The sequence below is a fragment of the Phocoena phocoena genome, chromosome 3 (genome assembly GCF_963924675.1).
Source record: "Phocoena phocoena chromosome 3, mPhoPho1.1, whole genome shotgun sequence".
NCBI classification, from domain to species: Eukaryota; Metazoa; Chordata; class Mammalia; order Artiodactyla; family Phocoenidae; genus Phocoena; species Phocoena phocoena.
The window spans coordinates 169,980,015-170,045,288 of record NC_089221.1 but is presented as its reverse complement, the minus strand read 5'-3'; the positions used below and the strand labels follow the sequence as shown (position 1 = coordinate 170,045,288).

Here is a 65,274-nt window from a genome sequence, read left to right as displayed (position 1 = left end):
CTATTCTTAGGAAATGCTGAAGTATTTGGGGGTGAAGGGTCATGATGGATGTATGAAACTTTCAAATGTTTAAAAACAAATACGTATATATTCACACACATATATAAAGCACATATGGAAAAATGTTAACAATTGTTGAATATAGGTGTAAGGTTGTGGTGCTTTTAAAATATGTCCATAAAATCTTTGATGCTCCTACTTTCCAAAGGTGGAGACTAATTCCCCTCCCCTTGAATGTGGGCTGGACTTGGTGACTCACTTTTTTTTTTTTTTTTTTTTTTTGTGAATGGCAAAGAGGGTTGCTCTTTATTTGACTTTCTTAAAGGCTCCAGTATGCTCAGTGAAGTTTCAGCTCATTCTGGGATGGAAGGAAAGGAACAGTGCGGACTAAATGTAGCATAATGTGACAAATATGACATAATGCTTGTTCAGTGGTATCCTTTGTTTTCATGGTTTGAGATAGAGAAAACTAATTAAGTGGCTGAATTTGGACAGGAATCCAGGTCTCTTAACTCTCCATCAAGAAAATAGTCTTTTTTTTCCTCACTATACAATACTATTTGGACAACAGAGAAAAAAGTTTTTTCCTAAGCCACGGAGACTTAAGTTTGGCAATGCACCAAAATCATGATCCGATGTTAGATCTCAAAGCTGGAAGTAAGTTTTTGTTTTTTAGCTCTTTTTTTTTTTTTTTTTTTTTTGCGGTACGCGGGCCTCTCACTATTGTGGCCTCTCCCGCTGCGGAGCACAGGCTCCGGACGCTCAGGCTCAGCGGCCATGGCTCACGGGCCTAGCCACTCCGCAGCATATGGGATCTTCCCGGACCGGGGCACGAACCCGTGTCCCCTGCATCGGCAGGCGGACTCTCAACCACTGTGCCACCAGGGAAGCCCCCTGTTTTTTAGCTCTTTAATTTTTGAAATGGCAAGTTACCTTTATAGGTTGGGACGGTATGCAACTTCCCTTTTTTAACTTGTCTCTCCAAAGGCCGAGCTGTTGCCACACGCTGCACTTTTATAAGAATTAAGATCCCGTTTGTAGATCATACCAAGATCAATCTCCCCTGCTTTGGTTTATATTCTTCTGGTGCATGGCGAGGCTGTTTGACTATTTCCTAAGGACGATCATCCGACTTAAATGCTGTTATTCCTTCCATTTTACCACGATATGCTCGAAATTCTTGCTTGGGCTTCAGACTCTGAGGTGGAAGAACATTGCCATACATAGGATATGTTTCCAAATATTCAGCCGCAGGTACAAATCTGACACAGACACCAGGTCCTCATGCTCCCGGCTCGCGGGGTTGGCTCCACAGCTCCTGCGCACCCGCAGCTTCTGCGACTCCACCGCGCCGGCCTCAGTCGAGGCAACCTCGGGGGCCCGGGGCGCCGCCGTCGGGGCAAAGGTCGTGCGTCCCCAGGTGACTCGCTTTTAGCAAATGGAATTGGGCGGAAGTGATAGCGTGCAGCTTCTAGACTAGATAATAAAAGACACTGCGTCTTCCTCCTTGCTCTTGCATTTGAATGACTCAATCTGGGGGAAGCCAGCTGCCATGTGGTGAGGCTGTCCAAGCAGTGATGTGAGGAGGTCCATGCTATGAGGAGCTGAGGCCTGCAACCCATAGCCATGGGAGGGAGCTGACACGGAAGTGGCTCCTCCAGCCCCCGTTGAGCTTTCAGATGATGTAGCCTTGGCTGATATCTTGACTGCAGTCTCATAAAAGACCCTGAGCCAGAACCCCCCAGATCCCTGACCCTCTGAATCTGCATGACATAATAAATGTTTGTTTGTTTGTTTTTTTGTTTTGGCTGCACAGCATGGCATGTGGGATCTTAGTTCCCCAACCAGGGATCGAACCCACGCCCCCTGTGTTGGAAGCGCAGAGTCTTAACCACTGGACTGCCAGGGAAGTCCCAAAGGTTTGTTGTTTCAAGCAACTAAATTTTGAGGTAATTTGTTAGGCAGCAGTAGCTAATGAATAGAAGAACGTACTGTGTTCATTGTGCTACCCTTTTCATCTATTCTAAATGTGTGAAATATTGAAAATTAAAGTTTAGTACTGTGAAATAAAGGATCATATCCCTTATATTCTCAAATGAAGATAACAGACTAACCCAAAATCACACAGCCAGACAATGGCAGAGACCCACCACCCCTTTCCCTAAGAGTAAAGTGCTATCAGACTACTCTGTCTGGCATTCAACATCAGGAGGCTCCTGAGGGTCTAAGAAGCCTCATCTCTTGTCACCACCCACTTTGCCCTCTCTGCCTTAGCTACCTGGCACTATTCATCGCTTATTACCTCCAGACCTTTGTCCAGGCAGTCACCTCTGCTGGAAGAGACCTGTCCCCAATCTGTCTAAAGTAGTCCTCTTCCTCCAGGTAGGCCTCCCTGACTACCTTCCTCATGCTGGATGTAGTCTACTCTGAGCTCCCAAAGCACCTCCCTCTTATAGCAATCATTGGTAATATTTGCTGAGTGTTCTTAGTGCTCTTTACGTGCCCATATTCTGTATGTCATCTTCACAATCTTAACAGCAGCTCTGTTTATAAATCAAACAGTGTTAGGACTCCCATTTTACAGATGAGTAAACTAAGTTCTGGAGAAATCAAATTGCTTGCTCAAGGTCACCCAGCTTTTACACGGCTTTTGATTTTTGTGTTCCAAGATATCCCGCAGTTGCAGAAAAAACTCCTATATTTTCTTCAAAAAGCTTTGTAGTGGAATTCCCTGGCGGTCCAGTGGTTAGGACTCCGCACTCTCACTGCCAAGGGCCCGGGTTCGATCCCTGGTCAGGGAACTAAAATTCCAGTAGCCGTGTGGCTCGGCCAAAAATTTTTTTAAAATAATAATTTAAAAAAGCCTTGCAGTTTAAGTTTTACATTTAGGTATGTGATTAACTTTAAGATTTCTTTCTGTGCCTGTGTATGATATAAGGTAGGGGTCAAGGTTGTTTTTATGTATTCATGTGGCTGTTTAGTTGTCCTAGAGAAATAGGACTTCAACTCTATAGGGTCCATTTTTTTTTTTTTTTTTTTGCGGTACGCAGGCCTCTCACTGTTGTGGCCTCTCCCATTGCAGAGCACAGGCTCCGGACGCGCAGGCGCAGCAGCCATGGCTCACAGGCCCAGCCGCTCCGCGGCATGTGGGATCTTCCCAGACAGGGGCACGAACCCGTGTCCCCTGCATCAGCAGGCGGACTCTCAACCACTGCGCCACCAGGGAAGCCCCTTTATTATTTTTTTTAAGATTTTTTTTTTGATGTGGACCATTTTTAAAGTCTGTATTGAATTTGTTATAATATTGCTTCTGTTTTATGTTTTGGTTTTTTGGCCCTGAGGTATGTGGGATCTTAGCTCCCTGACCAGGGATCGAACCTGCACCCCTTGCATTGGAAGGAGAAGTCTCAACATCTGGACCGCCAGGGAAGTCCCTATAGGGCCCATACTTTTAATCCCTGTGGTCAGCGGAATAGTGCTCCCTAAAAATGACCATGCCTTAATCCTGAGAACCTGTGAATATGGTGACATTTGTGGCAAAAGAGATGCTGCAGATGTCACTAAATCAAGGACCTTGAGATGCGGACATCATCCTGGATTCTTTGTACGGGCCCCACGAAGTCACAGGGTCCTTATAAGAAGGAGGCAGGAGGGTCAGAGAAGATGCAATGACCACAACAGTATGAGAGGGACGTGATTTGCTATTGCAGCTTTGAAGATGGAGGAAGAAGCCACAAGCCAAGGAACACAGGCGGCTTCTAGGAACTGGAAAAGGCAAGGAAACTGATTCTCCTCTCAAGCCTCCAGAAGGAGTGCAATTCTGCCTATATTTGGATTTTAGCCCAGTGAGACCCATTTGGGTCTTCTGACCTCCAGAATGGTCAAAATAGATTTGCATTAAGCCACTAAGTTTGTAGTAATCTGTTACAAAAGCAATAGGAAATTAATACAACCCCTAGACTAAATAACCCTAGGAAACAAGTACTGATATTTCTCACCAATTTATTGAGGAGGTTGCAAAGTTCTGGATGGACTTGTTCATATCCCCGCAGCTTGCAGAGGGATGATTCAAACCCAAGACCATTAGACCCCAATCACACTTCAGTGGGTGCTTCTTGAACCATAATGCAAACTCAAATCCCATGGGGAGCTTGTTTATGTATTTTAAAAAATATTTATTTATTTTATTAACTTATTTTGGCTGCGCTGGGTCTTAGTTGCAGCACGTGGGATCTTTGTTGCGGCATGTGGCATCTTTAGTCGGAGCATGAGGGCTTCTTAGTTGGGACATGCGGACTTCTTAGTTGCAGGATCGAACCCAGGCCCCCTGCTTTGGGAGCGCGGAGTCTTACCCAGTGTACCACCAGGCAAGTCCTGGGAGCTTATTTAAAGGCAGATTTTGTTGCCTCTGGTCTTGAGAGGGGCTGTGATTCTGAATTTCTGACAATACCCTCCTGGGGAGAATGAATGAGGCAGGAATGAATGAATGAATGTTACCCTCACAGCTCAGGTAAGGAGAAACTCTGGGTCAAATGTCCAACACTCCCAGATTCCAATCCCCCGGTGCTATCCCTCTGCCTCAGTTTCCTTATCTGGAAAGCAGGGGTGAAAAATAACAACTGACGTGGAAATGAAATTAACCATGTTAAATGTTTACTATATGTGACTTGGAACATAGTAGCTGCTCAATAAATCTTAGTTATTATTCTACTTGGGTAAGTGGGCAGTAAATATTTGTTAATCAGAGGATTGAGGGACTTCCCTGGTGGTCCAGTGGTTAAGACTCTGCACTCCCAATGCAGGGGGCCCAGGTTCGATCCCTGGTTGGGGAAGTAGATCTCACATGCCACAACTAAGACGCAGCACAGCCTAAATAAATAAGCAAATATTTTTAAAAAAAATGATAGGATTGAAAGCTGATGGCCCAGGCTGTAAACTGGAGATCAAGCCTGCAGCACACAGTAGGTGCTCAGGTCACCTGCTGATTAGAAGGAGACGTTTCATGCAGTTCTTGGTGCAGGGCAGCACCTTCCCCACCTTGTCTCCTCCGGCCAGGTGCCAGGCACCATCTCTCAGGGAACAGGAAGCAAAGTCACCTCCCCAGGTGATGACTAATGGCCCAGCCGTTGGCTTCAGTGGCCTCTGATTTGGCGGGAAGGCATGGCTCCTCTCCCAGCTCAGGCTGCCACTTTGGGGGAGTCCTCCTAACCCTCTTGGGGAACTCTGCCCTCTGGCTTCCATCAGAGCCTGGTCTTTTTTCAGCTGCTCGACATAGCTCAGTCTCTGGTTTACTGCACTGGCTCAAGGTCTGGGGGAGAAGTTTGCACTGAATCAGGAGGGCCCTGGAGGTGGGAACCCAGAGAAGTGGCATTCTTGCCCTTGGAAGGACTGGATGTATGACCTCAGGCAAGGCATGCCCCTCTCTGGGCCTCAGTATCCCCATCTGTACCCTGGCCTAGGCCAGACCCCTCCGCACCAAGTTCCTCATTTATTGTGCAACTTCTACCTCATGTGAGGGTGCCAGATTTAGCAAATAAAAATACGGAATGCCCAGTTAGATCTGTATTTCAGATACAAATACTTTATTGTTTTATATATATAATTTAAATTTACAGGGAATTCCACGGCAGTCCAGTGGCTAGGACTTGGCACTTTCACTGCTGGGGCCCGGGTTCAATCCCTGGTCAGGAAACTAAGATCCCGCATGCCCAGTGGCTCGGCCAAAAAAAAAAAAAAAATTACAAACTTAACCATTTGGAAAAGAACTATGTATCAGATATTGTTATTTCATGATATATGCATTATTATTTTTTTTATTGTGATAAAACATATATAACACGTTAACCATTTAAACTATTTTTAAGTGCACAGCTCAGTAGCATTAAGTACATTCACACTGTTGGGCAACCATCCCCATCATCATTTCCAGAACTTTCTCATCTTTCCAAATGGAAACTCTGTCCCCATGAAACACTGACTCCCAAGCCCCTCCCCCAGCCCGTGGTCCCACCATTCTACTTCCTGTCTCTATGAATTTAACTCCTCTGGGGACCGCCTATAAGTGGACTCATACAGTATTTGTCCTTTTGTGACTAGTCTATTTCACTGAGCATAATGGCCTCAGGGTTCATCCATGTTGTAGAATGTGTAATAAATACTTTTTTAGTATAGGTATGTCACAAATATTGCATGGAACATACTTACCCTAAAAAAGTATTTGTTGCATATCTACAATTCAGATTTAACTGGTAATCCTGAATTTTATCTGGCAATGTTACCTACAGCCTTTCTTCACACAGCAGCCTAAGGAATCTTTTTTATTTTTATTTTACTTATTTTTTAAAATAAATTTATTTATTGTATTTATTTTATTTTTGGCTGCATTGGGTCTTTGTTTCTGCGTGCGGGCTTCCTCTAGTTGCCGCAAGTGAGGGATACTCGTCGTTGCGGTGTGCGGGCTTCTCATTGTGATGGATTCTCTTGTTGCGGAGGACAGGCTCTAGGCGCGCAGGCTTCAGTAGTTGTGGCTCGCAGGCTCTAGAGCACAGGCTCAGTAATTGTGGCGCACGGGCTTAGTTGCTCCGCGGCATGTGTGATCTTCCCGGACCAGGGCTCGAACCCATGTCCCCTTCATTGGCAGGCGGATTCTTAACCACTGAGCCATCAGGGAAACCCCATGAATCTTTTTAAAAACAGCTTCATAGATATATCATTTACATACCCTAAAATTCACCTTTTTAAAGTGTACAATTCAATGAATTTTACTATATATTTACAGAGCTCTAGGACCATCACCACAATCTAGTTTTAGAACATAGGGTGATTTTCCATCACCTAAAGAAACCTCATACTCCTTTGCAGTCACTCTAGATTCCTACCTTCAGCTCAAAGCAAATACTGATCTACTTTCTGTCTTGAAAATTTTGCCTTTTTTGGACATTGTATCAAATGTCATATGATGTTGGAATCATAGAGTATGTGATCTTATGTCTGGGTTTTTTCACTGAGTATAATGTTTTGGAAGTTAATCCCTGTTGTAGTGTGTATTGGCCCTTCGTTTCTTTCTCTTGCTGAAGAGTCAGCAGTAAAATTCATCATCAGGATATACCACATTTCGTTTATCCATTTATCCATAGATGGCCATTTGGGTTATTTCCCCTTTTTGGTTTTTGTGAATAATGCTGTTATGACTATTAGTTGTATAAGTTTTGGTGTGGATGTTTGTTTTCATTTCTCTTGGGTAGATACATAGAGTTGGGATTACTGGTTCATATGGTAAGTCTTTGTTTAACTTTGTAAAAAAAAACCCTGCCTTTTTGAGATGTATTTCACATGCATAAGGATGTTTCTTGAGATTAAAGTATTATCGCTGTACCCTGTGATCAAATCCCTCCAGGTTTTTTTTCCCCAAGAAGTTAAAATAAAACCCAAGCGTGTTACTGATATTCACAAGGCATACGATAGGTCCTTAACGGACCCTTTTGCTATCCGGTCTGCCCTAAATGCCCTCCCAGCGCCCACCTCCCTACCTGGACCTATTTCTAGTCATCTTTGAACTCTCTGGTTAAACTACTATCTCCTCCAGAAAATACTTCTGTTCCCCCATGATAGACGAAGCCTCTGGCATTACTCAGCTTTTTTTTTTCTTTTTCCTTTTTTTAAAAAATTGAAGTATAGTTGATTGACAATGTTGTGTTAATTTCTGCTGTACAACAAAGTGATTCAGTTATACATATACATACATTATTTTTTATGTTCTTTTCCGTTATGGTTCATCACAGGATGTTGAATATACTTCCCCGTGCTATAAAGGAGGACCTTGTTGTTTTATTCAGCTCTTTCTTCTTTTTTTAAAAAAATAAAATTATTTATTTATTTATTATTTCTGGCTGCGTTGGGTCTTCGTTGCTACTCTACGTTGCGCTGCATGGGCTTCTCACTGCAGTGCCTTCTCTTGTTGCGGAGCATGGGCTCTAGGCACACGGGCTTCAGTAGTTGTGGCACGCTGGCTCAGTAGTTGTGGAGCCCACGCTTATTTGCTCCGCTGCATGTGGGATCTTCGCGGACTACGGCTCGAATCCGTGTCCCCTGTATTGGCAGGCGGATTCTTAACCACTGCGCCACCAGGAAAGCCCAATTCAGCTCTTTCTTAAGCATCCTATTTTACTCAGAGTTCCTTCCCTGGGTCTTAATTACAAAGAAATTAACATTTCTTTCCCCTGCAGATGTTGGATACTTCAGGAGCCGGAGTAACAGCACCTAAGTACTTCCAGTATTTTCTGCTGCCAGGCACAGTTTCCAGCGCCTTAGGGGCGGTGATGTCATTTAATTCTTACTCCCCTATAAGATCTGTACCATTATGAGTCCCGTTTTACAGGTTGGGAGACTGAGGCAGAGGTTACCTAACTTGGCCAGGCAGTGCTCAATACATTTTTCTCGACTGAATAAGTATGTATATTGGGTATTTTGTGGCTCTGGCATATGGTGCTCAATGGTGTCGTGAGTGAAGAAATAAGTGTTTTGTGAATTTTTTGGCTGTTTATCCTCAGACCCCCACATGACCAGTCCCTACCCCTAAGCCCCGCCCCCTCGAGCAGGCAACTGCGCGTCCCTATTTTGAGTTGAACCTTGTCTCTTGCGATATCCAATAGCGGACAGCCGCTTAAGCCTTTCCTCCTGTGATAGCTAATGCCGGTTCTCTACCTTGAGCCGCTCCTCTCGTGGTACCCAATGCCCTTCAGCTCTATATTATGCCCCTCCTCCCAGGAGCGGGAGGCTATCAATGACGCGCCCCCTACAGTGACGCGCCCCCTACAGTGATTGGGCCTTCTTTCCTGTGGTAATCCAGTAGCATGTTTCCTACTTAAGGCCCCTCCTCCTGTGGCGTTCTATGGCCCGCCCCTCTACCCTAAGCCCGGCCCCGAAGGAGCCTGGCTGCCTGCCTCTTCTCTCCCAGAGCGCCTGTTTCTCTCCTCCTACCTTTCCTCTTTCACCTCCCTTAACCTCCGTCCCCTCCCGTTAGGCTTCTGGGTCACGCCCCCTTGGCTCTACCCGTTATCCAATCCCGTTAACTTGCTCAGCTCCAACCCCTCTTCTCATTGGTCCCCCTGCTCCTCTATCCCCCGCACGTGGTCCTGAGCGACGGCGTCGCCCGCCCGTGACGGCCGGAAGGCGGGACTTCCGGCGAGGGGCAGGCCAATAAACACGCTCCAACCCGCTACCTAGGCCGTCGCCCCCGCCCCCTCGGCGCCCTGTTCCCGCCCCCGGCTTCGCCTCCCCTTGCCGCCGCTGCTGCCGCCGCCGCCGCCGCCGCCGCCGCTGCCCGTGCCGCTGCCGCCGCTGCCCGTGCCGCTGCCGCTTCCCGCGGCCTGGGTCTCCCGCCGCCAGCATGCCGCACGCCTTCAAGCCCGGGGACTTGGTGTTCGCCAAGATGAAGGGCTACCCGCACTGGCCGGCCCGGGTGAGGCCGCGAGGGAGATGGGCCAGGCGACGGGGGGTTGGGGGTGGGGTGGGGCAGTAGGGGCCCCGGGCCTGAGGGACCCGCGCTCCCGGGGTCTGGGGGACTCCGGGCCCGAGGAACCCGCGCGCCTGGGGTCTGGGGGGACCCGGGCCTGGGGGACTCGCGTGCCTGGGGGTCTGGCGGTCCTCGGCCTGAGGAACCCTCGCGCGGGGATTGTGCGGGAACCTGGGCCAGGAGCGGTCCCGGGCCTGAGCAACCCGCGCGCTGGAGGTGCGGGGGGCCCCGAGCCTGGGGGACCCGCTCTGGGGGTCCCAGAGCCGAGGGGTATGGGGTTGAGGGACCTGGGGCCTGAGGAGCCAGGGTTCAAATCGGAAGGAGTTTGGTGGGTGTGAGGGGAGCTGAGGAATCTGGTATTTGAGAAGAGGGTTCAAACGAATGGGAAGGAGGTTCTCCGGGCTGAAGGACCTCTTTATGGGGGGCATCAAGAAGCCAAGCTCTGAGGGGCTGGGGGTCCTCAGCCACGTATGAAGGGGGCCTAGGGATAAGGGCTCCAGTAAGGGAGAATGGTTGAGGGTCAAGGTTGAGAGGTGCTCAGCAGGACCAGGGCTGGAAATAGGGCTGGGTGCTGTGTTCACAAGGTCGCTGGAGCTGAGGGGACTGGATCTGAAAATGTGGGGCATCAGAGACCGGAGATTGGAATAAGACTTGTTTGGGGGATCCTGGGGACTGGTGCCGCCCGTCCCCCAGGGCTCCCCCGCCAGACCCTGGTGGAGGAAGCTGGTGGGGGCACAGGGTGGAGGGAGGGCTTGGGGTGGGTGGAGGGAGGGCTTGGGGTGGGTGGAGGCATGCTTGAATCAGAGGCCAGCCACGGGGACTCAAGCTGGAAAGAGAGCCCCTGAGGGAGGGGGCTGGGCCCAGGGGACTTTAGGGATCCCCTCTGGAGGAAGCTGGGATCCAGAGAACCCAGATGATTCGAGGGGTCCAGTTCTGAAGGGAGTCTTGAGCGTGAGTCTCAGAACTGCAGAGTGGAGTTTCAGGCACTGTCTGTGGGGCAGGCCAGTGTGGAGGAGGGACCAGGAGGTTGTTGCCATCCCCAGGTCTAAGTTGCCCCAGGACTGAGGTTGGTGGAATATGCATGTTAGGACTGAAGGAATTTGGAGGGAGAGGCAGTAGAAGCATGAAGCTGAAGGCTCGGCTGGAACACAAGGAGCTCAGGAGTTGCCTGGACAGTATTGTGGGGTGCCTGGCGATTTCATCCTCGTTCCCTGCCAGACCCTCCTCCCTCTGGGTGGAAGTAAGCAGGAGGGCATCACACAGAGCTGGGCGTTTGGTTGCAGAGAAGCCGCCACAGGATGCCAGGAGTGGGCTCAGGGACTGCTAACTAGGCAGCCCTGAGCGTGGTCCTTAACAGGTGCTGCCGCTGAGATGTCTGTGCCTCAGGCTCAGAGGCGGGTCCTGGGTGAGGTCAGAGCAGAAGCGGGCCTGGAAGGCATGGCAGGCTGGTCCTCAGGGTGATGGAGTTTGGGGATGCGTCTGTGCAGGAGCGGGATGCTTGGGATGGGTGTTTGGGGCCCAGGGCCCAAGGACTTTGAAAAGTAGCCCAGAGAACTGAGGAAGGAAGCTGGGTGAGGGGGGCAGGGAAGGTTCCAGCAGCTCCCAGGCTTTGAAGAGGACGGGAAGGAATTAATGGGGACCAGAGAACCCACCCTAACCTGATTTGCTCGGGCTTACTTTCTTGGAAGCACCAGAGTGATAAAACTTTACGGGTACTTCCCTTCCTCCCAGAGTACCAGCTTCTCCCTTTCCTCCGCGCCCCCCTCCAGCTGGCTCTCTTAAGCCCAGAATGCTTCCAAGCACCTGATTGGAAGGGAAGGGGCTGCTAGCCTCCTGTGGGGAGATGACTGACAGCTGCTGGAGCCCATGGGCCTATAGGGAGAGGGTGGGACTTCCTGGATGCTCGGGGCCTGTCCCCTGCAGCCCACCCCCCACCCTCTGCATCCTTGGAGCTGCCAGCTGCAGCCTCTGGTAGACTGATCACCGATTGCCTCTTTGCGGGAGGGGGTCCCGTGGGAGGGTCCTGGGAGTTCACGGAAGCTGGGCTTGGCCCCAGCCCCTGGCTGCTCAGAGGACCGTATTTGGCTTTGCCCAGGTGAAATACCTACCTTGGGGGAAGAGAGAGCACCCTGGGGGGAGCGGACAGGTATGCAATTGGCGGGGGGGGGCACGTTGCACAGAAGAAGGCAGATGCCTAATTGGAAGGTGATGCGTCTTCCTCTGTTGAAGGCTCCCCTCCTCCCAGCGTGCTTTCCCCCAAGTAACTTGGCTGTTTTCCTGGTCACTTCCTGGGTCAGTGGGTGAAGCTGTCCCCCACCCCCCAGCCACCCCCTGACTGGCCTGTCACTGCAGATCGATGACATCGCCGACGGTGCCGTGAAGCCCCCGCCCAACAAGTACCCCATCTTCTTCTTTGGTACCCACGAAACGTAAGTGTCCCCCGCTGGGGGTGGATTTTTCCCAGCTGTTGCCTCCCGGGGTGGCCTGGCTCACCTGGGCTCGGCCCGTGGTTCTTTTCTCCAGAGCCTTCCTGGGACCGAAGGACCTGTTTCCCTACGACAAATGTAAAGATAAGTACGGGAAACCCAACAAGAGGAAAGGCTTCAATGAGGGCCTGTGGGAGATCCAGAACAACCCCCATGCCAGCTACAGTGCTCCTCTGGTGAGTCGGTGCCGGGGGTGGGAGGCTGGCGGGGGTCAGCGGAGCCCAGGTGAAGCAGGCACTCGAGCACGCTGAGGACCAGAGGTGGTCTTAGCTTGTCCCACAGAGAAAGGAGAGGCCTCTGGGACAGGGCTCCTCCTGCTGGGTGCCGCTGTTGTTTGGGGCCTCATCATTCTCCGTGAGGGCGGTCCTGGGCACTGTCGGGGTTGGAGCAGCATCCCTGGCCCCACCCACTCGATGCCAGGAGCTCCTTCTTTACCCAGTTGTGACAACCAAACACGTCTGCAGACATTGCCGAGTGTCGGGTGGAGGGGTGCAGGATCCCCCCTGGTGAGACCCACTGCTCTAGGATTAGCCTGAATGTGAAACAGCATCGTTAGAGCTCCTAAGAAACCTTTTGTTTCTAAGGAGAAAAATATTTTTCCTTTCAGTAACACCCTTTCCTTCCCCCATTACTGCCAGATTTCAAACTCAGAAAAAGGCTGTAGTTAGTAGACGTGAGAGCTCTTGCTCAGGTGGGAAAGAAGTGCTAAGAGTCAGAGATGACATTCTCAGTGGCAAATCAGTGTCTGGAAACATTCAGGGAAAAAAGGGAATTTAGAGAAGTTGAAGTTAAATTCGTAAAAAAGCCGTGGAAAGCTGAGGAAGGATGGCAGAGGGGTGCCTTGCTCTGGGTGTTTTGGGGCGAGGTGCAGACAAGGGGAGTCGCGGGGAGGTGGAGTAGCCTGGCCTCAGCAGGGGTGGGCTCCAGGTGGGCTGGGAGACCTGGCGAATTGACTGCAGAGCTCGGAGCTCTGCTGTTAGGGAAGAAACGGACTTGCCGCGTGGTCTGTGGGCGGGGAAGCGGGAGTCGGAGAGGGTCTGGTTTGTGTGAGAGAAGGACCGAGTAGTTTTGTAGCATCTGGTCCTGCTTGAGAACTCGGGGTCTCAAGATGGTCTGGGTGTGCCTCTCCTGTGCCTTCCATCTACCCACCGACCCGGCAAACACTCCTGTGTAGACCCTGGCCGCACGCATGCCATGTGCTGCACTAGGGACCAGGAATCCTAGGTGATGCAGACACGCCTCTTGCCTTCTGGGAGCTCACAATCTAGAACCTGGGGTCCGTTCGAGAGCTCTCTCCAGTGCTGAGGGTTTGGCAGCCTCTTCTCAGGCGTCCAGGCCCACGTTTCATGTGTGTGGTGCCTTTTACCTCCCGTGATGGGTCTGGGAGATGGACGTTCCCCCTGCTTTGGTCCCCATCGTCTCTTCAGGCTTTGCACATTTCCCACTTGGGTAAACGGATCGGAAGTTGCTGAAGGTAGCTGAGTTTCATGAGACCGTATTCTGGCCCCAGCTCAAGTGCTGGTTAGTCTCGTCCTAAGCGTATTGCCTCCTGGTGAATCATACACCATTTAATGTTTATTACTCACCCTCAGCCTGTGAAGTACCGTGTAGATGCCTGCCCTCAAGGAAATGAAACTCAAAAATGGTGTAACCTTGACATTAAACCCGCCCCATACAGACTCCCCAGGTTGAGAAGTAGGTATAGGTGTGAGAGCATATTACTGCTGTTTGGTTCTCTGACCCATCTGTGCCTCCAAAAGAACATTGGGTTAAAAATGCAGATCCCTGGGCCCCACCCCAGAGGTTTAGGTGTGGTAGTTTAGGGCTGAGGCCTGGGCACCTTGAGGTGGTTCATCCCCCGAGTTATCTAGATGCTTCTGATGGAGCCAGTCCACAGCAGGCTTTTGGAAGCACCGCTTGGAGGGTGCCCGGGCAGTCTGTCTTTTCATCCTATAAGGTTTTACTTTAGTTTTACGTTTCGAGTGGGAGTACAGACTCCTGGTACAAGACTGAAAAGTACAAAAGGGCATACGGTGAGGGATCAGCCCTGCCTCGCGGCCGTTCTGTTTAAGTTTCCTCTCAAGGTAGCCCTAGCTACCAGTTCCTTGTGTGTCCTTCCAAGATTCTTTGTTCACGTAAAACCCTACATAGCTTGCTTTTTTGAAGCATGTAATGCTCCACTTGGCTTTATTCCCCCAATTGGTCTCCCTCGTCTGTGCAGAGAACAGCTTTATTCTTTTTGACAGCCTTAGCTCACTGTGCTCCCACCAGGAGCGTACGGCAGGGCCTGTTCCCGCACCCTCCTGCCAAGCCAGGAGGTGGAAAAACGCTATCTCAGTGCGGTTCCAGCTATATCCAGTAATCCCGAGATGGGCTGGGTAGGTGGAATCTTTTCCGTCTTACAGCTGAGCACGCTGAGGCCCGGAGTGTTTGCTTGATTGCCGGGAAGGACCCAGCTGGAACGTGAGGCCTCAGAGACCTGGACCAGGGTTTTTCAACTTCTCTCCCTCTCCGTGGGGCGTCCTAGGCACTGTGGGCTGTTGAGCAGCATCCCTGGCCCCGCCCACTCGATGCCAAGACACCCTCCCCCCCCCAGCATCTTGAAAATTTGAATGTCTCTAGACATTGCTAAATGCCTCCTCGGGGAAAGAATCATCCCTTGTTGAGAAGGATTGACCTAGAAGGATCCCAGTTGATACATCCTCGTGACCTGATAGAGGAGGTAAAGGGACCTGTCCCAGTAGCTGGTTCGAGCTGAGCTGGAACTAAAACCCAGGCCTCCCGTCTCCCAGGCTGAAGTTCTTTTCTGGTCGGTACAAGCCAGGTGGGGTCCTGGAGGGGCAGGTGGGCACGGAGAAGGACCTCTACACATGGATCCTGGGGTAAGAGCCCTGCTGTGTGGATGCGTGGACCTGGGTTCGAGGCCTGGCTCTTCCTCCTGTTCACCGTGTTCTTTGGGGTTTGATTGACGTCACCTCTCGGAGCCTCAGTTTCCTCATCTAAAACAGAGGCTTAGGGTACGACAAGCTCTCATGGGGCTGTCGGGGGAACACGGTGAGCCAGTGCACATCAGGCACCCGGCACAGGGGTGCAAGGTATTGGGGACCGAGGAGGCCAGGCTGGGCCTGACCTTCCCTTTCCACCTCTGTCACCCTCCCGACCCATTAAGACAGTGAGAGGGGGCTTCCCTGGGGCTCCAGGGGTTAAGACTCTGCACTCCCAATGCAGGGGACACGGGTTCGATCCCTGGTCGGGGAACTAAGATCCCGCATGCCGCGCCGTGAGGCCAAAAAAAAAAAAAAAGAGAGAGACAGTGAAAGAGACCAACACTCATCACTCATCTCACTCAACCAGTGGGTCTCGGGATGGTTGCAGGTCAGCTGGCTCTTGGCCTTTATTTCCTGGTTCCTCTCTGAGCCACCAATGTTCCTGTCCTCCAGATGTCTCCATGGGGATCGGATTTCCCAAAACTTTTGCTGGCAGGTAGTTAGGTCTCATGGGGCGAGCCCAGGAGATGCAGAGTTCCTGGCTTTATCCCCAAAGCACAGTGCGGGGCAAGTCACTTACCTTCCCGGAGACCTTGTTTCCCCACTTATGGAACATGCCCACTCGTCCCAGTCGCCTCCCCGGCTATCGAGGCGCACATCTGGCCACAGTTGGTTGAGCGCTTAGCAGAAGCAAGCCGGGGTTTGTAACAGGCAGTAGCTGTGTCCAGTGGGCCAGGCTTCAGGGCCCAGCAGAGCTGGCTTGCACCCCAGCTCTGTCGCTTAGTCGCCGTGTGATCTGGCTCCATCACGCCGCCTTTTGCCTCGTCTGCAGAGTGAGAATGACAGCTCCCCACATGTTACACGGAGAGAGATGATTCCTCGTGTCTGCTAGCTCTCACTGCCACGAGGCTGACTCTGTTCCTCCCGCAGACAATCAGCAGGGTCCTGGACCCTCCATTTAGTCATTCACACTGCTGTTTCCCCCGTGAAGAACCGGGGACGTCCTTTCCCTTCTCCACTCACCAGGGGTGCCCCAGAGAAAAGCGACACCCCGGAGGAGAGGCGTGAGGGAAATCCACCTGACAGTCTGATGGTTCTCTCTCAGTGTTTCAGGTTTGGGGCTTCACCTACTTCGTGTGGCACTTTTTACCCTTTTTTTTTTTTTTTTTTTTTAATTTTTGGCTGTGCCACACGGCATGCCAGATCTTAGTTCCCCAACCGGGGATTGAACCCATGCCCCCTGCAGTGGAAGCATGGAGTCTTAACCACTGGACCAGCAGGGAATTTCCCTGTGTCATATTTTAGATCCCACATATAAGTGATATTGTACGGTATTTGTCTTTCTCTTTCTGACTTACTTAGTATGATCATCTCTAGGTCCATCCATGTTGCTGCAGATGGCATTATTTCATTCTGTTTTACGGCTGAGTAATAGTCCAATGTGTATACGCACCACATCTTCTTTATCCATTCATCTGTTGATGGACATTTAGGTTGTTTCTGTGTCTCGGTTATGGTAAATAGTGCTACTGTGAACATAGAGGTGCGTGGATCTTTTCGAATTATAGTTTTCTCTGGACATATGCCCAGGAGTGGGATTGCTGGATCATGTGGTAGCTCTATTCTTAGTTTTTTGAGGAACCGCCATATTGTTTTCCATGTTGGCTGCAACCACTTTACATTCCCCCCCACCACAGTGTAAGAGGGTTCCATTTCCTCCACACCCCCTCAACTCTGGTCTGCTCACACGGCCGTGGTCGGTCTCCCACTAGATTGTAAGCTCCCCAGGGGCAGGGCCATGTCTGGGCGCTCCCACCTCCCTAGCACAGTGCCTGGCACCTGGCTGCTGCTCACAGACGGCAACTGAGTGTGCAGACAAGACCGGCACGCGGCTAGCACCGAAGAAGTGCCACCTACGTGTCTGCTATTTTTGCGGCTGTTAGCGCCTGAGCAGGCATTGTGGCTAAAACAGAAACAGAAGTGCCTGGAAGTTCGCGCCCAGAGGTCCTGTCCTAGGTCATTTTCCTCCTCATTAGTAATTGCAGTAATAATCATGTTTACAAAAAGCAAACCTCAATGGACCTCCTGCCAGTCTGGGCACTGTCCTCAGTACATGCCACTTCTGTCTCACCCTCGCCACAGCCCTGTGAGGCCAAAGTGGTGTCAGCCCCGTTGCTCAGATGGGGGATGAGGCACACAGGGGCTTAAGTCACTGGCCCAGGGTCTGCCCTCAGATCCTGCAGTGCTTGAATCCTAGCGGCTAGCCCACACGTGCCCATCTCGCCCTGCCGCATCAGTCCTCAGAGCTTTCTGTTTTGTTTTGTTTTTTAATATTGTTTGGCCGTGCCGCACGGCGTATGGGATCTTAGTTCCCCTACCAGGGATTGAACCCACGCCCCCTGCATTGGGAACACAGTGTCTTAACCACTGGACCGCCAGGGAAGTCCCCCTTGGAGCTCTCTGAGCCTCAGTTCACGCATTTGGAGAGCGAGCAGGCCAGACCCTGACACTTGAGACCCGGCCAGTGGCTGCTGCCCTGTGGGCCACGCCTGGTGGTGACCTGCTGTCTCTGTCCCCACCCCCAGCCGGTGAGCTCCTCCGACAGTGAGGCCCCTGAAGCCGATCCGGCAGTTGGCAGTGAGGACGACGAGGACCGGGGGGTCATGGCGGTCACAGCCGTGACCGCTGCAGCCGCCAGCGACAGAATGGAGAGTGACTCGGACTCGGACAAGAGCAGTGACAACAGCGGCCTCAAGCGGAAGGCAGTGGCCTTGAAGGTAGGGGCGCGGGGGTGGGGCGGGCACAGCCGGCCTGTGGGGGGCTGTGGCCCTCCCTGCTCCCTCCACAGGTTCCGTCTGGCCATCTGCTTTTCTCCTTCTCCGGCCTTTGCTTCTTTCAGTTTTTAGTACATTCACATAGTTGTGCCAGCATCCCCTCTGTCAGTTCTAGAACTTTCCATCACCCCAAAAAGAAACCCCGTCCTCACTAGCAGTCCCCCCACATCCCCACCTTCATTCCCTAGTACCTAGGAATCCGCCTCTGTGGAACTTGTCTGTTCTGGACGTTTCCCATCAGTGGAATCACACAGTGTGTGTCCTTCTGTGCTGGCTTCTGTCACTGAGCATCGTGTCCTCAGGGTCCATCCACGTGGTAGCGAGTGTCAGGGCTTCTCTCCTTTTCATGGCTGAGCGATATTCCCGGGTATGGCCCGACCACACTTTGTTTATCTGTCATCCGTTTATGGACGTTCGGGTTGTTTCCACTTTGGGGCCATCACAAATAACGCTGCTGGGAACATTCGTGTACAAGTTTTTGTGTGGATGTGAGTTTTGAGTTCTCTTGGAGAGATTCTCTTTCCTGCCTTTTTTCCCCTCTCCTCTGCCTTTTGACTGCTTCCGAATATTTCGGTGCAGAATGAAAGGACCGGGACCTAGCAGCAAATTCTTTTGATAGAGTAAGGCATTGTTTTTATGATTTTTAAAAATAACATTTGCTTTTGGTTCCATTTATAACAATAAGCCATGCTCATCGTAGATAAGTTAGAAGATGTGAAAAGCATAAAGAAGCCAGTGAAAAATGCCCGAACTATCTGAGGGGGTTTCTGCGCCAAGGACTAGAAACATCCTGATGTGTTTCTCTGTGATCTTGTGTGTGCCTCACGGGTGGGGTGGGTATGTAAAGTATGGAATTGGCAATCACGCACGTAATGTGTCTTGCTGTTTTTCCACCTAATAGATGAGCATTTCCTTGTCCTTAAACGTTATGATTCTTTTTTAATATTTTATTTATTTATTTATTTGGCTGTGTCGGGTCTTAGTTGTGGCACGCGGGCTCTTCGTTGTGGCATGCAGACTTCTCTGTAGTTGTGGCACGTGGGTTCAGTAGTTGCAGCACATGGGCTCTCTAGTTGTGGCGTGTGCCGGCTCTAGAGCGTGCAGGCTTAGTTGCCCCGCAGCATGTGGCATCTTACTTCCCCGACCAGGGGTTGCACCCCCGTCCCCTGCATTGGAAGGAGGATTCTTTTTTTTTTTCTTCTTCTTTTTTCTTTTTTTCCTTTAACATCTTTATTGGAGTATAATTGCTTTACAATGTTGTGTTAGTTTCTGCTGTATAACAAAGTGAATCAGCTATATGCACACGTATATCCCCATATCCCCTCCCTCTTGCGTCTCCCTCCCACTCTCCTTATCCCACCCCTCTAGGTGGTCACAAAGCACCGAGCTGATCTCCCTGTGCTATGCGGCTGCTTCCCACTAGCTGTTTTACATTTGGTAGTGTATATAAGTCCATGCTACTCCCTCACTTCGTCCCAGCTTACCCTTCCCACTCCCCGTGTCCTCAAGTCCATTCTCTACGTCTGTGTCTTTATTCCTGTCCTGCCCCTAGGTTCTTCAGAGCCTTTTTTTTTTTTTTAGATTCCATATATATGTTAGCATACGGTATTTGTTTTTCTGACTTACTTCACTCTGTATGACCGATTCTAGGTCCATCCACCTCACTACAAATAACTCAGTTTTGTTTCTTTTCATGGCTTATTCCATTGTATATATATGCCACATCTTCTTTATCCATTCATCTGTCAATGGACACTTAGGTTGCTAGAAGGCAGATTCTTAGCCACTGGACCACGAGGGAAGTCCCTGGCATCGTTTAGAAGTCCCTGTTGTTTCTGTTTACAGTTACTGAAGGAGTTAGACAGAAATATCTTGAAAATAAATGGCCCCCCCATCCTACCCCTTAGGTATTAACCACTACTTGTAGGTCAGTATGTATTCAGGTTTTGTCTTTTTGGGTTTTTTGGCCAACTTTGCGTTAAATGAATATAAGTCATTATTACAACACCTTTCCCCCACACTAGGGAGGCATTTAGATGATCTCTTCCCTCGTAACCCAGCACCCTAGCTGGGAACACACCTATTGGTGTTCCTTTCCCCATTTTGGGGGGTGTGGCTATGGCTTTCTGCCAGCTCAGCTTTGTGCTCTCTCTCTCTCTAGTTAACGTTCTTTTGTCACTCTTTTTCTGTGTGTCCACCATCTCTTCACGTGGTCTCCCTCTGTGCATTTCTGTGTCCTAATCTCCTCTTCTTATAAGGACCCCAGTCATATTGGGTCAGGGCCACCCTAATACCTCATTTTACTTTAATTATCTCTTCAAAGACCCATCTCCAAATAGTCACATTCTGGGGTCCTGGGGGTCAGGTCTTCACTGTATGCGTTTTGGAGTGCACAGTGCAGCCCATCGTACCCTGGCCTTGGTCAGGCCCCGGAGGAGGTGAGATGCTCTCAGTAAGCGCTTGTGACGAGAACCAGCGAGTCTGGGCTGTAACGGGACAGAGGCAGAGGTGCATCGTACCTAAACCCACACCCTGACGGGGAGGACCAGGCGTCAGTGGGCCGAGATCTGTGTCCAAAGCTCAGTCCTCTTTGCCTCCTCAGTTCTTCCTTTATACAGTTTCTTAAATTGGCTTGAGTGAGCATCTGGGAGTCTGTGAACCCCTGAAACCTAATTTGGAATTGTATGTATGTGTGTGTTTAAAAAATCTTTCTTATTGAGGTGAAATTCACATAAAAAAATTAACCGTTCTGAAACGTACAACTCAGTGGCATTTAACAGAAGTGGTGCAACCACCACCTCTATCTAGTTACAAAACATATGTGTATGTGTTTTTCTGGGGGAAGGATTCCTGGTTTGTATTATTTTTTTTAATTGTAGTAAAATACACACAACATGAAATTCACCATCTTAACCATTTTTAAGCGCACAGTTCAGTAGCATTTTACATTCCCATCGTTGGGCAACCATCCCTACCATCCATCTCCAGAACTTTCTCATCTTCCCAAACTGAAACTCTGTCCCCATGAAACCCTGACTCCCCCTCCCCCTCCCCCCAGCCCCCACCATCTACTTCCTGTCTCTGTGGATCTGACTCTCTAGGGATCTCCTGTGAGTGAGATCACAAAGTATTTGTCCTTCTGTGTCTGGCTTCTTTCACTGAGCATCATGTCTTCTAGGATCAGTATCCCTGGTTTTTATCAGATTCTCAAAAGGGTCCCTGTCCTCCTCCCCCCAAAGTTTCCCGAGCACGTGGGCTTTCTCAGTTGCTGATGTGTCCGGGCTGCTCCCCTTCCAGATGTCGGTCTCAAAACGAGCTCGAAAGGCCTCCAGTGACCTGGATCAAGCCAGCATGTCTCCATCCGAGGAGGAGAACTCGGAAAGCTCCTCCGAGTCAGAGAAGACCAGTGACCAGGTGAGCAGCTGGCCGGACCCTGGGCAGGCGCCCAGGGGGAGGGATGCACGGGGTGGGGGGGCGGGGGGGGGGGGCGAGGGGTGGCTGGCCGGTGGGCAGCACGTCCAGCTCCCTTCTCTCTGCCCAGGACTTCACCCCCGAGAAGAAAGCCGTGGTCCGGGCCCCACGGCGGGGTCCCCTTCCAGGACGGAAGAAAAAGGTACGGGTGTTTTATTTTGTTCCCACACACCGGCCGGTGGAAGCTCCTCAAGCATCTCCCCACGGTCACCAGCCACCGTCTGAGGTCGGGGTCAGTCCGTTTTGGAGGAGGGGAGGCTGTAGGCCCCAGGGAGACGCCGGGGTCCGCTGACATCCGCCTCCACCTTCACTCATGGCTTTGGCCCATGGTTTCCAAGCGCCGTGTGCGCGGAGCACCTCCCCGGAGCAGGAGGCCGCTGCTGCCCCCGAGAGGGCCTTAGAGGCCGGTTTGGAAAACGGGATGCTGGCATCGGAGGGGGGCAAAGCACTCTGAGGGGCCCCATGAGAGAGAGAATGCACGCGTGTGCGCACCCGTGTGCAAGTGTGATGTATGTGCGTGTGTGTGTGTTGTGCGCAGGCAGGCATGTATGAGCGTGTACAAGTGTGTTGTGTGTATTGTGTGTACACAAGTATGTGTGCATGAGCGTGTGAGCGTGGGGTGTGTGTGTGTGTCTGGGGTTCTGGGCCAGAACGAAGGGTTGTGGGTTTGGGCGGGGTGGGGCGCTGCAGGCACGCCTGGGGTCGCCCTCGCCCTGGCTGCTCTCACCTCCCCGGGCCTCCCCCAGAAGGCGCCGTCAGCCTCCGACTCGGACTCCAAAGCAGAATCAGACGGGGCCAAGGCTGAGCCTGCGGCCGTGGCGAGGTCGGCGTCCTCCTCCTCCTGCTCGTCCTCCTCCGACTCGGACGCGTCCGTAAAGAAGCCTCCTCGGGGCAGGAAGCCAGGTAGGCCGGCTGGGGGGTGCTGCCCTGGGCCTGCGCCTGGCCTGGCGGTGGGGGGGGAACTCCCACCGAGAGACGCCGGAGAGGCCACCCCGCCCCCGCTCTTCCACAGCCGAGAAGCCTCCCCCCAAGCCCCGTGGGCGGAAACCTAAGGCTGAGCGGCCACCGACCACCTCGAGCAGCGACAGGTGGGTGCGGGGCCCTCGGGGCGGGGGCGCGGGCAGGCCGGGACGGGAGCCCTAACCGGCCCGCACCCTCAGCGACAGCGACGAGGTGGACCGCATCAGCGAGTGGAAGCGCCGGGACGAGGAGCGGCGGCGCGAGCTGGAGGCGCGGCGGCGCAGAGAGCAGGAGGAGGAGCTGCGGCGGCTGCGTGAGCGCGAGAAGGAGGAGAAGGAGCGGCGGCGCGGGCGGGAGCGCGGGGAGGCGGCGCGTGCGGGCAGCGCCGGCAGCAGCGGCGACGAGCTCAAGGACGATGACGAGCCCGTCAAGAAGCGCGGCCGGAAGGGCCGGGGCCGGGGCCCCCAGTCCTCCTCCGACTCGGAGCCCGAGGCCGAGCTGGACAGAGAGGTGCGTCCGGCGGCGTCCATGCAGCAGTCGTTGTGTGCGGGGCGCCAAGCGGTCAGGGAGACACAGAGAGCCCGCTGTTAAGGAGCTGACACTTGAGGGAGGGGGACGGGCAGCGGACCACCTGAAGATGGTGTGTGGTGCCAAGGAGATGGAAGCCAGGGCGGGGTGTGAGCTGCGGGGGCGAGAGGGTTTCCATCGCAAAGAGGGCAGACCTCAGAGGCTTCAGGCTGGCAGCCGACCTTAAGTAAGGATCTGAATGAAGTGAGAAGATATCTTGGGGAGAGGCATTCCTGGCCGAGCGCACGGCCCGTGCAAAGGCCCTGGGGCAGGACCGTGCCTGGTGTGTTGGAGGAACAGCCAGGAGGCCCGTGTGTCTGGAGCAGAGTGAGCGAGGGGGAGAGAGGGAGGAGGGGAGGGCAGGGAGGGGAAGGGGTAGGTCGTACAGGGCCTTGTGGAGGACTTGGGCTGTTACCCCAAGGGAGGTAGGTGGGACCCTGGAAGGCTGTGGGCAGAGGAGGGGTGGGTGCTCACAGATGCCCTCTGGCTGCTGCGGGGGAACGGCTTGTGGGGTAAGCATGGGAGCAGTTCGGCCTCTGGTGCATGTTGGTGGTGACCCTTAGCACCGTGTGTGACCGTAGGGCGTCAGCTCCCTGTCCTCCTGGCTCTCACAGGCCGGCCTGAGTCCAGGAATCCGAGCCCCCCGGGCCCATCGCCTTCTGGTCCGAGCCCAGGATCCCACTCGATAGGGGTGGGGGAGCCGAACAATGCCCTGTTCTCTCTCCACTGCTCTCCATTTTGTCACAAAAGGGGGACCAAGTTCCCTGGCACAGGTGGTGTGTTGCTTGGCAAGAGGAATGCAGTGGGGCTGCCCCACTGTTGGGTGATCCTTTCAGACCCTGAGAAGCTGCTGCCCGGGGGTGGACTGGACACGGGATCCATCCTGCCCAGTCTATCAGCTCCCATCAGGCGAAGGTGATAGCAGGGAATGTTACACTGTGTCTCTAAGGGAACAGCTCAGGGGTCTGGGGCAGCCCCACGCCGACTGCCGCTCCAGTCCCTCCCTTTCTCTGGTTGCTACAGGTGAAGAAATCAGCGAAGAAGTTGCACCTGCAAAGCACAGAGCCCGCGCGGAGACCCAGCCAGAAGGAGAAGAGAGGGCGCCCCGAGGAGAAGCCCCGGGCCAGGTCCGTTCCCGCACTGCCACTCCTCGCATAGCCCCCTGGGGGTCCCCACATCTCAAGGAAGGGCCCCAGCTTCTGAATCCAGTCTTTGAGACTGAATCCAGTTGAAGTGTCTGGTTCTTGGGGCCCCATCAGGTTATGCAGGAGTCACTGCCAAGGTCTGTGGTCCTTCCCCAGAGTAGGCCTCTCCCCCCAGGGTGACCCTGCTCCCAGGGGACACCAGGCAGTGTCCTGGGACATCTGTGGTGGTCACGTGGGGGCGGTTCCTGGGATCCAGTGGGTGGAGCCAGGGAGGCCGCCCCTCTCCCCACAGTGGCCAGGATGGAGCACCACAGAGGATGACCCGGCCCCCGTGTCGCCAGTGCTGAGGGGGCGAGACTGTCCCCAGACCAGTGGTTCTCAGGCCTTTTAAAGTCCAAGGCCCACTGAGGTGGGAGCACAGAGCCCATCTCCCTGCCCACTTTCTATGTGGAATCCCAGCCATCAGTAAACAAACCTGCCCCGTGGGAATATGGCAGCCAGGCTGCCGAGCAGGATGTAGAATCGAAGGCTCGGTGACATGCCAGCTGCCGTTTCCCAGCATCATATCAGAGTAACTCATGTGCTGGGGTCTACATAACTAGCCACTCACCCTTAACCACCTGTTTAAAAAAAAAAAAAAAAAAAAATTCTGGGCTTTCACATTATTTACTTCCTAGAGGAAGGGTTATGTCTTGGGTCCCCTCGGGTGCTGCCCTAGACCAGGTCAGGCGGGCCTTGAGCCTCCTCCTCCCAGCCTCCCGGGCCTCCTGATGGTTTCCTTCTGCAGCGGCCATGGGTCCCCCCACAGGCCCCCGGCCCTCAGTGGGGGCATTGGTCAGAGGCCTTCTAAGGGCGCGACTCTCCACAGGCCCGCGAAAATGGAACGGACCCGGAAGCGGTCGGAAGGGTTCCCACCAGACCGGAAGGTTGAGAAGAAGAAAGGTGAGGGGCCAGCTGCCCAGCCCTGGTTGCAGCCTGAGGTCGCCGAACGGGAGGAGGGACGGCCCTGGAGGAGCCGGCTCCCATCACCAGGGACCCTGCTCAGGCCTGGGCACTGCCTTCTCTCTTGGCCACAGAACCTTCCGTGGAGGAGAAGCTTCAGAAGCTGCACAGCGAGATCAAGTTCGCCCTGAAGGTTGACAATCCGGTGAGACCTTCCTCGGGGTGCAGAGGTCATGTCTCAGTTCCCCTACCCCCTCATCGCTCGAGCTCCCTTAGAAGTCTGGGGACGCTGAGGCAAAGCCAGGCCGCACACGCAGGGCAGGGTCCTTGTTCACATGGGCGCCCACCAGATAAGGGCCCAGCTTGGCCTCCTGGGTGCAGTGCTCTGCGTTCCCACCAGGTGGTGCCACATGAGGCCCCAAGACCCCTCGAGTTCTGGGTGCTTCACCACTGTCCCCGGGGCTCCCTGTTGCTCAGCCCAGGGTGTCCTTCTCTGCCCTCTTGGGCCCCCTAGAACCCCCGCAGCTAGGTGCTGACCCTCCTCACTGCCCTTGCTGTCCTGTAGGATGTGAAGAGGTGTCTGAACGCGTTAGAGGAACTAGGGACCCTGCAGGTGACCTCACAGATCCTCCAGAAGAACACGGACGTGGTGGCCACGTTGAAGAAGGTGCGGCGGGAGCCCAGGGGTTGAAGGGGCTGGTGGTGGGGCTACGGGTCTGCTCGGGGCGCCGGGCTTCCGGCCACAGCCGCCTGTGGTCAGCGAGGACGAAGCCATGCGCACGGGAGGCGCTGCGGGGTGCGGTGATGGGGGAGGGTCTCGGGCGGGGGGTGAGGAGGCTGCGCCCCCTGAGCCAGGCCTCTTGGTGGGCCAGATCCGCCGCTACAAGGCCAACAAGGACGTGATGGAGAAAGCTGCGGAGGTCTACGCCCGGCTCAAGTCTCGGGTCCTGGGACCAAAGATCGAGGCTATCCAGAAGGCGACCAGAACTGGGCCGGAGAAGGCCGAGGAGATACTGGCCGGAGAGGAGGCCCCTGCGGAGAGGGCGGAGGACGAGGCGAGCACTGGTGAGGAGCTGGCGGGAGGGGCGCCGAGCAGACTGCCCAGGTGGCGCCATCTGTCGGCACTCGCTGCTCAGGCTGGCTGTGTCCCCAAGGCAGCTGGTGTCTGGGCCACACGCCCCTGTGCTGCTCATAGGCTCCATCCAGACCCTCAGAGCCAGGTAGCAGGGGAGGCTGTGTGTGTGTGGCCAGGTGCGCGAGCGTTTCTGGGATGGGTGGTCGCAGAGGTCTGGGAGGGGAGGGCCACAGGTGGGCTGAGAGGAGCAAGGGCGTCTGTGGCAGGGACAGTGGCTGCGGGGACAGGAGAGCGTTCCTCCCTGCTGGGGTCACGCGGTCCTGGTGAGACATGTTTGGAGCAGCCCTTAAGACCAGCACCGAGAGGGCTTAGCCGAAGCCGAGGCTGCCCGGGGGAGAGCACAGAGGGGGCCGTCTCTCCTTACGTCTGTTTGGACACGGCCGTGGCAGGCTTTTCCCCAGTGTCGCCCACGGCCATTCGTTTACTGGCCCCTCCCATCTCCAGGCTGCGTGGACGGGCCAGGGGCCGGCTGGAGGAAGAGCCCCACGCGGCCGCGGCCCCCGTGTGTCCGGTGGCTCGGGGGTGCGGGTGAATTCAGGTGCACAGGCGGGTGCTCGCACGCTGCTCGCTCTCTGCAGGCAGGTTGCCCCACAGCGTCCCACGAGCCTCTCTCCCCACAGATCTCTCGGCCCCTGTGAACGGCGAGGCGACGTCCCAGAAGGGGGAGAGCATGGAGGACAAGGAGCCGGAGGAAGGACAGAACTCAGAAGAGGGGCCAGGGGGCGGCTCCTCTGAAGATCCATCACACAACGAGTAAGTGTCGCTGGGGCCGCAGGGGCGACTTCCGGAGAAGGCAGCCCGGTGTCTGAGCTGCTCCCAGTTGGGTAAGGCCCGAGGGACATCAGTCTCGCGCACGCTGACTGACCCCCAGGCCCCTCGGAGGGAGCTCGGGGCCAGCCGGCCTGGGCCTGAGCTGTCGGAGGGTGGCTCCCTCCTGACACCCGCCACGGGAGCCGGGGCTGCAGGCAGGCAGGGGGAGGTTGGGGGGCGAGGGCTGTTGGTCTCTGTAGGTGGAAGGAAGGAGACAGACGGCGAGGGGCCTGCTCACCCCTGCCCGCCCGTGCTGTCCTCCACCAGCAGCGCGCGGGAGGGCCCCGACCTGGACGGGCCCGGGAAGGAGCGGCAGGAGCGAGAGAGGCTGCGGGTGGACTCGGAGTCCCTGGACGACGAGGACAGCTGAGCCGGGTGGCCCGTGGCCGGGCCCCGCCGCCACTCGCAGCTGCCCCGAGGCCTGCCTGGCTCCTTCCCGGCACCCAGGGAACAGAGAACTGTTGGGGAGACGCTGTGTTGTTCGTATTTGTCCCCCTGGGTTTTTTTTCTGCCTAATTTCTGTGATTTCCAACGGACATGAAATGACTATAAAGGGTTTTTTTAATGAAAAAAGTTGCTTTTATTGGCTTGGTTTTCTAGCATCACTGGTTTGCAGTTGTCAAGGGGCCGTCCAGGGACAGAGGGTTTTAAGCCATAGGGTCACCATGAGCAGCGAATATGAATTTGGTTCTGACGGTGCTCCAGGCCCTGCAGGGCTGACGGGGGCAGTGAGCAAGGCCTTTCCAAAAGTACCAGGAGGGATGCTGAGGGCTGTCTGTTGTCGTCGATGTGCACAGGGCGTGGGTGTTGGGGGCTGGCCTCGCTGTGTGACCTGGGCCGAGTGATGCCCCACACTCTGGGCTTCTCTGTGCTCACCTGTCGCTTGGATTCAGATGGGGGATGTGTGTGTGGCGCCCAGCCAGGCACCTGCACATGGTGGTTGCTGGTTAAACGGTGGCCTCGACCGTGTGTCCCCTGTCCTGCCGGTGGCTGAGCCCCTCTGTCCCGGCTGAGAGAGAGGCGTGGTGTGGTTTTGCTCCATGGGCCTGGCGTACCGCCCCCGCCCCCTGCCCTTGCCCCGTTTGGTTTGGTCTGGTTTGGTTGGATTGGAGGTTGTCGCTGAGCTCAGTTTCCATGAACGACTGTTTCCAGTGTCACCCCCTCCGATGGCTGTCCGTGATGGGGAGTGAGGAAGGAAAGGCTCGGGGAAGTTCCCGGACTGGTCCCCGTGTCTTGCCTCGGCCAGCTCCTGTGGCGCAGGGCCCCTTGTGGCCCCTGGCAGCCGTGGTGACCCTCTGGGGAGAGCTGGCCCATCCGTCCCGGGGCTTGGGGCACCTGGTGATTTCTGAGAAGCAGGGCCACTTCGCTTCCTCCGTCAAGGAGGCGGCCAGATAGGGGGGCTGCAGGCGTGGAAAGGGGGGGCTTGACAAGCCTCGGGCCGCTGGACTTCTGACGCAGCAGCTCCCTCAGCATCTCCCGGGGAACAGGGGGACTGGCCCTCTGTTGTCCCACCTTCCCATGTGCAGCCCACCTCGCAGGGCGCCCCAAGGATCCAGGGAGAGCACGGCAGGAAGGAAGGGGCCCTTGTCCAGGGGCTGCTGGTCTCCGGCCCGGAGCACGTGACTGAGACCTGAACGTGTGTTGAGCACGTTTTTCTGTTTTTTTTTTTTTTGGCCGTGCCTTGTGGTTTGTGGGATCTTAGTTCTCCAACCAGGGATCCAACCCGCACCCTCGGCAGTGAAAGCACAGAGTCCTTACCACTGGACCACCTGGAGTCCCTCGAGCAGATTTTGTCACGTGCTCCCTAGGGCCCCATCCCGTGTGAGGGAGCCCCTTTATTCCTTCATCGGCAGCCTCTGGGCCCAGGGACCTGAGAACATCATCTGTGGGGTCCTTGTGCTCACCCAGGACCAGGGGGCGCTGCCGGGTGAGTGGGCTGCAGCAGGAAGGGACGTGTACTCACCCCTGGCTCCTCGGCCAGGAGAAGGGCCAGCCGTGCTCAGGGAGAAAGGTGGGGTGCCAGCCGGCAGGGCCCGGAGCTTCCGGGGGTTGGGGCTGGTTTCGGGGGGGGAGGGGCTCCTACAGCTGCTGCCCATTGGGGTGCAGGGCGAAGGGCCCCACCAGCCAGCTGAGCGGAGGGCTGTGCTGCATGCTCTCCAGCAGCTGCTCCAGCCCCTGCCACGCCTGGCGTACGCCCTGGCGGCTCTGGGCCAGGCGCTCGGCCGGCAGCTCCGCCACGGAGGCGGCAGAGGAGACAACGCTGTGGAGCTCGCAGAGGCTGTGCCGCGCCTGCCTGAGCCGCCACCGGAGCTCGGCGGGGAGGCCCTGGAGGCCGGAGGCCAGGCTGCTGTAGGCCACGTGGAGCTGCTGGACAAGGCTGCAGACCCTGGAAAGAGCCCCGGCGGCTGGCACCTGTGGGCGGAAGGAGGGAGGTGAGCGGGGCTGGAGGGGAGGGGCAGGAGCGCCGGCCCCCTGGTACGCACCTCTCGGGCGCCGGCTTGGCTGCTCAGATCCTGGTCCGGCCACGGCTGCCGGTCTGGAGCCTGCTGGGCCTTCTCAATCTGGAAAGAGCCCAGCAGAGACGTGAGGCCTTCTTGGCAGGGACCTCCCCGATACTCCCCCAGGGGCGGCATTCCCAGGCCTGGCCTGGAGCTTCGTGTCTACCTTTCCTGTGGTGTGGTGGAAAGGTTTAGGGCCAGCTGCACCAGGATGGTTCACGTAAAGAGGCAATAATCCAAATTCCTCATGAGGTTGTCAGGGAGCTCAGCAGAACGGCAGGGGCACCGTGTCGCACCCCAGCTCAAAATCCTCCCACGTCTCCCAGTGAGTGGCCTTTGGACCGATCCAGTTCCTCACCATGGCCTGTGTGGCCTGCTCAGGACACTTGCAACCTCACCTCCTGCTGACATCCCGCTGTGCTCTCTGCTCAGGCCACACTGGCTTCCTTTTGTCCCTCGAGCATGTCAAGCATGTTGTTGCCTCAGGGCCTTTGCACGTGCTGCCCACTCAGCCTGAAACATGCTTCCTCTGGCCCAGTACGGTGGCCCCCCCAGGCCCTCCCTGCCAGATCTCTGTGTCTCCTCAGAGGCCTATCACTGTCGAGTTACCGTGAGTTTCCTTGTTGTTTATCTCCCACCCTTGGCTGGGAGCTCTGTCAGGACCTTTTTCTCCTTGCTTTTTGGGTCCCTAGCACATAGGAACCCCCCACCCCCATTGACTAATCTTCCTTTGTCCTCCTGAGAGCTCAGCAAGTGGACCAAATGTTGACTCCAACTTTCCATCACCCTCCCAGCTCTTAACCCCGGCGACTCCATCGGGGGGCCTACTAGTCATCTCCAGGTTACCCTGTCCAAGACCAAGCCTTAATGTTCACCGCCCACCCACCCACCCAGGGCATTTCTAGGTGTCCCCTGCTAAAAGTCCCCAAGGCCTCATAGGGTCTTTTCTCTCTCTCACGTCTCACACCTAAGCTGGTAGGTCTGCTTTGGAAACACATCCAGAACCCAACTGCCTCTTGCCACCACCGATGCTACTCCCAAGGCCCCCCTCAGCATTTGCCAGGATTTTTTCAGAAACCTCACTCATTTCCTGGCTCTGGCCCTTGACCCTGGTGGCCTGTCCTCCCCACAGTAGCCAGAGGGATCCCCTTAAATAAAATGTCTGTTGCATCAGGCCAACCCTCAGCCCCCAGTCCTGGGCGCTGCGGGGTGTGGAGCAGCCTCCCTGCTCCCACCCACTCAATGCCAGGAGCCCGCCCCCCCCCCCCAGCTGGGTGACCACCACAGACATCCCCAGGCATGGCCCAGTGTCCCCTGGGGGCACGACTGCCCCGTTGAGACCCTCTGGGTTGGAGCAGCGGTCCTCAAGTCGCGGCTCACCACAGACCCCTGGGGCACTGATGGAAAACACAGATGCCTGAGCGCATCCCAGGGATCCCCACTCAGGCAGCATGGCTGGGTTCCTCGCCACCTGCGTAGATGGGGCTGTTCGACACTGACGACCCGTGACCTTGAGAACCTAGAGGTGCTCAGACCTGGGGGTCCATCACCATCTGCATCAGCCACAGACGGGAGGCCACTAAACTTCCTACCGCAGGCAGGTCAGCCCCAGCACCCACAAGGAGCCAGCGTGGCTGTCAGTGGTGCTGCAGGGGGAGAAAGCCTGGGGTGGAGGCGTGAGTGGGGCTGGCGAGAGGGCATGACCCCGCTGGCTCGGTGCTTGTCCCCACGGTGCTGTTCAAGTCACCTTCCGCTGGACCCTTCCTTGCATCACTGAACCCCACCCAGATCGCATCGGTTCCCCCTACCCTGTTAGCGCCTTCACTTTACCCTCCCCTGCCGCTGGCCGCCCTTCTGCTCCTTGGAACACACCTAGCTTGTTCTCAGGCCACTGTCTGTCCTTGCGGTCCCCACTTTCCACACGACTTGGCTCAAACAGACACGCTCCTGCCCTGCCCCTCTCTGCACGACTGTCTTGTTTCCCTCTCTGCAACCCCGTTGGTGGCAAGTATTGGGTCTTGTGTCCATCTTCCTCCCTGGAATACAAGCTCCTTGAGAGCAGACCCGTGACTGAGTGGCCGACGGCCATTGTCTACTAGGTGCTCAGTATGTGTCTGCCGAGTCCCCCGCGTGTGGCTGAGGAAGGCACTGGTGGAAGGGAGGGCTCTTACCAGCCAAAAGGCGTCCTCGAGCTGGGCCAGCACGTCCAGGGCCTGGAACTGGCCTTGCTGCAGGTGGCTTAAGGCGTGCTCGAAAGCCCGCTGGCGGAAGCTGGGGTCCAAGTCGCCCAGACGCACGAAGTAGCTGCTTTGGTCGGCCGTGGCCTCCCTCAGCCGGGGCTGGGAGGCAGCCAGCTGAGCTGAAAGGGAAGACAGGGTCGCTCAACCCGAGAAGCCCCTCGGGCATCAGGGGCATGCGTTGGACAGACGACCGGGCCCCTGGGAGCTGGGACCAGCCTGTCTTGCTCTCACCTTGCTCCTCGGCGCTCATGGGCTGGAAGATCTCCCCCAGCTCCTCCAGTGCGTCCCGGAGTGTTGCAAAGCCCCGGGCTCCTTCCTGGCCGCAAGTGGTGGCCCCAGGCCCTACATCATCCTTCTTGCCCAGGGCGGCCTCTGGGGTGAAAGTCACCTCAGCTGACACGAGGCCCTTGGTATTAGTGGTGGCTTTCCCAGCAGGGTCCAGGCGTGCACACAGAGTGTCCGGGGGCCTGGAGACCCCACAGGACTGAGCCTCATGAGGGTTCAGGACGGTTTGTTCTTCATCTGGGGCTCCGGAAGTGGCGAGTCCACCAGAGGCAGCATCCTGGGAAACAGGTAACCAGTTCTGGATGGTTCCGAGACCAGTCTGCACACCTCCTCGGGCCACGTTCCCTACCCTGGAGAGCCCAGTGGACATGGCGTCTTTGGTGCCGGTGAGGACAGCCTTCGAGGTGTCCAGACCCCACTGGGCAGCAGCATTGGCCACATTCACGGCACCAGCCACGCCACTGGAGATGGTGTTCCTTGTGCCAGCTGAAACATTTGGGGTTGTATTCAGCCCAGTTTGCACAGCCCCTGTAGCCACATTCACTGCCCCAGTGAGTCCTGTGGACACTGCATCTTTGGTGCCTGTCAGGACGGTCTTGGTGGTGTCCATGCCAGTTTGGACGGTGCCCTTGGCCATGTTCACTGCCCCAGTGAGCCCAGTGGACACTGCATCTTTGGTGCCTGTCAGGACAGTCTTGGTGGCGTCCATGCCTGTCTGGACGGCCCCCTTGGCCATGCCCATTGCTTCAGTGAGGCCAGCGGACACTGCATCCTTGGTGCCTGTCAGGACAGTCTTGGTGGTGTCGACGCCGGTCTGGACGGTTCCTTTGGCCATGCCCATTGTGCCAGTGAGGCCAGTGGACATTGCATCTTTGGTGCCTGTCAGGACAGTCTTGGTGGTGTCCACGCCCATCTGGACGGTTCCTTTGGCCACACCCATCGCTCCAGTGAGGCCAGCGGACATTGCATCTCTGGTGCCTGTCAGGACAGTCTTGGTGGTGTCCACGCCCATCTGGACGGTTCCTTTGGCCACACCCATCGCTCCAGTGAGGCCAGCAGACATTGCATCTCTGGTGCCTGTCAGGACAGTCTTGGTGGTGTCCACGCCCATCTGGACGGTTCCTTTGGCCACGCCCATTGCTCCAGTGAGGCCAGCGGACATTGCATCTTTGGTCCCTGTGAGGACGGTCTTGGTGGTGTCCATGCCAGTTTGGACCGTTCCTTTGGCCACACCCATTGCTCCAGTGAGTCCAGCGGACATTGCATCTTTGGTGCCTGTCAGGACGGTCTTGGTGGTGTCCACGCCCATCTGGACGGTTCCTTTGGCCACGCCCATTGCCCCAGTGAGTCCAGCGGACATTGCATCTTTGGTGCCTGTGAGGACGGTCTTGGTGGTGTCCATGCCCGTCTGGACGGTGCCCTTGGCCATGTTCACTGCCCCAGTGAGCCCAGTGGACACTGCATCTTTGGTGCCTGTCAGGACGGTCTTGGTGGTGTCCACGCCCATCTGGACGGTTCCTTTGGCCACACCCATTGCCCCATGGAGTCCAGCGGACATTGCATCTTTGGTGCCTGTGAGGACGGTCTTGGTGGTGTCCACACCCGTCTGGACGGTGCCCTTGGCCATGTTCATTGCCCCAGTGAGCCCAGTGGACACTGCATCTTTGGTGCCTGTCAGGACGGTCTTGGTGGTGTCCACGCCCATCTGGACGGTTCCTTTGGCCACACCCATTGCGCCAGTGAGTCCAGCGGCCATTGCATCTTTGGTCCCTGTGAGGACAGTCTTGGTGGTGTCCATGCCAGTTTGGACGGTGCCCTGGGCCATGTTCATTGCCCCAGTGAGCCCAGTGGACACTGCATCTTTGGTGCCTGTCAGGACGGTCTTGGTGGTGTCCACGCCCATCTGGACAGTTCCTTTGGCCACACCCATTGCCCCATGGAGTCCAGCGGACATTGCATCTTTGGTGCCTGTGAGGACGGTCTTGGTGGTGTCCACACCCGTCTGGACGGTGCCCTTGGCCATGTTCATTGCCCCAGTGAGCCCACTGGACACTGCATCTTTGGTGCCTGTCAGGACGGTCTTGGTGGTGTCCATGCCCATCTGGACGGTTCCTTTGGCCACACCCATTGCGCCAGTGAGTCCAGCGGACATTGCATCTTTGGTCCCTGTGAGGACGGTCTTGGTGGTGTCCATGCCAGTTTGGACGGTGCCCTGGGCCATGTTCATTGCCCCAGTGAGCCCAGTGGACACTGCATCTTTGGTGCCTGTCAGGACGGTCTTGGTGGTGTCCATGCCCGTCTGGACGGCCCCCTTGGCCACGCCCATTGCTCCAGTGAGGCCAGCAGACACTGCATCTTTGGAGCCTATCAGGACGGTCTTGGTGGTGTCCACGCCCATCTGGACAGTTCCTTTGGCCACACCCATTGCCCCATGGAGTCCAGCGGACATTGCATCTTTGGTGCCTGTGAGGACGGTCTTGGTGGTGTCCACACCCGTCTGGACGGTGCCCTTGGCCATGTTCATTGCCCCAGTGAGCCCACTGGACACTGCATCTTTGGTGCCTGTCAGGACGGTCTTGGTGGTGTCCATGCCCGTCTGGACGGCCCCCTTGGCCACGCCCATTGCTCCAGTGAGGCCAGCAGACACTGCATCTTTGGAGCCTATCAGGACGGTCTTGGTGGTGTCCACGCCCATCTGGACGGTTCCTTTGGCCACGCCCATTGCTCCAGTGAGCCCAGTGGACACTGCATCTTTGGTGCCTGTCAGGACAGTCTTGGTGGTGTCCACGCCCATCTGGACGGTTCCTTTGGCCACGCCCATTGCTCCAGTGAGCCCAGTGGACACTGCATCTTTGGTGCCTGTCAGGACGGTCTTGGTGGTGTCCACGCCCATCTGGACGGTTCCTTTGGCCACGCCCATTGCTCCAGTGAGCCCAGTGGACACTGCATCTTTGGTGCCTGTCAGGACGGTCTTGGTGGTGTCCACGCCCATCTGGACGGTTCCTTTGGCCATGCCCATTGCTCCAGTGAGCCCAGTGGACACTGCATCTTTGGTGCCTGTCAGGACGGTCTTGGTGGTGTCCATGCCAGTTTGGACGGTGCCCTTGGCCATGTTCACTGACCCAGTTAGCCCAGTGGACACTGCATCTTTGGTGCCTGTGAGGACAGTCCTGGTGGTGTCCACACCCATCTGGATGGTTCCTTTGGCCACACCCATTGCTCCAGTGAGCCCAGTGGACATTGCATCTTTGGTGCCTGTCAGGACAGTCTTGGTGGTGTCCATGCCCGTTTGGACGGTGCCCTTGGCCATGTTAACTGCCCCAGTGAGCCCAGCGGACACTGCATCTTTGGTGCCTGTGAGGACTGTCTTGGTGGTGTCCACGCCCGTCTGGACGGTGCCCTTGGCCATGTTCACTGCTCCAGTGAGCCCAGTGGACACTGCATCTTTGGTGCCTGTCAGGACGGTCTTGGTGGTGTCCACGCCCGTCTGGACGGCCCCCTTGGCCACACCCATTGCTCCAGTGAGCCCACTGGACACTGCATCTTTGGTGCCTGTCAGGACAGTCTTGGTGGTGTCCATGCCCATCTGGACGGTGCCCTTGGCCATGTTCACTGCCCCTGTGAGTCCAGTGGACACTGCATCCTTGGTGCCTGTGAGTGTGGACTGGGTCATGCCCAGGCCTCCTTGGACCACGCCTTTAGCTGTGTCTACAACGTTGGTCATCCCACACGAGAAGGCATCCTTGGTCCTGGTCATCTTGGACCACACTAGGTCGTTTGTCCTGGAGATGACCTGATGAGGAAGGACATTCGTGATCAAGCAGAGAGTGCTAGACACCTCACTCCCCACCCTTCCCCAGATCTCCACCTCATCCCTAACATGCCCCGGGGAGTGGGACCTTCCTCCCAGAGGCCCAGCCTGCTCACCTCCCACCCCGACATACCTCCCTCCCTGGCTTCCAGGATACAGCCTACTGAGCTCTGTCACAGCACCACGTGGTTCCCCTGACACAATAGATCCCCCACTGCTGACAGCTCTTCCCTAGCACCTCTGGGACCCTCCTTGCTCAATATCCCTTAGCCTTGTGCTCAGTAAGCCAAAGACTTACATGTTTTCTTCATCTTGCCTAATCTCTATGGCAAGTTTGAGACAGGTTTCCCCATCACGGGGAGAAATTTGAGGAGGCCAAATGCTTGTTAGCATGAACGTATTCAAGTAAGAGAAGGGGATCTGGGTATCTATGTTTAGAAAGGTAATAACTAGAAAAGTAATAACTGGAAAAGTACAGGGCCAAGTATTGGGTTTGAGCCATAGGAAACTGTCGATAACTCGGTAGGTCAAAAATGAGGGCAGTTTCCCTCTTGTTCATCCAAACTGCTGAAGGGCTGTGATGGCCTCAGGGTTGCCACCACCCAGGTTCAACCAGCAGTTTCCTATTTCCAATTCAGGGGTTCTTAACCCAGGGTTAGGGGTGACCCAGGGTGATCCTGCCCCCCCTCCCCTCCAGGGGACACTGGGCGATGTCTGGGGACATCTGTGACAATCACAACTTCAGGGAAGAGGGTGCTCCTGGCATTGAGTGAGTGAGTGGGGTCAGGGATGCTGCTCAACAATCCCCAGTGCCCAGGACGGCCCCACACAGAGGATGACCCGGCCCTGAGTGGGCAAGACGACTGAAGTTGAGAAGCCCTGAAATGTTATTCTCACCACCTGCCTCCTGCCCAGCATCGTCTCAAGTGGGCATCTTGCCCACAGAGACCTGGGTTCAGCTCTTTCCCACACTTGCTGTGTTACCTCAGGCAAGCCACATCCCCTCTCTGAGCCTCATTTGAAGAGTGGCAATTAAAACAGCACCTCCTGGACTTCCCTGGTAGTGCAGTGGTTAAGAATCCGCCTGCCAACGCAGGGAACATGGGTTCGAGCCCTGGTGCGGGGAGATTCCACATGCCACGGAGCAACTAAGCCTGTGCGCCACAACTACTGAGCCTACACTCTAGCGCCTGCGAGCCACACCTACTGAAGCCCGTGTGCCTAGAGCCCGTGCTCCACAAGAGAAGCCACCAAAATGAGAAGCCCGCGCACCGCCACAAAGAGTAGCTCCCGCTCGCCACAACTAGAGAAAGCCCATGCACAGCAACGAAGACCCAACGCAGCCATAAGTAAATAAATAAATAAATAAATAATCCCCTCCCAGCCATTTAAAAAAACAAATAAACAAAAACAATAAAAACAGCACCTCCTTCAAAGATTGGCAGAGAAAACTGAGTCAATGTACCTGAAGCACTTTGCAGGGAACAGGTGCTCCATTAATGCAAGTGAAGAGGGGTAGAGGGGGAGGAGTGAAAAAGTGGGGAGGGGGGCCCTCAGCTGCCGGGGTCCATTTTAATTTGTGCCACAGGGTGAGCCCGGTGGTTCTTTGCCCTCCGAGATGCTCAGCTCTGGCCAAGCTGAGGGCAGAGCGGAGTCGAGGAAGATTCCAGTGTGGGGTGTGTGCTGGGCGGAAGGGTTGTATCAGGGCTCTGTCACCCTGCTATGGCCCTCAGCAGTCTTACATCAGCCACTCCGCTTGCCCTGGCCCTGGGGACGTGGTTATATGGGCGGTCCCCGGTCATCCAGGACCGAAGGTGGATGCATCGTTGGCCACTGTTCAGCCTCTGACTGCCCAAGGTTCAAATCCCATGCTACAATGTCTTGCTGTGTGACCTTCGGCAGGTGGCTTGGCTTCTCTGTGCTTCAGCTTTTGTGTGGGGTTCTATTGCTCCCTTCCTCGCAGGACGGTTGGGAGGCTTAACTATTAAGCAGCACATGTAAACACTGAGCCCAGAGCCTGACACAGGGTGAGTGAGTTACCACTGTTTGGGTCGTAATGTGCTAGGCACATAACTGGAGTGGGGGTGGGGGGTGTCTGTAGACCGGATGGAGCCTCATGGCGCCAGGCAGTAAGGCAGTACTGCACCCATTTCACAGATGTAGAAACAGAGGCTCAGAGGGGAAGACTGGCCTGGAATCCCACTGGGGTGTCTGCCTGCTCCTTGGCCTATGACAACCCCCAGACAGCAGGAACTGAAACATCCCAGGAGGAGGTACCCAAGGGGAGGCAGAGGCCATCAGACCAGACCAGGCTCTGCCAGCCCCTCTCACCCTGTCTGAAAGCGGCAGCGTCTTCTCAACGCCCCTGGTCGTCTGCTCCGGGTCGGTGGCCACTGTGGGGACAAAAGCCAATCAGGCAACCCAGGGAGGGACACGCGCTGGCATCAGCCACCCTGAAGCCCATTGCACAATCAGTGGGCACAGCCCAAAAGGTCAGGAATGTCCCAGCTGCCCTGCCAGGGACGGCAGAAGGTGACATCCACGGCCATGGGTCTGGCTCCTTCAATCCCCAGGGCGGTCTCCTGGAGCAGGGGTTCTCTAGAGTTTTCTCTGCCTGGGTCCTGGGTGCTGGACGCCCACCCAGGGTGATGCAGGGAGAGGACTCGGGGCCCCGCCCTGCCCCACTCCACCACAGCTGGCAGCCACCTACCGGGCCTGGGTATGTGGAGCAGAAGTCAGCTGCCTCTGGCTCCGGGCCGAGAGCGGCCGCCCTAGCCTGAGCTCCCCATGCACCAGCCCCCCTTCAGGACTTGGAGCTAGGGCTGCCCCAAGCACCCCAGCTGAGCAGGCTGTGTGGCGCCAGGGAAGCTGCTGCCCCTCTCTGGAACCAGGATCAAAATCTTTGATGAGCTTAGACATGCAGAATGCCCAGCCCCTGGTCCACAGGGCGTCAGAAACGGGGTGATGGAAGGTGGACGGGGGGGTTGAGAATGTGGGGGGCATTGCTGGCTGTGCCCCCTTGGGCCACTTATATTTATGCCTCAGGTCCCCATCTGGCGCTAAATGAGCACGCCAGCTGCGTGGGGTCTGTTGAGGTGACACAGGCACCTATGAAGCACCCCCAAGATGGGCAGAAGTCCCTGCAGGGGTCCATCTCCAGAGCTCCCGCCTCCATGGAGCTGTCCACTCACCCTCAGCCTGGGGCTGGGCAGTCTCGGCGGCTGGAGCACTTGTGGGATGGGTGACCGGCCGGGCCTCTCTCCCTGAGCTGTGGGCGTGGGCCACCGGGTTCTGGGCAGAACTGAAGCCAGGCAGGGACCCAAAGAAGCTGCCCAGGGTCTGCATGGGGTGAGGGGAGCATCAGAGAGCCCTGGGTTCCCAAACCACCTCAGGCCTTGCTCCTGGATGACCTCAGCCACTCTGAGCCGCAGTCTCCTTGCCTGAGCAATGGGCAGGTTCAGCCTGCCTCCCATGGACAGAGAGAAAGTTCATCCTCTGGGTCTCTCTCCTTTTCCTTCCGTGGCCCACATTTCTCATCTGGGGAAACTGAGGCTCAGAGAGGGGCCGAGGCTGGCACAGGGTAACACAGCAAGGAAAGAACTGAGGCTTGAGTGCATCCTCCCACCCCCCACCCTCCAGCTTGGGACCGGAGGGAAGATTGGCACTGTGGCCTTCAGAGCCCTCCCTCCCCCACACACCCCCAGGAAGCCCCTCCAGACCCCAGGACTGTGGAGGTCACCTTTCCAAGGTTCTGGGGTCTCTCCAGGCCCCAGTTGTGATCTTTCCCTCCCACGCCTGCCCTCACCTTGCCCTTGGGTTTGGGGGGATCCCGGCCTCCTTCATCTTGAGCAGACATGGTAATCCTCTAAGCAGCTGGAAGGGCAGAGAGGGGGCATGAATGGCGGGTCCCGGGCCTCCTGCCCCACACCCATAACCCTGAGCAGTCCCCCGATACCTGCCCGGAGGCCAGCCTCACCCTGGCATTGCTTACCTGGATCGTGTGAGGGTCCCCTGGAGTGACAGGCAGCACAGTTCTGCTCTCAGCTCCCAGGCCTTATAGGGTCTGGGGTGGTGCAGGCCTGGCCGGCAGAGGCAGGCGGCCAGTGGGCCAAGGGAGGGCCCTGGATAGTCACGTGCCTGCCCGCTCCAGCGTGGGCCCCGGGCCCAGCACCTTTCCCCTGCTCTCAGCACTGGGCAGCCTCTGCCCGTGGCACCCACCCCCACCAGGCTGAGTGATTCACGGGCCGTCCTGTACCCTCAAGGCACAGCCTGCACACTCTCGGCCTCTCATTTCCATCTGTGTGATGGGCATGGTTCAAGCCGCTCTGCTGGGCCACCTTGGCCAGTTACCATCCTTGTGCTTCAGTTGCCCCCTCCAGACTCCTCACCGTGGCCCACAAGGTCTTACCTTCCTCCCTGCCCTCATCTCCCTCCCTCTCTGCCCCCCTCACTCACCATGCTTCAGCCACACAGGCCTCCTCTCTGTTCCTCCAAATCTCCAGGCATGGCCCTGCCCCAGGACCTTTGCACCTGTTATTCCCTCTGCCTGGAGCATCTTCCCCAGACACCCACACAGCTTCTTCCCTCACCTCCACCAGGCCTGTCTTTTGTTCACTGCTGTGTCCCCTGCAATAGAACAATACTTGGCACACAGTTGGCAACTTAATAAATGTTCAGCTAAACGGACCAACTCATAGGGTAGTTGTGAGCGTGAAATGAGGTCACGCATGTAACCTGTCAACCCCAGTGCCTGGTACCTAGCAGGTGCTCAACAAACATCAGCTTAGCATTGTCCAGGCAGAAAGAGAGGAGCAGGGTCTGTCCTGAGCAGTGAGGGGACGTGTCACTCTCCAGAAGGGACTTCCCTTGAGAAAGGGCCTAAATACAGACCAAGACAGGACACCAACAGAACTGGAGGTGCCCTACAAGTGAGATCCAGGCCTGGTGGGCTTGGGCCAGCCGAGGGTGGATTCCTGGAAGAGGCAACCTGTACCTGAGGCCACAGAGCTGGGAAGTGGCAGAGACAGGATTTGAACCCAGATCCAGAGCCTATGTGCCAGCAGGCTGTCTGTGGGTGGGTGTGCAGGCAGAGAAATGACTGCTACGCCCTCCTTGAATGCCCCCTGCCCGCCCCTGGGACAGGGATCCCAGCTGTGTCCAGTTGATGGCTCTGGATGCTAAGCTGGGAGGAGGGAAGGTCCAGCCACTGGGCCTGATGACCCCCAGGTCGTTTCCTTGGAGCCATCACTGTGTTTGCCAAACAGTTGGGGAACAAAACAGGGGTGTCTCCCAAACTCCTCAGCCAATGCTTCCCAAAGGTGGTGGCAAAGGGGGGTGGGAAACCCAGGGTGTGCCTCTCCCCTCCCCTCCCCTCTCCGCAGGGCTGCCACAGCATAGCAAAGGGGGAGAAACCCAGCAAAAATAACAAAAATGATCATAAACACCGAGTCAGGTCCCTTCCTTCCTCTGCCCACAGCCCTCCAGGGCTCCCACCTCCCTCAGGGTAAAAGCCGAAGTCCTTCCTGTGGCCCACAAGACCCACCCTGTCCCCTCCCTGCCCTCCCCTCCTCCCTCTCTTCCCCTCGCTCACTCTGCTCCAGACACACGGGCCTCCTGGCTGTTCCTCCAACACGCCAGGCCTGGTCCTGTCCCAAGACCTTTGCACCAGCTGCCCTTTGTGAGGAATGCTCGTCCATCTTTGCACATATGTCACCTTTTCCGAAAGGTCTTCCTGGACCCCTCCTCTCCTATTTTAAAAAATATCGTCCTCCTAGAGGGCAGAATTTTTCTGCATTTTCCTCACTGCCGTGCCCGCAGGGTGCAAGACTATCTGGCACACAGCAGGCGCTATTTAATAACTATTTGTTAAATGAACCAACGAATGAGTGAATGAACGATAGCTTCCACCGGTGAACGGCCTACTAGGATTGAGGGCTGCTACCTTACTCCTACTTTCATACCTGTTTCACAGAGGAGAAAACGGAGGTCTGGAGAGGAGCAGTGGCTTACCCATCCATTTGTAGGCAAGGCAGGGACTCAACCTCAGGGCCTTAACTACTGCTCCCTCCCCCCAAATTCCAGGACTTACCTCATGCTCTTTCCCTCCCCTCAGGGCTGGTCAAACTGATTCTCCAGTGCCATACCTTTGCCTGAGCCGATCCCTCTGTCACCTGCCCCTTCTGTGTCATTCAGCTCATCCTCACCAAGCCTGGCCCTCCAGGAGCCCCCAGCCTTGTGAGGGAAGAGAAGGCAAGGCTGCCTGTGGTTTATGTCCAGGTAGAAAGCAACTTGGAGCCCCAAGAAGGTGGGCTGCAGAGGGTTGGAGCTATCCCACCAGGGGAGAGTCAGGGAAGGCTTCCTGGAGGAGGTGTCATTGGGGCTGGACTTAAGGATGGATGAGATGTAGCTGAGAGATGGGGGGAGTGGGGGAGGCATTCCAGGCACAGCCTGAACAAAGGCCCTGAGGTGGGGGAATGTGCACAATTCAGTGGGACTGCAGCAGTGTCTGTCAGCCCAAGGATGAAACCAGAAGTCCTCAAGTGCCAGGGTGAGGAGCGTGGACGTTTGGTCTGAGGGCAAAGGGAGCCACAGACATTCCCGAGGAGGGGCAGGGAAGTGAATCTAACTGGTGGGAAGTGGTTGGGACTCCCAGAGCCACCCCTGGACCAGGTCCCAAGGAAGCCAGGGAACACCCTGACCTCACCGCATCAGACTGTGCTTTCCCAACACCCTGCCCGGCCACAGGGGAGTTTAAGGGACAGCGAAGAACACGGTCAGAGGACAGGGGGCCCCCACGAGACTGGCCTGTGCCCCTTACCCTGCGTTTGTGTCCCCCATCCTGACCAGTGCAGCCAGAGAAGCCACAGCAAGTTCAGCTCCTACAGGTCCAGTGAGGAGGGCATAGGAGGGGCTGCTCCCCCTCAGCCCCCTCCTCTTGATCCTTTGCAGTTTCCAAGAAATTCATTAAAGTGGGAACAGCTTCCATTCCAGGAACCTACATCTAAATGCTTAACCCGGGTGGGTGGGGCACTAACTGTGGAACTCCGGACAAGATGTCAAGTTGGTCAGGGACGCATCACTCCTTTCAAATTTCGAACCCTAGCTTGTGCCATACGGCTGCACACCTCTGAGGCCCCCAGCACCCCGCCACCGAGACCCACCTCGGCTGGAACAGAGGCCAGTGGCCTTTGCGCAACACGAAGCACCTTTATTCTGGAGAGCAAAACCCCAAACAGCAAAGCAAGTAGGTGTGGCAGGTCCAGCTGTTGAAGCATCTTTGGGGACCCCTCAGTCCAGGATAGACAAGCTGGGGGAGGAAGGGGACACTCACTTTTCAAAACCCCAAACAGAAGCGTGTGCTTCTATCTGGGCAAAACATGCGACTCTCTGGGGAGTTTTGATCAGCTTCTTGGGGTGGGGCAATGCGGGACCACAGCCAATGAATGCAGCTTGGGGCTAGTCAGACCTGAGTTAGGTTCAAGTCCTCATATGTCCAAGGGAAAGACTGGGGAGGGTCTAGTATCAGTGAAGCTGGTCTAGGATTCAGAGTTAGGTCCCCAGCCCCCAACTCTGCCTGGGCCAAGGCCAAGGCATTGTCTAGTAATGCTGATGCATGGCCGCTAGGGGGCAGCAGGGATCTCGGGGTGCAGGACGGCCTCCAGCTGCCTTCGCTGCCCAACGGCCCCATCGGGTCAGAAGTCCAGTTCTGGCATCAGGGTGTGCTTGCGGCGGCTGGAGGGCTCAGGCTCCTCCTCGGGAATGTCCCCGGGGAGGCCCATCCCGTCCCCGTACTGGGCTTGCCAGGCTCTCTGCTGGGCCGGCCAGTTCAGGTGTGCCCAGCGGGGGTCGGGCCCCCCCACGACCTCATCCACCAGGGCCTCCAGGTCGGGCGGGGGCCCGGGCCGCTCCACGAGGATGGGCGCGAAGGGCCCGACCAGCCAGGGCAGGGGCACGGCCTGCGCCACCAGCTCCAGCAGCTCCTCCACGCACGTGTAGGCCCGGGCCACGCTGCCCCGGCCCTCGGCCAGCACGGCCGCCGGCACGTCCTCGAAGCAGCTGGCGTCGGCGAAGGCGGCCTGCAGGGCGTCCACGCTGCGCCGCACCTCGGCCACCTTCTCCTGGGCGCTGGGGGGCAGGCCCCGCACGCTGGTCTCCAGCGCGTCCACGGTGCTCTGCAGCTCCCGCATCAGGCTGCGGGACAGCACCAGGGTCTCCAGCTCTGCCTGCGGGGGACAGGGTGGCGGGGGGAGAAGGGGGAGTAGGGGGAGTAGGGAGAGAAGGGAGAGAAGGGAGAGAAGGGAGAGAAGGGAGAGAAGGGAGAGAAGGGAGGGGAGGGGCCTGGGTGTCCCGGATGGACCCCCAACAGGACCGCCGCCCTGCCTCAGTTTCCCCACGGACTCTCCAACCAGCTGACCTCAGTACTTGGTTGGAGCTGGCTGGAGCCCCGCCCCTGGCAACCCCTGGCAGATCCAGAACCCCTCCCACGCCCCCCAACCCCCCTCCTCCACGCCATCTTACCTGACTGCGGCGGCCGTTCTCTGGGGAGTGCTGGCTCCAGCCCTCCCACAGCTCATGCACCTTCCCAGGGTGGGCTGGGGTGATGGGCGTCACCCCGCACTGCATGTGGTCAATCTGTGGGGACAGGGACCATAGTAGTCAGAACTGGAGGATTTGGAGTGTTGGGGGAACCAGGACCCTAGCGTGGATCTGACCTCAATAGGCACTTACAGAACACCCACTGTATGTAAACCTTCCGTGCCTACTGATCCAGCCTGGCTGATCTGCCCATTTTCTCCCCTGCCCGTGGCCAGACCTGAGACCTGTGGTTCCCCTGAAACTCAGACTCACTGCCGGGTTTTGCCCATGCTTGTGCCTCTGCTAGGAACACTCTCCTCTCCATCCCATCCCGCTGCCTGGTTCACTTCAGTTCAAGTCTCACTGTAGACGTCACCCACTCCAAGAAGCCTCCCTTCCCCGGCTCCTGGCTGGGTGGATCCCTCCTCCGGGTCCCAAAGAACTCAGCATGCTCTCCCATCATGACCTTAGTCCCCCTACTGGACTGTGCGTGTCCTGAGGGGGCCACTGGGCCTTCAGTGCCTAGGAGAGGGCAGGTATTAGAAGATTAATAGAAATAAACTGTGATCCACACAGTAGAACACAGTCTGACCTCCGTATCCGCGGGCTCTGCATCTGCGGATTCAACCAAGATTCACAGTTGGTTGAATCTGTGGATGCAGAACTGTGCCATTTTACAGAAGTGACTTGAGCATCCTCGGATTTTGGTATCCGTGCGGGGTCCTGGAACCAATCCCTCGCAGATACTGAGGGATGACTGTTATTCAGCCTTAAAAAGGAAGGAAATTCTGAAACACGCTACAACATGGATGAACCTCGAGGACACGCTGCTCAGTGAAAGTAGCTCACTCCGGTGCTCACAGGCGCCCTCTGGTGGCTGCTTCAGGAAGGACAGACTGTGGGGACCAGGATGAGAAACCAGGACCATGGTTGAGTAATCATGACTGGACCCAGGTGGAGCAAGAGGAAGGAGTAGATGTAGGCGGGTTCTGGGTAGACTTTGAAGGTAGAGCCAACAGTACTGGCTGATATGTCGGATGTGGGACAGGAGGAGAAGAGGGAAGTTGAGGGTGACTCCCAGGTTTTGGCCTGAGGCCCTGGAAGGACAGGGCTGTCATCAGTTGAGATGCAGCAGGAGGTTAGGGGCGTCTGAACTCATCAAACTCAGAAAACAGGAGCTGTTATGTCCCTCTGGAGCAGGGAGCGATGCACAGCGGGGAAAGAAGCTGGGTTATCAGCTAGAACCTAAAGGCTGGGAAGATTGTGATTGGTGATGGGAGAGCCCGGGAAGAGGTACCTTCACTCTCTTCCTATCCATCTTAACCGCCTATAACTTCCCCTCCTCCACAAAACCTCTTCCTGCCTCCCCAGGCTGAGCCTTGACCCCCACTGAATGCCTCCAGCCCCGGGTCCCTCCTCTGCCCCAGCCCTGCACATACACGGTTCCGCCTCCCCCTTTCAGACTAGCAGGGGACCAGGTAGTCCGCGGGCACTCAATCCACGCATGCTGGCCGACACCACGGGGTGGGAAAGGGGGGCAGGCAGAGGGCTCTCACCAGCTCCAGAGTCTCCTGCAACTGGGCCAGCGTGTCCTGGGCGTGGTGTTTCCTCCGCCTCAGTTTCCCCAGAGAGTGCTCGTATGCCAGGTGGCGGAGCCGCGCCGACAGGGAACCCAGGCGTACAAAGTAGCCCTGATGTCTCCGCTGCTCTTCCACGGAGCCCACTTCCGGGCCCTCAACCTCAGCTGCCAGCGCCGCTGGAGGACGGGATAGGGAGGGGAGTCAGCGTGGCCACGCCCTACGCTTCTGGGTGGACACGCCCATGGGCTCCCACAGCTTGTATATTTCCCCTCTACAATATCAATTCATGCGACCGTCCCCAAGCCCTACGATGTAGGCACTATTATTAGCTCTATTTACAGATGAGGAAACCCAAGGTAAAGAGAGGTGAAGTCCCACAGGGTGCAAGAGGCCGACCTGGGATTCGAACCCAGGCACTCGTAACCACTTTACTGACTGCCTCGGTGCGAATCCCGGGTCTCTTTACCTTGATTTTCCTCACCTGTGAATGGAGCTTATAATAATGAAAGAGTCACTTACAAGTGTTTGGCCCACAGAAGGTGCTTCAAAAATGGCTCACAGCCTTTCTGTGAAGGAGGGGGCACGCCCCATGTTCCTCCAGTGCCATAAAGCAGGGTTTGGAAGTCAGATTGTCTCTCCAGGGTCAACGGACTAGATGCAGAACACTGGAGAATGGTGGGGCTCAAGGGAACCACATAAAGGGGAGGACGCCATTCAACCCAAATATCTGATTTTCCAAGGCAAGTTAGAAATCAGGATTTGTAGGGCAAAACCTGATTTTTAAATGCATGTGATGAATTAAACCATTTTAAAGGCATTGCACAGGCCAAATACTGCAGTATGGAGGGCCACCAGCTGGAGGCCATGGCCCTCAAGTCTATAAGCCCCATATACTCTCGGGGCTCTGGGCAGTCAGATTTCTAGTAGGATGTGGGTTGGGGGAGGTCAGGCCTGGGCTGGAGCTCCATGTTCCCTACTGATCTGCTATGTGGCCTTGGGTGAGGCCAGGACCTCTCTGATCCGTAACCTCCAGGGATGGGTAGGAGGATTCAGAGGCGAGCGGGGAGGGCTCTGGCCTTACCAAGCTCCTCCTCAGTCATGGGCAGAAAGTGGTCCACCAGCTCCTCTGACTTGCCCAGCACTACGTCCACGGCGTGGCTCATGGATCGTTTCAGCTCCACACTCCAGCGGCGGCCTTGCCGAGCCAGGCCTACCATGCCTGTCACGCCACTAGCCACCACGTCCTTGGCCGAGGTCACCACCTGGCGGAAGGGGCCCAGCTCCAGTTGCTGTAAGTCTCCGGCTCCCTTCCCCTGCCCCCAGCTCCCTGAGGCTGCGAGGCAAGGACCCCTGGCCCCTGTTTGGCTCTGGGCCACAATTTCCCCTCTTATAAAATGGAGGAAAATCAAATCTTCCTCAGGGGGCTGAAGGGATCCCCAGCACCAGCTGGCACATATTATGTGCTCAGTAAACACGAGTGTCAATTATTTTCATCTGGTGGCTGTTTTGTTCCAGTTGACCAAAGCCTGACTGGGTCCTGGAGTCCAGCTGGCCCAGGTGTTCAGGCTGCGTTTCTCGCTGCCACCTCCACCCCCTACAGCTTCCCCACCATCTGGTGGTGCTGGGTACCGTCTCTGAAGGTTGCTGGAGAAAGGGCAGCTTCTCCCCGAGCTTGTCCAGGCCCCTGCAGGCGAGATCGTTCACTGTGGCCACTGGAGACAGAGAGGCAGCGAGCGAGAATTGGGGAGATGTCAAGGGAGAGAGGGACACAGGGACATAGAGGGAGGGGATGCTGGAGGGAGAGGCAGAGAAAAAAGGAGACATACACACACACACACACGGAGGGAAAGACAGAGGGGGCACCTGGCTGGCCCCCTGCAAGGGGCCGGGACCCTGAGTGTGTGGGTGAACCACCAGGCTGGACCCTGTCTCTCTGCCCTTCCCACCTCCGCCCTGCCACCACTGCTGCCAGCACCAAGGTGACTCCTCACCCATGTCCAGCTCAGACGCCCCAGCGAGCAGGCTCAAGGTCACACAAGCAGGCTGAGAAGGAGGCAGGCGAGGCCCTGGGCTGGGACCCTCAGGTGATCCCCTTCCTCGGTCAGATGCGAGGCCGAGGGTCTCTCTGTCCCCCAACCCCACTGCTAGGTTGGACCCCCTGAGCTGGTCACAGGCTCAGGACGGGTGGAGGAAGGGGCAGACAGGGGAGGGAGATTGGGCAAGCAAAGGGACCCAAGGCACATCAGGCTAGCCAAAGGGAGGAGGACAGTGAGACAGACAAGATGGGGACAAAAGGAGGGGGGGCGCCCAAGGAAACAGCTAAGGGCAAACGGGCAGGTGATCAAACTACAGAAGGACAATAAACAGAGACAGAGGGCACGAGGGATGCAGGGAGAATGGGGGACGGGACAGGCGGAGAATGGAGGGTGAGATGGCACAGGCGGAAGGACCAAGAGAGGGGATGACACAGGTGGATGGGGGACAGGCAGGTGGACAGAGTAAAGGCACACAGCATAGGCGAGACTGCAGAGGGACACCCGTCTCAGGGGGTCCACTGCAGCAGCTGTCATGCAGATGGAGCATGAGAGGGTGGGGCAGTGGGGCAAACCACAGGACCCAGGACTCTGGCCAGGGGGACTCACGCTGGGGCTGCAGGTGGCTGAGCAGCGGCTGGGCGTGGTCCAGGGCACGCGTGGTCAGGCCACACATGCAGTGCTCAGCCAGGCGGCAGGCGGAGCCCAGCAGCGGGTGCCTGTCCTTGGCGGCGCTGTAAGCATCGGAGACTGCGGTGCACGTGGCCCTGACCAGGGGCAGGGCCGCCACACGCTGCACCACGTTCTGCAGGAAGGGGTGGCGTCAGAGGGGTCCCAGGTGGAGGGGGGAGCTCAGCCACATGCTAGAGAGCCCACTCACCCTCTCTGGGCTGGGACGAGGGGCAGGTGAGAGGGGTGGGGGGGACGTATATTGAGCGCAGCTGCGCGCAGGCAATGGACACCCACCACACCGAGGTGCGCCTAGAGCTCCTGTTCTCAAGAGCATACACAGAGCGGGACCGGTTCTGAAAGACTCAGCCTCCTTGAGGGAAGAGCCATTAGTGTCTGGTCATTAAGGGCACAGCCTCTGGAGCAAGACCACCTGCGTTCAGTTCTGGTTCTCCACTTCCAAGCTGTGTGAGCTTGGGCAAGTGTGTGAACTGCTCTGTGCCTCAGTCTCCCTATCTGTAAACTGGGTTTCTAGGGCTGTGATGGGGATTCAAGGAGTACAATATGTGAAGCGCTCGGAACAGTGAATGATGCAGAGTATAGGCCGTGATTGCTATTATTATTGTTGTTGTTAAGAGTGCCATGATGGTGGACACAGAAACAGAGAGATACAGGTAGAGACCCAGAGATGGGAGTGGGAGAGAGTTGGGCAGAGGCCAGGTAAGCTGGCTGAGAGTGTCTGGAGAGACACACCCCAGAGACACACCCTTCCCTGAGCCTCACTTTGCCCCTCTGGGAAATGGGTGGAATGTGCCTCCCCCAACCACGCTCCAAAATGCCCTCAGAGTAAGGTGCTCGAAGCAAGGGCAGGGGGACCCAGTCTGAAACTGTCCCAGGAGGAACTGCCCACCCCCTCCTCCCGTGCTGAGCTCCATGGGAGGTGCAGCCCCTTACCTGCTGGTCCTGTTCCCACAAGCTGGGTCTGGGGGCCTGAGCCGCCTCGTCTTCTGACATACTGACTGCAAACAGGGTCACCCTGGGGGCAGGACAGAGTGATGGGCCCTTGCACGCCAGCCCTCCCAGCTCCCACCCAGGCCCTGGGTTCTGTCTGGCTGGGCTTGGTGACCTGGTCAAGTCTCCTTCCCTCTTGGGGCCTCAGTTTCCTCATATGCAAAATGAGGTAATGATAATGCCTACCTCAGAGCGCCCTTTTCAGGGACAATGCATGCACAGGGGTCTGCACACAGCAGGTGCATAGTAGAGAACCTCGGACAAAGTGGAGGCCCTGCAGTGTGATTCAAAGCATGGGCTCTGGGCAGAAGAGACACCTGAGTTCGAGTCTGACCATTACCTGCTGTGTGACTTTGGGCAAATGCCTTCACCTGTGTGGGCTGTTGCCTCCGTTGCAGTTAGGGAAGATCCCTGTTGCCCTGGCCCGGGATGGAACCGTGCAAGCAGCCCCCTGCGGGGGTGCAGGTGGTTGCCGCAGAATCCCAGTAAACCCACAGTCCAGTTTGATATACAGGGAAACTGAGACAGACAGTAGGTCCATGGTGGGCCCAAGGTCACTCAGCTAAGTAGACTCAGAGCGGGACTTCGACCTCAGACTCCCCGTCTGCAGTTCTTCCCCCGTCCGCACCCAGCGCCCTCAGAACCCCAGTCCTCTCCCAACTGGGTCCTGAGCTTTTGCCAACTGGGCCAAGGGTCTCAGCCACCTGCTCCGGCCTGTCACACCACTCCTCTCCCCAAGCCGCTGGGCTCTCGCCCTCCCGCCCTCCCACCCACCCACCCACCGCGCCCCCGGGCCTACTGGGCACTCCTGAACGCCGCCTGCGACGCACTCACCCGGGCGCGTTCAGCTTCAGCCCCGAGGTGCTGCAGCAGACCCCAGACCTAGACTCCAATCTCCGACCCGCGCCTTCCCCGCCCCCCTTATAGTGACTTGGGGGGCGGGACCTTCGGGGACCGACCAATAGGGAGAGGCCTGAGGGGGCGTGCCCTGGGCGGGGCTCCGGGGCCCCTCGCCCTACCCAGGGGCTCCCAGAGCGCCCCGCGGTTGCTATAGCAACTTGGGGACGCTCTATGCCAAGGATTGAGTTACTTTCCTTGGCTAAGTTTGACCACCTGTCACCCTCACTGCTGTTGCCGCAGAGACGGTGGAGAGCGATCACAGCCCCCCACCGCTTCGCCCAGTGACCTTGGGCAAGTCCTCACGGTCTTTCTTTTCTTTTTTTTTTTTTTACGGTCTTTCTTTTTACTTTTTAAAACCTGCCGCTTAACTAAGCCGGAAGACAGGCCGGCCCATTCACTTGGATCCCCATTTTACAGATGAGCAAGCTGAGGATCAGAGTACTTAAACCACTTGCCCTGGGTCGCCTAGCGATTGAGGAATGTGATTCAAACACAGCTCTGCCAGACTGCAGAACCCTGGCTTTCATCACCACACCTGGAATGACCACCAACGTGGGCATGACCCTCCTTCCAGGGAGCTGCAAAAACCGAGCATGCCCCAAACATCCCAGGGTCCCCCCAGTCTGACCTCGACCCCCACCATGCCCAACATTGTGTTGGAAGGTGGCCCCGAGGTTCTGGAGCTGTGAAAACACAGCCCCCAGGGCCTCTGCCTAGCTGTTCAGCCCCATCCAGCCTGCCCATGCTTGTCCTGGGCAGCTGCTCCCCTGGTTATCACAGGCCAGCATGAAAAATTGTTTGGAGCCCTGAAGCAATCTGGTTTAATTTAAACCTTCCCCAGGACACAAGCTCTGGAAGGAATCCACTGGTAAAACAACACCTTGGGCAATGGTCAGGGTTTTATTACCAGTTAAATCCAAGGATGGGGAAAGGGGGAGGAGCAGACACAGCCGTCAGAGCCCAACTGCTATCGATTTGGGATTTCATGGCATGCCTCTCCTTTCCTTCTATCATTCTGGAGACCTAGGAATTCGCCTTGGGAGAATGCAAGGAACACAGCAAATACATCCAATTCTGTTCAACAGTTATTTATTAACCCCTTCCAGTCTGACCTCAAACCGAGTGATGCCGAGTAAGAGGGAACCCAGCCCCAGGCCCTGCACTCAGAGAACCCCTGAAACTGGGGGAGACAGAGCCAGATTGAGCCAACCTCAGTGTGTCCAGGACAGGTTGGAGGAGCCAGAGACCAAGAGACCCGGGAAACAGGGGAAAGAGATTTCTGGAAGAGGATACAGCTTGAGCAGAGGCAAGGAAGCAGGAAGAGCCCGAGGTGTGTTTGGGGCAACGTGGGCGAAACAGGTCCCAGCAACCATGGGAATCCCAGCCTCACCCTTAGAAGGTGGGATTATTTGCTAAGTGGGGTTGCGGCATCCTGCCAAGCCTTGCCTCTCCACCCCACCCCCCCCCGCAGCCCCAGGCTTCAAGGGGACCTGGCCACCACTAGGAGCATCTGGCCCTTCAAGGCTTTAGGGCCAGCACAGCGTGTGTCATTGCGGAAGAACATCTTGCCTTCGTTGGCCACCAGCCACTCAAAGAGGTCGTCCAGTTTCCGGTCGCAGATCCAGGGATTACCTGAGAGGTCAAAGCCGTCCTTCATGTTCCCGGCAGCCTTCCCCAAGGACATCCAGAGCCCCTCAGGCACCGTGGTCAGCAAGTTGTTGGAGAGGTCCAGCATGTCCAGCTTCTGCAGACCTCGGAAGGCGCCGGCTGCCACCGTGGCCAGCCTGTTGTCGTTCAGGAAGAGGTAGCGCAGTTTTGGCTGGTGCGCCAGGAGGCCCTTTCCGAGCTCCTGCAACCTATTGCCCTCGAGGTGCAGCCGTTCCAACCTCAAGGGGCCGCTCAAAAGGTCAGGGGGCAAAGTCTGCAGCTGGTTATTGCCAAGGTCAAGGATGAGCAGGTCGGTGAAATTGGCCAGCAGCCCAGGGGGCAGTGTCTGGAGCTGGTTCCCGGATAGGTCCAGATGCCGCAGGGCTTTCAGGCTGTGCAGCCACGAGGCCTCCAGAACTTTCAGCTGGTTTTCCTTCAGCACCAGGGTGTGGAGGGCAGCTGAGACCTGGAAGAGGCCAGGAGGCAGCCGGGTCAGGGCGTTGCGGGTCAGATCAAGCACCTTTAGCTGAGGTACAGGCAGCAGGAACTTGGCGGAGAGGTCCTCCAGCTGGTTGCTGGAAAGGTGCAGTTCCTGGAGGTTAGGGATGCCCTGGAGGGTGTTGGCAGGCAGCTGAGTCAGGTTGAAGAACTCCACGGCCAGGTAGACGGTGTCAGCTGGGAAGTAGTGGGGGAGTCTGGCAGGTGGTTGGCAGGAGATGGAGCTGCCGTTACCCGAGTGGGACACCAGGCAGGCGTCTGGATTTGGGGTGACCCCCTGGGCTGAGACCACAAATAACAGCAGCAGGAAGAGGATTCTAGAAAGATGGGAGTCCCAGCCTACTGGGCTGCAGGCAATGACAGAAAGTGCTTAATAAGTCAAAATAATGATATTATATACCCAGCAAAGTGAAAATATACCCAGAATCTGCCCGCTTCTTCCCACCTCTACTTTCACCCGGCCTCATTGCTGGCCTGGACTAGTGTAGTAGTCCCCTCCTCCTCCTCTCCTGGCTTCCACCCTCAACACCCCTCCCCACACACACAGCTGCCAGAAGTAGCTCCTGTTCCAGGAAGAATTCTATGAAACCTGAGTTTCTTAGTCTGACCGCTACATACTACCCTTCCCCATTGTCAGCCCAGCCCCAATGGACTATTAATTATTTGCAGTCCAACTTGCTAATTTCCTCTGCTCTCACTTGTTTTCTGGGTCATTTCTTGTCTCCCTGGCTCCACGTTTTGAAGGCAGAGCCTATGAACTCTTACTCGTCCTGCAAAACCCCAGCTCCAATGGCCCCCTTTCCACAAAGCTTTCTCTGACCCTCCCAAGCAGAATTCTCAGTTTCCCCCATCTGGGCTGCTCCTCTTTCTGTCTAGCCCTGTCTAGGTTATCTGTGCCCAGCCCCATCTTGCTCCAAAGTTCTGGACTCCAGATACAGACGGGACTCTGAGCATGAAAAGTGCATCCTGCCTCGTACAGGTCTGGAGGGAGGCATTTGGTTTTGGGATGGCGAGATTTACAGTTGGTACTGGAACCCTTCGAGAGCTGGGGCTTCTGTTCCTCCCGGTCCCTCCAGCAGTAATGCCCTAGCCCAGCAGCCCTAGAGACCACCTGAGCATCCTTGGTTACTACAGCCCATGGACCACCTGGGCCTTCTGCAGGGAGTGTGTGTATGGGAATGAGTCTGTCCATAGACGTAGCCTGAGTGTCAGTCTGTTCCAGCCTGCAGGCCTACGTCTGGCCCCGTGACTTCAGTGGGTCAGACGGAATGTCCATGGATCTCTGCACTGCCTGGTGTCCGGGGCCTGCCCAGGGTGGGCAGGGTGGGGACCTACCTCTGTTTTCGCTCTAGGCTCCAAGAGGACATGGCGGCCTCTCTCTTTTCCATCCAGGTTCCCTTGGTCTGGCAAGGTGGCCTTATACCTGCCTGGGCTGGGGACAGGGGCACCAGCCATTGGGAAGTCTCCACCCACATCCTGTTCCCGTTAGTGGCTGGGCCTGAGCCAGGCAGGGGAAAGGGAGGGGTCAGGATTGCAAAATTGCTTCCTGGCAGAGGGAGGACAGAAGGTGGGCTGCCCACCGCCTTCCCGACCCTGTTTCTACCTAGTTTTTCTTTTCCCTGAGTCCTGCTTTTGGGGAGTGGGTACCCAAGAGTCTCTGAGGCTGAGTCCCCACTTTCCCCAATCTAGGAATCAAGGGTCAAGTTTGTAAGGCGCCAGTCTGTCCTGGGAGATGGGGACAACTCTTTGAGCAAGAGGTACTATTTATAATAAATTTGAGCAACCAGGAAGCTCAGTGAAGAGAACAAAAAAACACTTGTCTTATATTCATAACATATTCTTATATTTTTTTAGTAAAATAATTTTTAAAAAGAGAATTCAGGGGCTTCCCTGGTGGTGCAGTGGTTGAGAGTCCGCCTGCCAATACAGGAGGACACTGGTTCGTGCCCCGGTCCGGGAGGATCCCACGTGCCGCGGAGCGGCTGGGCCCGTGAGCCATGGCCGCTGGCCCGCATACCACAAAAAAAAAAAAAAAAAAAAAAAAAAAAAAAGAGAATTCAAAAGCAAGTGATGCTAAAAGTCTCCACAGTCTTTGAACAATGGTCTGGGAGGGACTAAACCTGGTTCTGAATCCCAGCTCTCCTGTGACTGCTGTGTTTTGTGAACTTGGGCAAGTGGCTTAACTTTTCTTGGCCGCAGTTTCCCTATCTGTGAAGCTGAACTCGGTCTCCGAGAGCCCCTTCCATTCTTTCTTTCTTCAGCTGAAGCTGATGTGCTATTTGTTTTGGACTTTTCTCATCTCCTAATAAGTGCATCTGAAGCCTCACACTTCCCTCTGAGAACTGTCTGACTGCATCTCACAGGTTTGGCTATTCAGTGCTTAAATTCTTGTTGAGTTCAGGTGTGATGTATTATCCTTATCCGCATGCCTGGCTATGGCCTCTTTTTCCCAGCCCAATCTCTGAAGGGTTTTGTCCCTATTCAGCTGTGAGGATGACTAGGCGTTCTGTCTTAGTGGACATACAGGCTGAGAGGGAAACACACAGGCTGGCATAGACCGGCACAGATAAAGAAAGACAGATAACCACCTGCGTGAAATACACGGACGTACATAGTGACCAAGAGACAGGGAAAAACACATAGACCCAGAGACACAGACAGGGCAGGACACACAGGAGAGAACAACATATCTGCAGAGATGGACACACAGAAACAGACACACACACAAACAGGAAAAGGACCTGAGTAGACGTTTTTCCAAAGAAGACATACAAATGGCCAACAGGTACATGAACAGGTGCTTGACATCCCTAATCGTCAGGAGAATGCAAGTCAAAACCACAACGAGATGTCACCCACACCTGTTAGAATGGCTTCATCAAAAAGACGAGATAAGAAGTGTTGTGAGGGTGTGGAGAAAGGGGAACCCTTGTGCACTGCTGGTGGGAATGTAAATTGGTGCAGTAGGGAGTTTCCTCAAAAAAAAAATTAAAAATAGAACTACCATATGATCTGGCAATCTCACTTCTGGGTATGTATCCAGAAGAAATGAAACCAGTATCTTGAAGAGATATCTGCCCTCCCGTGTTCATTACAGCACTATTCACAATAGCCAAGACATGGAAACAACCTAAGTATCCATTCACAGATGCATGGATAAAGATGTGGTATATATATGCATAATGGAATATAATTCAGCCATAACGAGGAAGCAAATCCTGCCCGTTTGGGACAACATGGATGACACCTGAGGGCATTATGCTAAGTGAAATAAGTCAGGCAGAGAAAGACAAATACTGAGTGATCTCAGTTATGTAAAATAACCAAATTCATAGAAACCAAGAGTAGAATGGTGGTTGTCAGGGACTGGGGGGGGTGAGGGAAAGGGAGAGATGCTGGTCAAAGGATATAGACTCCCAGCTATAAGATGCATAAGTCCTGAGGATGTAATGTACAGCGTGGTGATTCGTTAACAAGACTGTACAGTATACTTGAAAGATGCTAAGAGAGTAGGTCTTAAGTGTTCTTACCACACACACACAAAGTAACTGTGTGAAGTAATGGATGCGTCAAGCTTATTGTGATAATTATCTTACAATATATATCAAACATATCATCAAGATATGCACCAGAAACCTACACAATCTTATATGTCAAATATATTTCAATCAAGCTGAAAAAACAGACACGCAGGTACAGGAGGAGCTGCTAGATGCCATCACGGTGTTTTGTGTTTCTTTGTTTCAATCAGTCTCCCCAGGATAAGCGGTGGACAGGGGTTCTGTCCTGTTCATTGTTCTATCCCCAGAGCCCAGCACACAGTAGGCGCTTAATCGACATGGGCCAGAAGAGTTGTGAATTGTAGTGACGTAAAGTGATCTCTTAAAGTGAAATCAGATCATGTCCCCTGCTTAAAACTCTCTGATGGCTTCCTGTCCCACTTAAAATTCATAAGGCTGGAGGGAGCAGGGAGTGGGGAGTCAGTGTTTCATGGGGACAGAGTTTCAGTTTGGGAAGATGAGAAAGTTCTGGAGATGATGGTGGGGATGGTTGTCCAACAGTGTGAGTGTGCTTAATGCCACTGAGCTGTGCACTTAAAAATGGTTCAAGTGGTAAATTTGATCGTATATGTTATTTACCACAATTAAAAAAAAAAATTTGTACTCCTCACTGGTGAGGCCCTGCCTGCCTGGGGCCCTGTGCTCCTCTCCCTCCTTATCTCCAGCTGCTCGCCTTTCACTCACCTAGTGTGGCTGCTCCAGGCATACTAATGGCCTGGGCCCTCCTCCAAGCTTCCTACCTACCGCAGGGCCTTTGCACTGGCTGTTCCCTCTGCCTAGAACACTCTGCACATCTCCCCACAGCTGCTCCTTCTAGCCCATCTTATTTCAGCTTACATGTCACCTCCTCTGGCAGGCTCTCCTCAACTCCCCCCCCACCATACACAATCACCCCCTACCTAACACATTATCTGGCTTTTTCTTCATTACACATATCCCTAATTCAAATCAAGTCCTAATTTGCTTTTATGTGGTTGGTCTTCCCCATTAGGCTGCGAACTCCATGAGGACAGGGGTCTTTGTCTCCACACGGTAGATGCATAATAAATTTTTGCGGAAGGACCAGAGACTGGCCCCCATCCAGATGAAGACTGGGACCCCCGCGACTCTCCACATTTCCACACCAGCTCCCCATTATTCTGTTTGCTGCAGTGACCCGGCCAGGACTCTCCCAGGTGCTCCCAACTGCCCCAGGCCAGGCCAGGCCAGGCCACTGTCCAAGTCCCACCCCCAGGAGACAGAGCAGACCCAGAGCCTTGGGGGCCGGTGGTTGTAAACAGTTTTATTGACAGGGGGTTGGGGGAGGCAAACTCCAGAGAGGGTCCAGGACTCTCAGCTGGCCACTCAGCTGGCATGCATGGTCAGCTGGAGGTCAAGGGGGAGGTCACAGAGGATGGGTGGCATGGGACCCTCTGACCACCCTGGGGCCATATTTACAGGGGGGCCCGCCCGCCTTCGCCATCTCCCAGACCGCCCGAGCCCTTAGACAGCCGCCAATACGACTTCTGGGCAGGCCGTCCTGACCCCCTGCCTGAAACCCCTTCCTCATCACCCCTCAAACTCCTAACCGGCACCTCGGAGGCCCCCGGCTTTCTGGAAGCCCCGGCGTCGGCTCAGCCAACGCCCAGGCCGCTGGGGCCTCCGCGCTCGCACACAGACACACACACCGCACGTGGCCGCCCCCACGCACACGCCGCAGCAGCCCGCGGGCACACGCGCACGCCTCCCTCCCCTTCCCAGCCCCTTGCACACGGACACGGCATGCACGCGCGCACACACACACACATACATACATACATACATACATGCCGGGGGCCGGGTCGAGGAGGGACCTCTGGGTGGGGCCGGGGGGGGGAGCTGGGGGAGCTGGGGTCTGCAGATGTGCCCCCTCCCCTTCCCACCGCCAAGCCCCCGGCCGCCACCCCGAGAACGGAGTTGTGCAATTGGTTAGAAAACTGCAAAAGAAACGCAAATTGGAAAACAAACCAAAAATCCACGCGCAGAAGGTCAACCTCAAATCCACAGCACATTCGGCCCGCCCGCCCGCCCGCCTGCCCCAGACCGCCTCAGGGTCCTGCGGCCCCGGGGCGCGGCGGGGCGGGGAGCCGAGCCCCTTGTGCTTCCGGGCGGCGGAGGGCGCCCCCCACCCCGCGCGTCTGGGCCGGGGGTCTGAGCACCCACTCGGAGCTGGCCCGGTCTCTCGCTCCTGGTTCCCGTGGCTGGCACCGCCGAGGCGCGCGGCCCCGGCCTAGGGCACGGGGGGCGCAGTCCTGTCCGGGCCCCCGTACGAGAGGAGGTGGGCCAAGTCCGTGCCGGGCCGGGCGTGGCGGCCGCGGGGCCGGGCCTCGCCGCTGTTGATCGTGTGCGTGCGGCGCAGCGCGGCGGCGGGCGGGGCGTGCGCGCCCGGCCTCCGGAGGCTGCCGGTGGGCGGTGGGCTCCAGGGCCGAGGGAGGCCGTCGGCGGCGGAGCTCGGGTCCGAGGGGCCCGTGGGCGCCGACACCACCCGCCGGCGGTCCGGGCTGGCGTGGGGGGTGAGCGGGAAGTCGCCGTGGGAGGCGCGGCCGGGCCGCGCGACGAAGAGGCGGGCGTCGGGGGCCGGCTCGCCGGGCGCGGGGGGCGCCTCGGGGGCGCGGGTGGGGGCCAGCAGCAGGAGGGAGGATGAGAGGGAGGCCGTGAGCAGCGTGTGGCCGTGCTCCCAGGCGCGAGGGCCCAGGGCGTGCGGGTGCGGGGTGGGCAGGCGCTTCTGGGGCAGCGGCGTCTGCTCGGGCGTGGGCAGCAGCCCAGAGTCCAGGTCGTGGGAGCCGCCCTGCAGCAGCGTGGCCTTGGCCCACCCGTTCTGCATCAGGGGCGCCAGCAGGGCCTCGGGGGGAACCCCGGGCCCGCCGCCGCCCCCGGCCCGGCCCCCGGGGCCGCCCGCCCGGCGCTCGCCCAGGCGGCTCACGCTAAGCACGGCCTCGCCGCCCCCGTGCGCCAGGATGCCCTCCTTGTCCTTGCGGCGGGCCAGCTCGCGCCGCTCGCGGAGCCCCACGTACCAGCCCACGCTGAAGCCGGACACCACGGCGCCCACCACGAAGGCCGCCACCGACGACGTCACCAGCAGGTTCACCGACACCAACCCGGCGCGCTCCTCCGAGAGGCTGGCCCCTAGGAGTCCTGGCCCGGAGGGTGGCGTGTGAGGGGCCCGGCCGGGACGGTCCCCTGCGCACCTCTCGCAGCCTCTGGCTGGTCTACGCACTCAACGTCTGTCTGCTTCTCTGCTTCGTGGCGCCTCTCTGACCCTTTCAACGCCCGTCTGCCCACCTCTTTGTCCCCTGGCATCTGTCTTAAAGTTTGTCTGCCCATCTGTCTCCTGGCCTCTCTCTCTGCGGTCCCCAGCGCCCCCTCGCCATCTGTCGGTCCTTTTCCCACCTCCCTACCTGGAAGTGGGGCCCCCTCCCCTTCCCAAGCCCTGACGGTAGCCAGTACCGCCCCCCCCCCGCCCCCCGCCGTTGGGCATGGGCGGCAGAGGGTGTGAGAACCCTGGAGGACCAGGACTCCGAGTTCCCAGGCCTCCTCCCCTCTCCCCCGCTCACCTGTGCAGTCCCCTAAGCCTGAGGTGCTGGCCCCGGACACGTCCTGCTCAAAGGTGGCTCTGATGAGGGCAGGGGGGCAGAGAGGCGCAGTCAGCAGAAACCTCTCGCACAAAGCTGTGGTTGGGGGAGGGGACTCCCGATCATCACGTGGGTCACATACCCGCCCCCCACCTCCCTCGTCCCCAGTACCTGGTGCCCGGGCTGAGGAAGATGCAGGAGCCATCCGGGGCCCAGCCGCAGTAGGGGTCCTGACTGCCAATACAGTTCCTGGAGCAGACAAGGGACCCGGAGGGCAGATCAACCACAGCCCCTTCTGAGGCACCTCTTACTGTCAACTCTGGGAGTTCTCAAGGTACGTCTTAGCGGTGGGGGCTATTTCTTCCCCATTTTACAGATGAGAAAACTGAGGCTCAGGAAAGTTTACTTTTGCCCAAGGGACAGAGCCAGGGTTGGAGCCCAGGCAGGCTTGCCCCTGAGTCTGTGCTTTGGGTGTGTGCTATGGCATCATTATTGCCAAGTCGGCGGGCACAGGGTCAGGTGCTCTCCAGTGTGTGGAGGGCACACTGTGAGTCCAGAGATGTGCCAGTGTTTTATCGGCATGTGATCTTCCCACCCATTTTATTTATTTTATTTGTTTTTTTGGCTGTGCCACGCGGCACGTGGGATCTTAGTTCCCCGACCAGGGGTTGAACCCATGCCCCCTGCAGTGGAAACGCGGAGTCTTAACCACTGGACCCCCAGGGAAGTCCCTCCCACCCATTTTAGAGGCAGACAAACAGCTGTCTCCCTGGTCCCCAGCTTCTGCTCCTGGTGCTCTTAGAAATGTCAATCGCATCCCATCCTGCTCTGCCCATAGACCTCCAGGGCTCCCACCTCACTCCAGGGGTGGGGGAAGGAGCCCAAGTACTCCCCACAGCCCACAGACCCTGCACGACCTACCCCCGGCCCCGTCCCCTCCCTGACCTCTCCTCCTCCCTCTCTCCCCCTCGCTCATTTTGTTCCAGCTATACAGGCCCCCTCTCTGTTCCGCCAACACACCAGGCCCGGTCCTGCCCCAGGGCCTTTGCACATGTTCTGCCCGCTGCCCTGCTCGTGGTTCAGTGAGTCAGGATGCTGTTGGGGCCTGGACTTGAACTTGACTCTCTCCCTCTTCCTGTGCTCACCTCCCCTCGCTTCCCCTGCCCGCAGCTGGCCCAGGAGTACTCACTTCATGCATCCTGAGTGTTGCTGGCAGCGCGCCACGGGCACTCGGACCACACAGCGGGGGAAGGCCGCCAGCAGGCCACCCGAGGCCGCATCCAGCTCCAGGCTCAGCAGCCGCTGCCCTGTCTCGCCACCCCCAGAGCGTCCACACCTGGGGGTGAGCAGATTGATAAGACTCAAGGGGCACGCCCTATCTCCCTGCCCACTGGCCCTGTCCCTTGACCTCTGCCCGGCCTCACCTGTCCGGCCGGTAAGTCTCAAACTCCTCCAGGAAGACACTGGGCCCGGTGGTGCCCGAGGCACTGGCGTTGGGCCAGACAAGGAACTTGAGGACAGTGCCCGCCTCAGAACCCAGGAAGACAACAGTCTGGTTGCCCCAGGGGCCGGCGCCCACGTCCACGGCCACTCGCGTCAGCTGGTACCTGGGGCCAGGGTTGGGCAGAGGTCAGGCTGCCTCCCAGCCCCCTGGGGTCCTGGGCGCACTCAGAGACACCACCCACGCCCGGCAAGGTGGACATGGGCGTGGCTCCAAGGGGGCACATCATGGAGAGAAACACACCCCCAAACCCAACTCCTACCTGGGCCTGCCTGTCTCTCTCCCTGTCTCCCTCCATCTTTTTGTGTCAGATGGTCTCTCTCTTCCTCTCTCTGTTTCTCCCTCTTTCTGGGCATCCCTGGAGCCTCATGCCCAGCTGTCTTGAGTGTCCGGCTTCCCCCTCGTGTCCGAAGTTGGCCCTGTGCCTCCCTCCTTTCCCACCACCCTGGCCAGGGCTCTCCTTCCCACCCAGCCCGGCCACCAGGACCCCGGCCCCGTGTAGGGACTGACCGCATCAGAGTCCGAACAATCCAGGGTGTGTGGCCCAGTGAGGGCACTGCCTCATCCATCAGGGGGTGTGTCTTGACGAAGTTGAGGATCTCGTCCGGGAAGGCGCTGGAGGCATTGTACTGCATGCCGGGAGCTGCACAGCACCCGGGCCTGGGTGGGGACGAGGGGGTGGTCAGGGTGGACATGGAGGCCCCCACACAGGGGCTCTGATTCACCAGGGGACCTGCTGCCCTGCCCAAAGGGCCTCGGTTTTCCCCACCTGCATAATGGGTACAGCTGAACTCGGCAACAGCTATTGAAATAACTAACTGCCTGGAAGTCCAAGCCCTTGGTCCAGGGTCAGGATCCTACCCAGGCACCTGTCTCAGGGTCGAGGGGGCTCTCACCGGGGCCGTGGCACCTGGTCCTCCGGCACGGGTGTCCAGATGGACTCAGGGGACTTCTGCTCACGGAAGCGGCCCTCAAACACGGCAGCCACCTGTGTCATGTCAAAGGCGCAGACGGCAGAGCCGGGGATGCTGTGGGTGGGGGCAGATGAAAGGGAGCAGTGAGCCTGGCCAGGGGTGGGATGGGGGTGGGGGACTGCCCTGGGCAAGCAGGTGGAGGAGTGTTTGTCCTCCGGAGCTGTCACATGTTCAGTTCCCTGGGCCAGAGGTTGCTGCCCGCCCCCCCCCCACCCCGCCCCGTCCAGTCCAATCACTTCACCTGCTGAACAGTTCTCAGACTGGATCGTAGTTCAGCCCCTCCACAGCTACCCGTGTCCAGGCCCCCCCTTGTCACTTGCCTGCATATCCAGTCTCCCAGGTGCCACCCTTGCTCCCTTTCAACCCATTCCCCAGGGAGTTTTCCAAAAATGCAAACCTGACCTGGTCCCTCTTCTGCTCCTTACTCTCCCATGGCTCCCTAGTGCTCTCAGGATAAAATCCAGGCTCCTCCCCACAGCCCATCACCTCCCTGCCCTCATATCCTCTGCTCTCCCCCTTGCTTCCCTCCAAGCCAGCCACACGGGCCTCCTCCCTATGGTTTAAACATAGCAAGCTCATTGCAGCCTCAGGGCTTTTGCACAGGCTGTTCTTCCAACTTGGAATGCTCTTCCCGCTTCTTCCATCTCACAACCATCGATGCCTCCTCCAGAAAGCCCTCCCCGACCCCTCCTCCAAAGGCAGAGGATGGGGACGCCCCCCCCACCCCCATCTGCCAAGTTCTGGCCAAAGGGCCTCGGAGGGTCAGTGTCTGGCTTGGTGCCCCCTGGCCTGGGACCGAGGCTTCCCGGGAGTCGAATCTTGCCCAGTGCAGGACCCAGGGGATATGTGGTGAGGTAACATGGGAACTCTCCACCTATGCCCGCCCGGTGCTCCCAGTCTGCTCCCGACGGTGCCCGCTGACCTGTTGCTGGGCGTGGAAAAAACAGCAAGGACCACGGGCCGGCCCCCCAGGCTGACCACGCCCGTGACGGCCCGCAGCACGTTGAAGTAGAAGTGGGAGTCCCCTGGCACCGAGCAGTTGAGCCGTGCCTTCAGGAACGACGTCCACTGCTTCTCCAGCACGCGAGGGGAGCCGCCCACGTCATTCTTGCACACCCGGGCCACACGGGACACCACCACCTGGCACATCAGCAGGCGGGGGGGGGGGGGGGGGAGGGCGGGGGCTGAGCCCTGTGTTCTGCAAGGCCTGCCCGCAGGTCGCACTGCCCGCTACCCAGGATGGGATGCAGGAGCCTGGCCCTGGGTCACTGTGGGTGCCCCAGCCAGTCACCTTAGCCCCCTGAGCACCAGATTCCCCAGCGAAATGTGGGGATGACGATGATCACGGTCACCACGACAAGCATAATCATCATCGCTTCCACTTACAGATGACTCATTAAGTACCAGGCACTTTATCCTCCTCATCTCTCACGTTCCTCCCAAAGCTCTACAGAGGAGGGCCTACTGATATCCCCGGGGTACAGAGGGGAAACTGAGGCACAGCAAAAGGAAAGTGACCGAGGCCCAAGGTCACACTAGTGGTAAGTGGCAGTCTGTGCACTTAAATGTCTCCGTGCATTGAGGGATGGGATGGATGTATGGATGGATCAGTGGACGGATGGATGAATTGGAAGGACACAGTGATGGACAGTGAAGATAAGGAAGAAGGAGGTAATCAACTGATGGATGAATGGGTGTGTGGATGGATGGGTGGCTGGCTGGATGGTTGGATGAGTAAATGGCTGTGAGTCTGCATGAATGGATAGATGGGTAGATGAATGGGTGGGTGGATGGATGGATGAAAGGATGGATGGGTGGACAGATGGATATGAGTGTGGATGGGTGGAGAGATGGGTAGAGGAATGGCTGAATGGCTGAATGGAAAGACAGATGAAGGAGGGAATGACAGATCAGTGGATGGGTGGATCCATGGGTGGAGAGAAGGTTGAATGGAGTGGATGAGCAGGTGATGAGGAGGAGATGGGATAGATGATTGGATTATAGAGGGGTGGGCAGGTAGGTGGAGAGCTGGATGGTAGATGGATAGCTCAATGGATGGTTAGGTGTATGAATGAATGGACAGGTAGGTGTATGAATGGATAAAGAAGTCAACGAGTGGGAGGTGGGTGGATGGATATATAGGTGCATGGAAGGGTAGATGAGTGGACGGATGGATGGAGGATGGCTGAGTCAGGGGGTGGGCGGATGGATAGATAAGTGGTTTGATTGGAAGTGTGGGTGGGCTGAAGAACAGATAGGTGGGTAGGTGAGAGGGCGGCTGAGTGGGAGAGTGAGTGGGCAGACAGATGGGCCATTGAGGAAGGATGGATAAATGATGGTAGATGGGTGGGTGGACAGGTGAACAGCAACGGCACTGGGACTGGAATCAGGGGTGTATCTGACTTCAGACCCGGGACCCTCACCCAGGGCTGCTCCAGAAATGTTTTCAAGCCCCAGGGGCCTGGACCTCTCGCCCCAGGTGGAGTTTCATGGAACCACCTCTGCTCCCCACTTCCCGAGATCAGAGCCTCTCAGCTGCATGCCCCACTGCCTGGGCCTCTTTGGGAGGGGAAATAGGGCCCTACCTTTTCCAGGTAGTTAAACTCCATTGCGATCTCCCGGAAGAAAAAGTAGATGTGGCTGCCCCACTCCACCACGTGGACAAAGTAGGGCTCTGTAGGAGACGAGGGGTCGGAACTCAGCCCGTGACAGGAGAAAGGGAGTTTCTGGGGCTGGGAACACAGTAGCCTAGGTGGCTGCTTTTACAATGAAGGGGGGGAATATAAGCTGATTACCCAGGCAAAATAAAAGAGACCAAAGTTCTGGGGGTCTTTTGGAGGGAGTAGGTGTCAGAATCCTAAAATCACCTCGTCTTCTTTCCACAGACAGCAACGTCTACTATTTTGTTACCTTCCTCCCTCATGTGTTGAGCTGAGCTCCTACCATACCGCTCATGCTGTTCCATTTCAGGTTACTAAGCCACCCATTTCCAGCAGGTTCTACTTTAGATCCAACTTAAATCTTTCCTCTAACTTTATCTTCAAAGAGGCTA

The 65,274-nt window shown here is 56.8% G+C and overlaps 5 protein-coding genes and 1 non-coding gene across 6 annotated transcripts in view; 2 read left to right on the top strand and 4 right to left on the bottom strand.

Moving 5' to 3' along the window:
• Positions 1–4,759: 4,759 nt before the first annotated feature.
• TRNAG-CCC (transfer RNA glycine (anticodon CCC)) lies at positions 4,760–4,832 on the top strand. Its single transcript has one exon. It is a non-coding gene; the product is annotated as a tRNA-Gly (tRNA).
• A 4,503-nt stretch (positions 4,833–9,335) lies between these two features.
• HDGFL2 (HDGF like 2) lies at positions 9,336–27,424 on the top strand. The gene is made up of 16 exons (XM_065874363.1): positions 9,336–9,460; positions 11,867–11,943; positions 12,038–12,176; positions 17,573–17,764; positions 21,119–21,235; positions 21,363–21,434; positions 22,039–22,195; positions 22,305–22,380; positions 22,453–22,762; positions 23,843–23,946; positions 24,833–24,906; positions 25,041–25,111; positions 25,472–25,573; positions 25,779–25,971; positions 26,662–26,794; positions 27,119–27,424. The coding sequence occupies exons 1-16, from the start codon at positions 9,389–9,391 to the stop codon at positions 27,219–27,221; spliced, it is 1,992 nt and encodes a 663-aa protein (XP_065730435.1). The 5' UTR covers positions 9,336–9,388; the 3' UTR covers positions 27,222–27,424.
• Positions 27,425–28,930: 1,506 nt separating this feature from the next.
• On the bottom strand, positions 28,931–39,541 carry PLIN4 (perilipin 4). The gene is made up of 9 exons (XM_065873852.1): positions 39,491–39,541; positions 38,877–39,024; positions 38,017–38,078; positions 33,843–35,667; positions 32,502–33,545; positions 31,821–32,204; positions 31,521–31,708; positions 29,378–29,412; positions 28,931–29,336 (listed from the first exon to the last, which is right to left on the bottom strand). The coding sequence occupies exons 1-9, from the start codon at positions 39,539–39,541 to the stop codon at positions 28,931–28,933; spliced, it is 4,143 nt and encodes a 1,380-aa protein (XP_065729924.1).
• A 3,705-nt stretch (positions 39,542–43,246) lies between these two features.
• On the bottom strand, positions 43,247–50,409 carry PLIN5 (perilipin 5). Its single transcript, XM_065874502.1, has 8 exons — positions 50,387–50,409; positions 49,496–49,577; positions 48,482–48,677; positions 47,469–47,551; positions 46,921–47,101; positions 45,816–46,015; positions 44,203–44,316; positions 43,247–43,907 (listed from the first exon to the last, which is right to left on the bottom strand). The coding sequence occupies exons 2-8, from the start codon at positions 49,553–49,555 to the stop codon at positions 43,377–43,379; spliced, it is 1,365 nt and encodes a 454-aa protein (XP_065730574.1). The 5' UTR covers positions 49,556–49,577; positions 50,387–50,409; the 3' UTR covers positions 43,247–43,376.
• A 1,523-nt stretch (positions 50,410–51,932) lies between these two features.
• LRG1 (leucine rich alpha-2-glycoprotein 1) lies at positions 51,933–53,964 on the bottom strand. Its single transcript, XM_065873850.1, has 2 exons — positions 53,933–53,964; positions 51,933–52,944 (listed from the first exon to the last, which is right to left on the bottom strand). Exons 1-2 carry the CDS (start codon positions 53,962–53,964, stop codon positions 51,933–51,935), a joined length of 1,044 nt encoding a protein of 347 aa, XP_065729922.1.
• Positions 53,965–58,405: 4,441 nt separating this feature from the next.
• The window catches only part of SEMA6B (semaphorin 6B), a 10,716-nt gene continuing 3,847 nt past the window's right edge, over positions 58,406–65,274 (bottom strand). Inside the window, exons 8-16 of the mRNA XM_065874114.1 lie at positions 64,808–64,896; positions 63,145–63,362; positions 62,145–62,276; positions 61,759–61,908; positions 61,172–61,354; positions 60,937–61,083; positions 59,919–59,996; positions 59,730–59,788; positions 58,406–59,310 (exon numbers count right to left, since the gene is read on the bottom strand). Of these exons, the coding sequence (XP_065730186.1) occupies positions 58,406–59,310; positions 59,730–59,788; positions 59,919–59,996; positions 60,937–61,083; positions 61,172–61,354; positions 61,759–61,908; positions 62,145–62,276; positions 63,145–63,362; positions 64,808–64,896 (1,961 nt within the window). The remainder of the gene's footprint in view (positions 59,311–59,729; positions 59,789–59,918; positions 59,997–60,936; positions 61,084–61,171; positions 61,355–61,758; positions 61,909–62,144; positions 62,277–63,144; positions 63,363–64,807; positions 64,897–65,274) is intronic.

What these genes read in the sequence shown, in the direction of transcription:
- HDGFL2 (XM_065874363.1), top strand. Translation starts at nt 9,389, where the DNA reads ATGCCGCACGCCTTCAAGCCCGGGGACTTGGTGTTCGCCAAGATGAAG. An exon ending in CAGAGAAGACCAGTGACCAG is followed by an intron (nt 21,236 to 21,362) that starts GTGAGCAGCTGG and finishes CTCTCTGCCCAG; the next exon opens with GACTTCACCCCCGAGAAGAA. An exon ending in TGGTGGCCACGTTGAAGAAG is followed by an intron (nt 25,574 to 25,778) that starts GTGCGGCGGGAG and finishes TTGGTGGGCCAG; the next exon opens with ATCCGCCGCTACAAGGCCAA.
- PLIN4 (XM_065873852.1), bottom strand. Translation starts at nt 39,541, where the DNA reads ATGTCTGCTCAAGATGAAGGAGGCCGGGATCCCCCCAAACCCAAGGGC. An exon ending in CATGAGCGCCGAGGAGCAAG is followed by an intron (nt 31,709 to 31,820) that starts GTGAGAGCAAGA and finishes CTTCCCTTTCAG; the next exon opens with CTCAGCTGGCTGCCTCCCAG. An exon ending in TCGAGGACGCCTTTTGGCTG is followed by an intron (nt 29,413 to 31,520) that starts GTAAGAGCCCTC and finishes GGCTCTTTCCAG; the next exon opens with ATTGAGAAGGCCCAGCAGGC.
- PLIN5 (XM_065874502.1), bottom strand. Translation starts at nt 49,555, where the DNA reads ATGTCAGAAGACGAGGCGGCTCAGGCCCCCAGACCCAGCTTGTGGGAA. An exon ending in TCCAGCAACCTTCAGAGACG is followed by an intron (nt 47,102 to 47,468) that starts GTACCCAGCACC and finishes CCCTTCCGCCAG; the next exon opens with GTGGTGACCTCGGCCAAGGA. An exon ending in CATGACTGAGGAGGAGCTTG is followed by an intron (nt 46,016 to 46,920) that starts GTAAGGCCAGAG and finishes CCCGTCCTCCAG; the next exon opens with CGGCGCTGGCAGCTGAGGTT.
- LRG1 (XM_065873850.1), bottom strand. Translation starts at nt 53,964, where the DNA reads ATGTCCTCTTGGAGCCTAGAGCGAAAACAGAG. An exon ending in AGCCTAGAGCGAAAACAGAG is followed by an intron (nt 52,945 to 53,932) that starts GTAGGTCCCCAC and finishes CATTGCCTGCAG; the next exon opens with CCCAGTAGGCTGGGACTCCC.